Source organism: Staurois parvus, unplaced genomic scaffold (genome assembly GCF_062004578.1).
Source record: "Staurois parvus isolate SC_StPar_1 unplaced genomic scaffold, SC_StPar_1.0 ptg000156l, whole genome shotgun sequence".
Taxonomy (NCBI): domain Eukaryota; kingdom Metazoa; phylum Chordata; class Amphibia; order Anura; family Ranidae; genus Staurois; species Staurois parvus.
Window position 1 is genome coordinate 766,439 of NW_028317952.1, and position 72,089 is coordinate 838,527.

At 44.5% G+C, this 72,089-nt stretch overlaps 2 pseudogenes; one reads left to right on the forward strand and one right to left on the reverse strand.

Annotated features, from left to right (window-relative positions):
• Positions 1-10,629: 10,629 nt before the first annotated feature.
• On the forward strand, positions 10,630-27,130 carry LOC149463223 (uncharacterized; annotated as a pseudogene).
• Positions 27,131-39,215: 12,085 nt separating this feature from the next.
• Positions 39,216-40,257, reverse strand: LOC149463224 (uncharacterized; annotated as a pseudogene).
• Positions 40,258-72,089: the final 31,832 nt, after the last annotated feature.

Consider the following 72,089-nt stretch of genomic DNA (forward strand, 5'->3'; position numbering starts at 1 on the left):
ACATGCCTTACTCAAAAAGGACGCAGAATAGCAGTGGACCCAAACCTACTTTGAGGCTGTGCATGCCTTATAATACTGTATAGCATCTGTACCAACACTTGTACATTTTTCACTAAATGCACCAATGTTTGTCTCTTGTAATGCTTCCACTGTTGCTTTACAGTAGGGGCAGTTTTATCACAAATTTATGAGGTCGAGGAACATCCTCTAACTTTTGCTTCTCAAGCTCTTTACTCAGCTGAGCAAAAGTATTCTGGAGAAGAACATGAGGCACCAATTTCTTCTTAATACAGAGATGGAAAGACAGGCTGTTTCAGTACAACTCCAATTTACTGTAGGAGTGGTTATTCCTTCAGCTACTACAGAGTGGTTGGAGGAAAAAAAAAGATCTAAAAAAAAAAAAAAAAAGATTCCACTGCTGTTTTGTTGGTGCAGGAGGAAACGGAAAGGGAAAAGATGAGTTTTAGATATCACCCTCTCTTGGAGGAGTGATGGGAGGAGGAGGAAATCATGGTAAATATCCAGCAGCTTGGGATTGAGGCTTTTCCCTATTCTTTCATACAGGCTGAAGACAACAATGAAGAAACATTGCCTTATCTTCTAGATCAGTGCCTGCTTAACCGCTTGCCTACAGGGCACTTATACCCCCTTCCTGCCCAGGCCAATTTCCAGCTTTCAGGGCTGTTGCATTTTGAATGACAATTGCGCAGTCAAACAACACTGTACCCATATGAAATTTTTATCAATTTTTTGTGACAGATAGAGCTTTATTTTGGTGGTATTTAATCACCTCTGGGTTTTTTATTTTTTCTTAAACAAACCAAAAACCACTGAAAATTTTGAAAAAAAAATTGTTTTTTCTTAGTTTTTGTTATAAAGATTTGTAAATAAGTGATTTTTCTCCTTCACTGATGTGCGCTAATGAGGTTGCACTGATGGGCACTGATAGGCTGCACTGATGGACACTGATAGGTGGCACTGATGAGGAGGCACTGGTAGGTGGCACTGATGGGCATTGACAGGCATCACTGATGGGCACTGAAAGACAGCACTGATACATGGCACTGATATATGGCACTGATAGGCAGCACTGATAGGTGGCACTGACTGGCACTAATAGGTGGCACTGAATGGCACTGTTAGGCGGCACTGACAGGCACTGATAGACAGGACTGACTGGCACTGATAGGCAGCACTGACTGGCACTGATAGGCGCCACTGACTGGCACTGATAGGTGGCACTGATTGGCATTGATAGGTGGCACTGACTGGCACTGATGGATGACACTGAAAGGCAGCTCAGATGGGCACTAATATGTGGCATTGATGTGCACTGGTAGGCACTATGTGGCACTGGCACGAGGAATTGATGAGCACTGACATAAGGCACTGATGGACACTGACAGGTGGCACTGCTGGGGCTACACTGATCATCAGGGCACACTGATCATCAGGGCCCTGATGATTAGTGTACATGTCCCCTCTGCGGAAAGCCGATTACCGGCTCTCCTCTCGAGCTGTCAGTGTGACAGCTTGAGAGGAGAGAAATGCCGATAACCGGCATTTCCCTGTTTACATGTGATCAGCTGTGATTGGACACAGTTGATCACATGACCGAGCCGACATCTTCAGCTCTTTCCATGATCGGTGATCCGCTGTGTCCGAGGGACACAGCGCACCGCCGATCGCCACGCTGCGTGCTCCCTGAGCCGCACATGTGCAGTGAGAATGGGAGGACATCATATGACGTCCTCCAAGATTGAGAGAACCACCTTGCGCCCTCATATTACTATATGGCGGGCGGGAGGTGGTTAAGGGGAACTTCACTCTCTCAAATCAACATTGACTATTTTGCATCCTTATGCTGCTAACATTCTAGCATTACTAAATAGAAAGGGAAGTATATCATATTTACTTGTTTTAAACCGTTTTTTACATTTCTTTAGTTCTTAGTTGCCTATGCAATTCATTTGCCTATGCAAATGATGTCATACATCCTAGGAGTCTTCAGGAAGGGAGGAGGAATTTGCTCTGCTAAGCAAATCCTCCTGCCTTTATGCCTGAGCTAAGGGCAGATGGATTCCAGGAAGTAATTTCCACTTCAGTCACCTGTCCTTATTCAAGAAGGCCATGTCCAGAGATGCTAAGGGGTTTTTCTAAGTGATTTTTCAGCAAAACAAAACATGGAAACATGGATGGATGGGGGAGTTTGCTTTAAATATTAACCATTTCCATACCGGGCACTTTTACCCCCTTCCTGCCCAGGCCATTTTTCAGGTTTCAGCGCTGCCACACGTTGGGTAAAATGTTGTAAGACCGCGCAATTGTAATTCAAACTAAAATTTTATCATTTTCTTCACACAAATAGAGCTTTCTTTTGGTGGTATTTAATTACCACTGGGGTTTTTATTTTTTGCTAAATTAACAAAAAAAGACTGAAAATTTTGAAAAAAAACGTTTTTCTTTGTTTCTGTTATAAAAGTTTGCAAATAAATAATTGTTCTTCATAAATTTAGGCCGAGATGTATTCTGCTACATGTCTTTGGTGAAAATAACCCAAATTAGGATGTATTTTTTAGTTTGTAGGAAAGTTATAGAGTTCACAAACTATGGTATAGATCTGAATATTGATCAATCCTGAAGTACTGACAGCCAAACTAATTTCTTGAGGTCCAAGAATGTCAGAACAGTACAGATATCCCCCAAATGACCCCTTTTTGCAAAGTAGACAGTCCGACGTACTTCATAAGAGGAATGGCGATTTTTTTGAAGTTGTATTTTTTTTGTCAGAATTCTTCGGAAAATGAAAAAATTCAAAAAATTATTTTCACTATTTTTTTTTTACATACTGTCACCAGTGCAGTACAGCGTCATCATATAACTGGCATGGCGGTGATCAGGGACACTGACTGGTGACAGTATGAAAAAATATTTTAATTTTTTTTACTTTTTTTTATTTTTAATTCTTTATTACATTTTATTTCTTTTTTTTAAGATTTTTTTTTCATATTTCACTATGACCAAAGTAGTACAGCGTTACCATAGTAACATTGTACTACTTTGGGGAAGTGATCTTTTTTTTTTTTTTTTTACACAATTTGCTTTTAGCAAAGAATTACTTTGCTATTAGCAGGCATTTACCTGAATGACATTGATTCGTTCAGGCTTTTTCTTTTTTTGTGCTTAGCTGTGATTTGGCCACGGCTAATCACACGACACAGCTGTGATTGGCCCAGCTTGTGCATGTGATCGCTGTGACCATTCACAGCTAGGCACACTAGTATACAATGGATGGCATGAATGAAGCCATCCATTGTATACAACTGTCATGTGACCTGCTGTGATTGGTCACAGCAGATCACATGGTACCAGCAACGGGGCCGGTACTCAGATCTGTCATTGGCCGTGTCCGAGGTACACGGCCAGTGACAGATCGCGCCACTGCGCAGCTCTGCAGGCACGCAAACTGTGCATGCCCTGAAAGACACCATATGGCTTCCACCCGGAACACTGAAGGATTTTGCCAGCCGCCATCTGGCCATAGGCCGGGAGGGAAATGGTTAAAAATTTGTTAAACAGCGCTTTTGGTTTGTGATGCTCAGATACAGTGTAGTTACACTTTAAGGAGACCACAGTGCATCCTGTCTTCTCTATCAGCACTGTCAGAAACACTAGTACTATATTAACAAATTTCTGTAGCCTGCGTTCTAGTATGACTATTTTTTTTAAGCAACAGCTGCAGATGAAGGTGCCAGACCATAGGCAGTGCATGAATAGAATTGTCACAACTTTATTTCCCTGATCCATTGTTCCTAAAACATATCTAGTGACACCGTGGAACCAGGGGCCCAATGTGGCCATACAGGTCTTTCCAACCTTACTTTAGCATGGCATGTGGCAATTTCACTGCAACGTGCATAAAGCAATTACCGACTATCTAAAGAGGCTCTGTTACCTAGCCTTTTCTACTATTCCCCAACAATGAGAGGAATTTGTCAAAACTGGAGCAAAAAGAATATGAAACAGTAGTACATGGCAACCAATCAGCTCTCATCTTCGGCTTGTTCAGTTAAGCTTGGAAAATAAAAGATAGAAGCTGATTGATTGCCATGCTCAACTGCTCCAGTTTTGTGTCAGTTGTGCTACCTTAAAAAAGATCTCTCAGTCTGTCTATCTATCTGTTACACAAGTATTCTTATGTCCATCAACAATTATCACATGCTAATGATGCTGTAGACATTACCATTCTCAACCACCTCCTCTAAAAAAACAAAACAAGAAACACAAATTGAAATGAAGTCAGAGATAGTAAGGTAACTAGTATTTTTAGACCGTTTTCAGTAATAGCTCCCATATTTCTATCTGTACATGTAGCCTTTAAGGCTAGCATGGTAAACATGAAAAAGTGGTCTGGTGTTTATCAGCTGGCTGAAAATGTACATTTGAAACATTAACATGCAATATTTAATTTTTTCAGCTAAACATTACTTATTTTAAAAATAATTCTAAGTTCTAATCCTAATTTTATGATCATAAAGAAGAAACATACATACCATCATTTATTAGTTTTACTTGCTTTCAAACTAGCATTACACCTCCACAGAAGCTGGAGGTTGGAGTTTAGCACAAGTCTACATGAGTTTTTTCCAGATTGCCGTGTTTGAATCAAATATTCTTTTGACTATACAGAGTCCAACTGCAACGCCAAGGGGAAATTCAGCATCTGCCTCTATAAATATGAATTCATTCAGATCAGAGCTCTGTTCTGGGATTATAGTTCTTCAGTGACTAGAGAAGCTTCCTATTGTGCAGATTCATTACCATGGAGACAGAAGCATTATAGATCTGTCTCAATGCATCATCCACTAAATTGTTTTGGGACTGACAAGATATCCATTATACACTGCAGATAGGTAGTTACCATGGAAACAGCAGAATAAAGAAGAAACTGCAGTCTGTAAGTATGCATGCAAACTGACGTGCCAATGGGCATAGCAAAAGTTCCCTGGGTGGTTCATGTTATAGATAATTTCAAGTGTTGATTCACTTCTAAAAGTCAGCTATATGAAATTACATATAATTATCTACAGTGTATATAAAGAGATTAATAACAATGCATAGGTAACTTGCAGTGATAAGGTTTTAATTCTTACATAGACAAGTTAAGAACAAACATGTTTACCAGGACTTTTGATTTCATAGTCCAGTTCTCTAAGAATTGTTGGAAAATAGGCACCTGTTCTAACAAATTATTCTGGAAATTTAAAAATGTTGGTTCTCCCCTCATATATGGTCAGGATTATGGTTGGGCCTAACAAAGTAGCTAACGTCTTTTGAACATTTTCTGGTTTAATGCAATGAATAATGAACAGTGCAGCACCGTGGTAATAATCCCAAGTATCCATACAGTCAATTGGGCAGTTTACAATTCAACATCAAGGCAATTGGTATGCAGAAGTTACAGGTGGCAGTGTGTTCGAGGAGTGCTCCTTAAAATGTGTCCTCTTGGCTAGCATAAAATGGTGTCAGCACCTGTGGTAGTGAGCTCTTATTGATGCTCAACTTGGGGTTCCCCAGGGCGCGTAGTCTAAGCCCCAGCCTGCTTGTTCACCAGAGCCCCTGTTGGTGGGGACGGACTTGCAGCAAGCTGGGACCAGGTCGCGGCCCCCAGATACACCCAGCCGAGGTGGAGGAGACCACTCGCGGGAGCAGAGTATAACAGGAGAAGACAAACAGAATCCGACAGGCAAGCCGAGGTCAGGACAAGCGGAAAACAAGCAAGGTCTGAGAACTACGTCTGGGTCGGTACACAAGTATTCAATATAGGATTCAGACAGCCGAAACACACAGGAGCTCCAATAACTAGGAAGTTGCTCAGGCAAAGTGGCCTAGTCTGAGCACATCTTATATAGACAGGCAAACAAGGAGGCGGGGCAGGAAGTGATGGAAGGGAAGGAAATAAAATCCAGAGGACAGCGGACGACGCCCATAGATGAGCACAGACAAACACATGAGAAGGGATCAGGAACAGGACTGCAGCAAGAAGGTAAGAACACAAACGAAACTGCAGGCTAACTTGTGACAAATGGCCTCTTAATAGGGCACATGAATGCTTCAAACCAGTTGCAGGCAGGTACAGGATTATTCCCCAAGTAGACAATAATATTCAGGGGATTTCTGGACCATCCCTACACTGTCTCTACTCACGAAGAACCTTTCCCTGTTCTCATCCTAACTCTTCCTAGCCAGTGTGTGCTCTATCTTCCCATTTCCAACGCGTGCCATACTGACCTTGTAAGAGCTATATATAGCCTCTCTGGGTCCAAAATAGTCGCCTAAATCTCCAGAGAATCCCAAATTTGCCACTGGGAGCCTATTGCAGAGGATGAGTTGACTTACCAGAAAGAAGTTTATGTAGTAAACAACAACACTCAGACTCTATGGTATTCAAATGATAGTTGGTATTATTGCATGCCAACAACCATTCCACCAATATGAACCACTGACACAAAAAAGGATGGGCATATGGATTTACACTGTGTACATGTGAGCAGCAGATGGAGAAAAAATTGTAACTTTGTAAACAACGTTTTTGCAGTTTTCAATTGTCCGGGTTTGATGACCCAGTGGTCACTGCAGCACAATTTTTAGTTTTCATTTGACAGGTAAAACCCAGAATGGTCTTTTACTGCTATAGCCCATCATGTTGAGAATTCAGCGTGTTGTGAGTTCCAAGATGTCCTTCTACATACCAAGGCCATTAGTGTCTGACATGCCTTTCTGGATGTTCACTAGATGTTTTCTGGATTTTCCACTCGCTATTCTCTGGAAACTTTATAGAATGCAGTGCACAAAAACTCCAAGGAGGTCAGACATTTCTGAGATGTTGCACTTAGGGCTATTTTTTTACACATATGATGCCTCTTGGTAAACAGTTTTGTGCTGTCCCCTTTTTTGCCCAGTTTGTAAGCAGGTGCTTACAGTATGGTATAAAATGTAAGTGTTCTTTAATTTTGTATGACTTTGTACTAGTTCTGTGTTTCTATGCAAACTGCTGTTATTCAAAAGTTGTTGAGTCATGCTTAGCTAACAGGCTGACAGGGGGGTCAGTAATAGGTTAAGGTACCAGCTCATGGGTATTCATGGTTCTACCCCTCTTATTTGGCCCATAAATACAAAGGAAAGTAACCTCTCAGGGCCCTAAGAGTCCTTGGAGCACATGGGAGAGAGCAAGCTGAACTGTGGACTGATGTAACTACTACCTTTGTGGGTATCCAGTTGAGGGGTCCCACAGAAGACTGAACAGACTTTGTGAGCAAAAGGACCATATCACATAAAAAGGTATGAGCTGGCAGCTTGGCGTAGGAAGTGAGGGTTATGTTGCAAGATATCTGTGAAAGACTGTCTGAATTGTCTGTAACTATGAGAAGTTCTTCAGTAAAAGTTAGTTAACTGTTTAAGTGTCTGTTCTGAAGCACTTACCAAAAAGGGGTGCATGCACAGTGCATCACAAACAGGGCTTATTTAACAAGGGGATGAAAAGGAGATACAACAGGGCCATCATTAAAGGGTTAATTGTGCAGAGGAGTTGGTGGGAGATGCGGCTTTATTGCCATGCTACGGGTAACCAGTGAAGTGGTGTGAATGCGAGAGCAGCCAGCCAGTGGGAAGGAGGTACCTGGCATGGGAGATGGTCCGTGTTCCCAGGGCATTAGTGAGTGTGTTCATGAGGGTCCCCGTATCATGCGCTAAGCCCCACCCACAAGTTGACTATTTTTAATCTACAAAACAAAAATCAAAGAGCAGCAATGCATAGCATGGAGGTTTAGTCAAATAAAAAGCAGATACATTGGTAAACATAGCTAACTCCTGGGTGTGTTTTGCACTGGCAGTTTATTCAGAAGGCAACCTTCTCTTTTATTTTGTGGTTTGTACTGTCACCCCTAGGCAAAGCTGGAATACCCAGTAGCAGTTTCATGTGGACAGGATCCAAGGTCTTTAGTGGCAGCAGCATTATTTGTCCCTGGAGGCTCACTGGCTCAGCCAGAGGCATCACATACTGTACACAATACAGCTACTGGCTGCTTGGTTTAAAATCTCCTGCTCACACATCCCCTTAACAGACTTAGCACAGGCTGCATGGACTAGAGTGTGGGCAGGTACAGGGGGAGAGGGGCAGGGGGAGGCAGAACAGATCCAGCCTCTCCTCCCCCATTGGTCTGGAGGGGAGTGGGCTGTGCTGGCTGAGCTGCTGGGCACTGTGAGAATATGAGACATAGACATTTGGCAGCAGTGATGAGGGCATCAGAGACCTCTGAGGGGCACAGCTGAAATCTGGGGGGGCTCAGCTCACCCCAGCACCCCTCTAGATCCAGCCCTGGGCTACACATTCTCTCCACCAAAGAATCTTTGGTCTCCAAAAGAGGGACAAAGTCGATTTGCATATAATGTCCATAACCTGGTACAAACTTCCAAAGTACATCGGGAGGCAAAGCAGGTTAGTACCTATAAGAGAACAGGCAACTTGCAAGTACATATGAACTTGACAAGGAAACCTCCCTCTATTTGTCATAAGAGGTGATGTTGTCTTACACACAAGCCCACTTAGAAGAGATGGCCCACCTAGATGTGCCAGGGGGTGAGTTGGTGTCGCTGTCCACTAAATCAGTAGTGGGAAGTTATCATTCTGTAATTTCTTTGAGAAATGAGAATTCACCTAAGGTATTATAAGTCAGTCTTTAAGGGGTGTGAATTGTTCTCTTTTCTCTTTGGGCTCAGGTGGTTTTCTTACAACTGCCTCTTTCTCTGATGTTATAGAAGGTTGAGAAGTTTCTATGTCCTCTGCAGTTAGGGAACTCGGGGGGGGGGTCTTCTTGTCTTGCCTAGGATTGATGCTTGGCAAAAATTCTATAGCCTCAGGCTTGAGGGTTCCAGTATCTGTCTCTCTAGAAGGAAGTGTGGCAGTCTCTCATTGTGTAGACGGCCACAACCAGTCTGCGCCCATTTCTTCTTCCTCACTGTCCTCATCTGTGTTTGGTAACATAGACTGAGACCTGGTTATTGGTCATGTTCTATGAGAGGTAGTTTGAGTAGGTTGCAAATCTGGTTGTTGAGGCACATGAACTGCTTCTGATAGAAGAAGTAGGTGTTACGGTGCCAGGTCTTTAGGGGGCCCATGCTTCCTTCTGGGAAAATTTGGTATACCTGCAATCCTTGTCACTGCTTGCAGATAATATAGGGCTTTGACTTCCAGTGATCAGCTAACTTGTGTTTTCCAGGGGAGCCTCAACAACACCCTATTGCCAGGCTATAAGTCATGTCCCCTCACCTTCAGATCAAAGATTCTTTTGTTTCACTGCCCCCGGGTGTTTGAGGCAGCCTGAGCTTTCTTACATTGTTTTTTGGCTCTTCCTCAAACGGTCCACATATTGTCTGTGTGACATCATCTGGGTGTGATCTAGTGATGTGCAGAATGCTAAGTTGACTGGCAGTGAAGCTTCTCTTCCGAACATCAGCTGGTATGGTGAATAGTCAGTAGTATCATTTTCAGTGCTGTTGTACGCATGCTGTCAGGGAACAAGAAGATTGCCGCGGTGCACGAATCTGCACATGCGTAGGATCCTGACAAGATGTACAGGCGGGTGGCACTAGGAACCCGGCGCGCCTGTCACCAATGACGGTGTCGTCAGGCACTAGGACCCAGGTTCGCCTGTCGGCGCCGGGCGGGCTATTTAAACCGGCTCTTGCAATGCTCACATTGCCGTATGGTCTTGTGACCTGGCTTGTGACCTGACGATTCTCTGCCTGCTGCTCTGTTCCGTTCTGCCTCCATTGATACCGACCCAGCCTGTCTGACTATGTTCCTGTTCACAGTGTGTTCTGTCCATCCATCCTGCACGGATCCATCCATTACTGTCAAGGCCTGCTCAGTCTCCTCACATCAGGCTCTTATCCAGCTACGTACCACTGGCAGTTTCCTTTACTACAGCTGGGTGTACCCAGGGGCCGCGACCTGGTCTCAGCCTGCTCCAAGTCCATACCCACCATCAGGGGCTCTGGTGAACAAGCAGACTGGGGCTTAGACTCCGCGCCCTGAGGAATCCCGGTCTGTGGATCCATAGAGCAACCATCAGTAGGTACGTGACAGTACCATACGGCCATGACTGAGCCTGGAGGAGGACCCTCTCCCATGGATGAAATATGCCATCACCTGGCGGCGCTCACCCAGGCCATTAAGACACTGCAGGAGGGGTACACACACCTGGAGGGACGTATCCAGACCCTAACCTCACCAGCCTCTATATATCTGGATTCAGCTGCTCCCTCCCCGGCCAGGGACCCCATGGAACCTCGCGCCGGTACGGTGGTCACACTACCCCCACCTGAACCCCGTCTGCCGACGCCGGAGCGTTTCAATGGGGATCGAAGAAGATACAGGGCTTTCCAGACCGCTTGCCAGTTATATTTCGATCTGCAGCCACAAACATTCTCCTCAGAATCCGTAAAAGTGGGGTTCATCATAACTTTACTGCAAGGTGAACCTCAGGGCTGGGCCCACCGTCTGCTTGAAGCTCGCCACCCACACCTGAACTGTGTCCACATTCTTCAACGCGATGGCACAGTTGTATGATGACCCGCAGCTGGCTACTTCAGCTCTACACGCACTCTGACAAGGTCACCGGGCAGCAGAAGACTACGCTTCTGATTTTAGATGCTGGAGTGGTGACACTAGTTGGAACAATGCAGCCCTGCGTCATCAGTTCCGCTTGGGCCTATCTGAACCTCTCAAGGATGAGCTAGCTAGAGTGGGCATACCCGACTCCTTGGAGGACTTAATAACATTGGCCATTCAGATCGACCACAGGCTGCGCGAATGTAGGCTAGAAAGGTCCAGTCAAGGCCAAAGGCCAACATGGGTGCTTCCTCGATTTCCAGTCCAGTCCAATCCCCCTTTCAGGAACCGGGACTCGGAGGCTACTGATGTACCTGAGCCAATGCAACTTGGACTGATACGACCTTCCTTAACATTAGAGGAGCGCCAAAGACGTCGGTTGAATAATCTCTGTCTTTATTGTGGAGAAGCAGGCCATTTTGTGCGCTCCTGTCCAGTGAAGCTGAGTAAGTGCCTCTCTGTTTTCTCTGCTGTGTCTACAGCCTGTCTCAATAAACCCACTCACCTAGCCGTGCCCATCTCATTCCAGCTTCCCGGAAGAATCGTGTCGGTGACGGCGATCATTGATTCAGGGGCCTGCAGCAGTTTTATAGACCTAAATTTTGCAACCCAGCAGCGTATTCCTTTGCAGACCAAGGAGCATGGTTTGAACATCTTCCTGGCCAATGGTTCCCATATTAGGTCTGGGCTGGTAGACCGAGAGAACCCACCAATCCACACTACGGTTGCCAGCCACCATCAGGAGTTTCTTCATCTGGACGCCATCACGTCCCCATTATTTCCAGTTATTTTGGGACTTCCCTGGCTACGAGCACATGACCCCCAAATCAATTGGAAAACAGGGTCAATCCAGTTCTTTTCACCCTACTGTCAAGAACGTTGTTTACCCAAGACACCCTTGGCAACACAGACCCTACTGTGAATGGACACTGACGCAGAACTTACTCAAGCAATCCCTCCGGTTTACCATGATTACCTGGATGTGTTCAGTAAACGGGGAGCCGACATTCTTCCCCCTCATCGAGCCTATGATTGCCCGATTGACCTACTTCCCGGATCCGAGATCTCATTTGGGCGAATCTTCCCTTTATCGGAATGAGAGCTGGGGGTATTAAAGGATTACATAGACGAGAACCTCCAAAAAGGATTCATCCGCCCCTCCACTTCACCAGCTGGAGCCAGTCCTTGAGGCCTTGTGTGGACTATCGGGAGCTGAATAAGATAACCGTGAAGAACCGTTATCCCCTTCCCTTAGTTCTTGAGCTGTTCCAAAGACTGAAGACAGCAACGGTCTTTACTAAATTAAATCTGAAAGGGGTCTATAACCTGGTCCGCATACGTGAAGGAGATGAGTGGAAGACAGCTTTCCGCACTCGGTTCGGCCACTTTGAGTATCTGGTCATGCCATTTGGATTGTGCAACGCACCCTCCACATTCCAGCACTTTATTAACGATGTTTTCAAGGACTACCTAGATGTCTTTGTTGTGATCTACCTAGATGATATTCTAATTTTTTCCTCATCCCTGGAGGTCCACCGAGGTCATGTCAGGAGTGTGCTGGAGCGACTTCGCCAGCATGGGCTTTATGCCAAGGCAGATAAGTGTAGTTTTGAGCAGCGTAGCTGTCAGGAATGGACTTGTCAATGGTGGTGGGACTCACCTGCCTTGTGGGCTGCAGTACCAGGGCTGGCCAGCGGGTGCTCTCAGCAACCAGAAGCTCACTCCTGCAGTCAGCCATCACCTGAGGCTGATTGCAGTAGGTGTATTTAAGGATTGGCCAGACCTGCAGTCAGTGACTTGGTGTATGTTTCCCATGAGCCCCTGTACCTGCATCCTGTCTGCTTTCTGCCTGATTCCTGATTCTGCTTGATCCTGACCCTGAATGAACTCCGCCTGTCCTGACCTCAGCTATTCCTGACCACTCTCCAGCCTGCTCCTTTGGTACCTTGTCTGCCTGATTGTTCCTGACCCGGCCCGTCTGACTATGCTCTGCCTACTCCTTTGTGTCTTGTCTGCCCGATGATTCCTGACCCGGCCCGCCTGACCACTCCACCTCACCAGCCCTGACTGCTCTTATCTGTGTACATTCCGTTATCAGTTGGAGGTTTGGTTTTGTTATATTGTGCGTTATATTTGTGTATAACCCTTAATAAATTATATTTACACCATACTTGAGCCTGTGTTTCCCTGTGTCAGTTCACGCATCTCTGGTCTTACCGGGAGCCCTGACAGTAGCATTCTGTTCCTGGGATTGATTATTTCTACCGCAGGAATTGCCATGGATCCTCAGAAGATTTGTGCGATTCTGGAATGGCCGGTGCCCTCAGATAAGAAGGGTGTTCAGAGGTTCATCGGCTTTGCCAATTTTTACCGGACGTTTATCAAGAATTTTTCGGGTCTTGTGTCTCCGATTACCCAACTCACAAAGCTAGGGGTCCGCTTCCATTGGACCCCTGAGGTACAGGTTTCTTTTGAAGCCCTGAAAAAATTGTTTACAGCAGCACCCATCTTAAGTCACACAGACTCTGCTCTACCGTACGTACTGGAGGTAGATACGTCCGAAAATGCAGTGGGGGCGGTCTTATCTCAAAGAAAAGGCCTCAAAGAACTTATGCACCCAGTGGCTTTCTTTTCCAGAAAACTTACCCCGGCAGAAAGAAACTATGATGTTGGAGATTGAGAGCTTTTAGCAATCAAGACGGCATTAGAAGAATGGAGGTACCTGTTGGAGGGGGCTATGCATCCGATCTTGATATATACGGACCATAAAAATCTGGAGTATTTAAGAACGGCCAAGCGCCTTAATCCACGCCAAGCCAGATAGGCATTATTTTTCTCGAGGTTTGTTTTTCATATAACTTACAGGCCAGGATCTAAGAACACGAAACCTGATGCGCTGTCAGGGATCGCGGCTCCTCTCCCGGCGCACGCGCACTGGCGGCAGATCACGCCGGGACACAGGCACTAGGTCCCGGTGGGCCGCGGCTGACAGGACGCCGCGCATGGGCAGTAGGAGCCGCGGGCACGCCTCGGGCGTCCAATGACAGCCCGGGGGCACGTCCTGGCCGGCCAATGACAGTGCAGGGCACACTATTTAAAGATGCCCTGCACTGTCACAGATTGCCGCAAGGTCTATCTGTGATCCTGAGTTCCTGTACCTGTTTAAGTGACCCTGATTGCCCTGACTACGCTGCCTTCTCCTGTGATATGACCCGGATTGCCCTGACTACGCTGCCTTCTCCTGTGATTTGACCCGGATTTCCCTGACTACGCTGCCTTCTCCTGTACCTTGACCCGGATTGCCCTGACTACTCTGCCTTCTCCTATTCTGACCCCCGGATTGTCTGACCATTCTGCGGACTGACTTATCCTGCTGACCCTGCGTGTGACCTGACTACTCTTCGCCTGCCGATTCGGTACCTCGCTTACCCCACGGGACCACGGCTTGTGACCATCCTGCTAGGTCCCGCCGTTCTCTTCACATCTGGCTCTCCCGGTACCTGCATACATCCCCGGAGGCTTCCTCTGCCACTGGTGGGCCTGCTTGGAGGTCGTGACCTGACCCTGGTATGTTACAAGTCCATCCCCACCATCAGGGGCCCTGGTGAAAGCACAGACCAGGCTTAGACTCCACGCTCTGGGTAGGTCTGTCCAGTGGGCAGCCTGATGCACCACCTGGTGGATCCTAACAGTACCTTGCGGCCATGACAGAGCCAGGAAGAGGACCGGCATCCCTAGAGGATATATGCCAGCACCTGGCAACTTTGACCCAGGCTGTCCAGAATTTCCACAGCCGCTGCACCCGACTTGAGGACCGCATGGAGTCGTTAGCCACCCTGACTCCCCCTGCTCAGAGTCCTCCAACTGCAGAATCATCCGCTACCCCGGCATCCGGAGCAGTTGCCACGCCCCTAGCTCCTGAACCTCGCGTTCCCCTGCCAGAACGATTCCGTGGAGACCAAAGCCGCTTCCGAGCCTTCCGGAACGCCTGCACCCTGTATTTTGATTTGCAGCCCCACACGTTCACCACCGAGACCGTCAAAGTGGGGTTTATAGTCTCTCTCCTTCAGGATGAGCCCCAGGATTGGGCTCACCGTCTGATGGAGAAGCACGACCCCCATCTTGATTCCGTGACCGAGTTCTTTCAAGCCATGGCTGTGTTATATGACGACCCTCAGCGGGCTGCTTACGCAGAGGCTACCCTATACTCTCTACGGCAAGGCCGCCAGGCAGCCGAAGAATACGCGTCCGATTTTAGGCGTTGCATGGGAGATACCAGATGCGGCATTATGTCACCAGTTCCACATCGGGCTATCTGAGTCTCTCAAAGATGAGTTAGCACGAGTAGGCCTACCTGACTCCCTGGAAAAACTGATTGAGTTGGCCATTCAAATTGATCGTAGACTAAGGGAACGTCGGCTGGAAAGGAGCAGCCAGGGTCAAAGGGTGGCATGGATTCCACCAAGAGAAACAGCTCCAGCCCCAGGGAACCATACCCGAAGCATGGAACCAGGGGACACCTCGGAACCCATGCAACTGGGACTGGCCCGTTCCACCTTATCGGTCGAGGAACGTCAGAGGAGACGATCACAGAACCTATGTCTGTACTGCGGGGAAGCTGGTCACCAGGTGCGCTCCTGTCCTGCAAAAATGAGTAAGTCCGCTTCCTTTTCTTTTCCTTTACCTGCAGGAAGGGGTGATCAGTCAAGTTACCTGGCAATATCTGTGTCTTTACAGCTCCCCGGAGGAACATTGCCGGTGACCGCAATCGTTGACTCAGGAGCATGTAGTTGTTTCATCGATCTTACTTTTGCTCACCGGCAAAAGATCCCTCTCCAGACCAAAGAAAGGGGGTTTAACATCTTCTTGGCAGACGGGTCTAGTATAAAATCAGGGGTGGTGGACCAGGAGACACCTCCTATTTTTACCACGATGGCAGACCATCACCAAGAGTTCCTCCGTCTGGATGCCATCGCATCCCCCCTTTTTCCAATCATTCTGGGGCTCCCTTGGCTGCGGGCCCATAACCCCCAGATTGATTGGGAAAAGGGAACAGTTCAATTTCGGTCACCTTACTGTCTGAGTCACTGCCACGTCACAGGGTCCGTGGCTCCCCGGTTTCTTCTGTGCTTGGATGGTGATACCGAACTATCCCAGGTTATTCCTCCGGCCTACCATGACTTCTTAGACGTATTCAGTAAGCGAGGAGCAGACATTCTTCCCCCGCACCATTCATACGATTGCCCCATAGACCTCCTACCTGGATCTGAAATCTCGTTTGGTCGTATCTTTCCTTTATCGGAACTGGAGTCGGGAGTACTGAGGGAATATATTGACGAAAACCTTCGGAAGGGATTTATTCGCCCGTCCACATCCCCAGCCGGGGCCGGGTTGTTCTTCGTAGAAAAAAAGCACAAATCGTTACGGCCCTGCATAGACTACCGTGATCTGAATAAAACAACGGTAAAGAATCGCTATCCATTACCCCTAGTCCCCGAGCTCCTCCAGAGATTGAGGTCAGCAATGATTTTCACTAAATTAGACCTGCGGGGGGCATATAACCTTGTTCGTATCAGGGAGGGGGAAAGATGGAAGACGGCTTTTCGTACGAGATTCGGTCACTTTGAGTATTTGGTGATGCCGTTCGGGCTCTGTAACGCACCGGCCACCTTCCAACATTTTATCAACGACGTCTTTCGTGATTTCCTCGATGTTTTCGTGGTAGTCTATTTGGATGACATCCTAATTTTTTCTCCCTCACTGGAGGTTTATTGAAGTCACGTGTTACGGGTGTTAGAACGGTTGCGTCAACACGGGCTATACGCCAAGGCAGAAAAATGCTGTTTCGAACAGCGCGAAATCACGTTCTTGGGACTGGTTCTTTCTCCCACGGGGGTCGCGATGGATCCCCAGAAAGTCACGGCGATCCTAGATTGGCCAATACCCGCCGATAAGAAGGGGGTACAGCGTTTCATCGGGTTTTCAAACTTTTATAGGAAGTTTGTTAGGAACTTCTCCGGTCTGGTCTCCCCAATCACGCAACTGACGAAACAAGGGGTCCGCTTTAAGTGGACTCCCGAAGCTCAGGCGGCATTCGAAAAGCTCAAGAAATTGTTCACCTCTGTTTCCATTCTCTGCCATCCGGATTCTTCTCTCCCATATGTTTTGGAAGTGGACGCCTCCGAAAACGCGGTAGGAGCGGTTCTGTCCCAAAGGAATGGTACCAAGGAACTAATGCATCCTGTGGCGTTCTTCTCCAGGAAGTTGACACCGGCAAAACGAAACTATGACATTGGAGATCGGGAGCTCCTGGCTATTAAATCCGCTCTAGAAGAATGGAGGTATTTACTGGAAGGAGCCACACACCCAATCCTAATATTCACGGATCATAAAAACCTCGAATATTTAAGAACGGCAAAACGACTGAGACCTCGCCAGGCGAGATGGGCTCTTTTCTTTTCTCGGTTTGTATTCCATATAACGTACCGACCCGGTTCTAAGAATACAAAACCAGACGCTCTGTCCTGCATGTTTGAGGACCCCGACGATGCAGTGTTACCTGACACCATCTTACCTTCCGGAAGCTTCCTCGCTCTACAAACGGAACTTCGCTCCTATCGATGCTTCCGTAGGACTGCCAGTCCCGTCTGGGTCACCTCTCCAGAACCGTGGGGGGCTGTTTTGGAAGGAAGATCGGATCATGGTCCCAGAAGGAGTTCGAACCTTGGTCCTGGGGCACTGCCACGACCATCCAATGGCGGGTCACTTCGGGGTTACGAAAACTCTGGAACTACTGCAGCGCTCGTTCTGGTGGCCAGACATGATCAAGGACTGCGAGCGCTACGTCCAAACCTGTCCCACCTGCCAAAGGAACAAGCCCTCCAGGAGCAGGGCATGGGGATTGTTAGGTCCATTGCCAATACCCAAACGGGCCTGGCAAATGATAGCCATGGATTTCGTGGTTGAACTCCCACCATCCCAAGGCCACACTGCAATAATGGTGATCGTCGACCGCTTCTCAAAAATGGCTCATTTCGTACCCCTGGAAAGGACACCATCGGCGCCGGAGGCTGCATTAAGGAAGTAGTGAGGCTTCATGGGGTTCCCGAAGATATAGTGTCAGATCGGGGAGTCCAGTTCACATCCAGGTTCTGGAACGCCTTATGTAAAGCGCTGGGAATCAAGCTGTCACTTTCATCCGCTTACCATCCTCAGACCAATGGGCAAACAGAGAGCACCAACCAAACGCTAGAACAGTACCTAAGATGCTACACATCCTATCTTCAGGATGACTGGCTGACGCTGTTGCCTTCCACGGAATTTTCTTACAACAACTCGAATCACTCAGCTACGGGACAATCCCCGTTCTTTTCCAATTACGGATATCATCCCACATTCCTCCCTGGTCTGATGCCCAAAAATCCGGTACCTGCGTCTCAAGATGTCTTGAATTTCTTTTCTGTCAATAACAAGACGATTCAGGGGGCCATCGCAAAAGCCCAAGAAGACAGTAAAAAGGCGTTCGACAGGAAAAGAAGAGGAGAGTTACTGCTTCAACCGGGGGATCAGGTTTGGCTGGCTACGACCAACTTGAAGATGCTGTGTCCTTCGAGGAAGCTAGGACCCAAGTACATTGGCCCGTTTCCGGTTAAACGAGTAATCAACGAAGTGGCCTATGAACTCGAGCTTCCGCGAACCTTCAAAATACACCCTGTGTTCCATGTGTCTCTCCTGAAACCATCCAGACCGGATCCCTTCCCGGACCGTGAATCCAGACCTCCCGGGGCAGTCACTATAGGTGAACAGGAAGAATATGAAGTGGAGACTATCCGAAGTTGCCGAAAGAGGGGGGGCCAGACACAGTTCCTGATAAAATGGAAGGGTTATGGCCCTGAGGAGAACTCATGGGAACCCACCCAGAATATTCACGCACCCAGGCTCATCCGGGAATTCTTTCGTAGTCACCCGTGGTGGAGAGATCAGTGGGGCTCCCGGAGGGTGCCCATAGGGGGGGGCAATGTCAGGGATCGCGGCTCCTCTCCCGGCGCACGCACACTGGCGGCAGATCACGCCCGGACACAGGCACTAGGTCCCGGTGGGCCGCGGCTGACAGGACACCGCGCATGTGCAGTAGGAGCCACGGGCGCGCCTCGGGCGTCCAATGACAGCCCGGGGGTGCGTCCTGGCCGGCCAATGACAGTGCAGGGCGCACTATTTAAAGATGCCCTGCACTGTCACAGATTGCCGCAAGGTCTATCTGTGATCCTGAGTTCCTGTACCTGTTTAAGTGACTCTGATTGCCCTGACTACGCTGCCTTCTCCTGTGATTTGACCCAGATTGCCCTGACTACGCTGCCTTCTCCTGTACCTTGACCTGGATTGCCCTGACTACTCTGCCTTCTCCTATTCTGACCCCCGGTTTGTCTGACCATTCTGTGGACTGACTTATCCTGCTGACCCTGCGTGTGACCTGACTACTCTTCGCCTGCCGATTCGGTACCTCGCTTACCCCACGGGACCTCTTCACATCTGGCTCTCCCGGTACCTGCATACATCCCCGGAGGCTTCCTCTGCCACTGGTGGGCCTGCTCGGAGGTCGTGACCTGGCCCTGGTCTGTTACAAGTCCATCCCCACCATCAGGGGCCCTGGTGAAAGCACAGACCGGGCTTAGACTCCACGCTCTGGGTAGGTCTGTCCAGTGGGCAGCCTGAGGCACCACCTGGCGGATCCTAACATGCGCTCTCTCGCATTTTCGAGGATCCAAAAGAATCTCCAGAGCCAGACACCATCCTGCCTGCAGGGAATTTTTTATTATTACAGTCCGAACTCTTGTCCAAGTTACAAACGGCATCTGTAGGAATGCCCAGTCCACCCGGAGTTTCAGTGCAGAGCAGAGAAAGACTGTTATAGAAAGGGGAGCAGATCCTGGTACCCGAGGAAGCTCGAACTCTGGTCCTGGGCTACTGCCACAATCACCCTTTGGCGGGTCACTTTGGGGTGTTCAAGACATTAGAGCTGGTACAGCGCACGTTCTGGTGGCCGAATATGGCTAAGGACTGCAAGGCATATATGAGAACCTGCACCGTCTGTAATAGGAATAAGCCCACCAGAAACAAGGCTTGGGGCCTACTACGACCCTTGCCAGTACCTGATAGACCGTGGAGAATGATATCCATACTGCTATCTTCATGGTGGTAGATCGCCTATCAAAGATGGCCCACTTCCTACCATTAAGAAATACACCTTCTGCTCCGGAGACTGCAAAAATCTTTATTAACCTCCTTAGCGGTATTCCCGAGTGTAGCTCAGGGTAAAATGTCAGTACCAAAAGCGGTAACCCCGAGCTACACTTGGGCTTACCATGCGGCGTTGCTCAGGGAGTCCCTGCAGCACTTACCTTGTCCTTCGCTCCCATGATGTGTCCCCTGCAGAGTCCCCGGCCATCTCCTCCGGCCGATGCCGGCATCCGGCTTCCGTGTTCCGGTCCCTGTGATGTCGGGACGTACAGGAGCCGGAACCGGCGGCAAATTTGAAATTTTTAAAAAATGCTGTTTCAATGCATTTCACATACATTTTGTCCTTACTGCTTTGTCCTGTGCCCTGCCTGCATTTTGACTGTTCTTTCTGCCTGGAAACTTAGAAAAGTCCATGGCGTCCAAAAAGCGTCCCTTTACATCAAAAGCGGTTTTAGACCAGCTAGAGAACAGCGATAGTAAATCAGAACCACTTGCAGAATTGAGTGATAATGATTCGTGAGGAAATTCGTCATCAGACACTGAAAACGATTTTGCGAATTTGCTCAGCGATGTGCGAATTTGCCTTTGTATTTCAAATTTCAGTGTTTTTGGTTTGATTATATTATTGAATTAAATTTATTATTATATTATTATTTTTTATGATTATTTATTAAATTATCATTTATGATTTCTTGTTTCAAATTTTATCATACCCGGGATGTTTATTAGACTCTTGTTCGTACAGATTTCAGTGAGTTATTCCTAAAAATTACAGCCTACAATAAAAAACTACATATTTCCATGCAAAAAAATGGTACCGCTTTCAGCACAAAAAATCGGAAATAATCAGACCGCCGAGGAGGTTAAAGAAATTGTAAGGCTCCATGGTGTGCCTAAAGATATTGTCTCTGACCGAGGGGTTCAATTCACTTCGACGTTCTGGAAGGCATTGTGCGAGACGTTGGAAATCAAGTTGTCCTTTTCCTCTGCGTACCACCCACAAACAAATGGGCAGACCGAACTGACTAATCAAACCCTAGAACAGTACCTCCGGTGTTATACTTCTTTTCTCCAGGATGACTGGCTGGCACTCTTGCCCTTAGCACAATTTGCCTACAACAATGCGAGTCATTCCACCACTAAGCAATCTCCGTTTTTTGCCAATTACGGGTTCCATCCTACCTTCCTACCTGATCCCGGAGATTTCGGTTCCTGCTGCTCAGGATACAATGAAATTTTTTTCATCCAATAACAAGGTGTTGCAGGAGGCAGTTGCAAAGGCTCAGGAAGAGGGCCTTTGCTAGAAAGAGAAGAGGGGAGTTGATCTTGCACCCAGGAGACCAAGTCTGGTTGGCAACAACTAACCTGAAGATGGCGTGTCCATCAAGGAAATTGGCACCCAAGTTTGTGGGCCCATTCCGGGTAAGACGCAAGATTAATGATGTTGCTTATGAGCTAGCGCTCCCTGAATCCTTGAAAATACACCCAGTTTTTCACGTGTCTTTACTGAAGCCTGCAGCACCAGATCACTTTCCTGATCGTAGGTTAAGACCCCCGGAGGCCATAGACATTGATGGGGAGGAGGAATTTGAGGTCAAGGAGGAGGAAGGAGAGGTCAGACGCAGTACCTCATTAAGTGGAAGGGTTATGGCCCGGAGGAAAATTCTTGGGAACCAGCTCAGAATGTCCATGCTACGAGACTAATTCGGGAATTTTTTCGTAACCATCCACAAAAGAGGAGTCAGTTGGGCACCGGAGGCTGCCCATAAGGGGGGGGCAATGTCAGGTAACGAGACAATCGCCGCGGCGCACAAATCTGCACATGCGTAGGATCCCGACAAGACGTACAGGCAGGCGGGCACTAGGACCCAGGCGCGCCTGTCACCAATGACGCACCAGGCAGGCACAAGGACCCAGGCACGCCTGTTGGCATCGGGCGGGCTATTTAAACCGGCTCTTGCAATGCTCACATTGCCGTTTGGTCTTGTTCCTGTTTATCCTGTTCCTGTGAGAGATGTTGCCAAACCCTGCCTGATCCTGATTACTGCTGACCATCTCCTGCCCTGGCTCCTGGCTCGTTTTGACCATTCTTCTGCCTGTCCCTGATTATCTGATCTCCTGATGCTGAACCTGGCTTGTGACCTGATGATTCTCTGCCTGCTGCTCTGTTCCGTTCTGCCTCCATTGATACCGACCCGGCCTGTCTGACTCTGCTACTGTTCACAGTGTGTTCTGTCCATCCATCTTGCACGGATCCATCCGTTACTGTCAAGGCCTGCTCAGCCTCCTCACATCAGGCTCTTATCCAGCTACGTGCCACTGGCAGTTTTCTCTACTACAGCTGGGTGTACCCGGGGCCGCGACCTGGTCTCAGCCTGCTCTAAGTCCATCCCCATCATCAGGGGCTCTGGTGAACAAGCAGACTGGGGCTTAGACTCTGCGCCCTGGGGAATCCCGGTCTGTGGATCCATAGAGCAACGGTCAGTAGGTACGTGACACATGCATGATAGATGCAATGTGTCTGCTCCAATGCTGTTTCTTCTCAGCAGAAATAGTTACAAGCATATCTAGGAGGGTGCGATTAAATCATTCTGAGGATCCGCTTGAGGGTAGTAGGGTGTTGTTCTTGACTTCTGCATACCTAAAAAGGTTAAACAGTCTCTTACGGAGTCTACTCTCAAAGTCTCTTCCTTGGTCAGATTGAATGTGTTGAGGTAGGCTGTAGGTGACACAGAACATTTCTACCAGAACTTTGGCCACTGTAGATGCTTGCTGATCTTTGGGAATGCTTGGGCACAACTGGTGAAGTAATCGGTTACAACTAAGACATTGCCCTATCCGCTCGTGTCAGGCTCCAGACACAGAAAGTCATTGCACACCAATCCACTGATCCTTGGCTTTGAAGATGGCCCATTGCGGCGGCTGGCTGAGTAAAGTCTTCCTCTGTTCATTGTATGCAACCTCATCTTGCATACAGGGCCAATAGAAACATTCTCTCACTAATTTGAACATTCTTTCAGGCCCTAAGTGACCATGATTGTCATGTAAGGTGGTCAACACAGTCTCTCTGTGCTTTCTTGACAAAAATATCTGCCACTTACCTTTGGGATCATCCCAGGGGCCCCTTCAGTAGACCACCCGTTGCAGAACTGCAATCGATCCCATTCTTTGTATACCAGGCGTGCTTCCTTTAAGGAGTCTTTCAGCAGCAGATCTGGACATTGACCTTCCAGTTCCTTTAATGTTACAGTACATAGGGGGTCCTCCATCTGGTCTTTCCTTAAGTTTTTCTTTGCAAACTTAGGCAGGCCTTCGTCCCTTAGTTGGGAAAGGTCACAGTAATAATTGGGAACACCTGCCACTGAGACTTCAATGGCTTCAGCCCCTGTTGCACCTCTGGCTCGATACTCTGCTCCTTGACAAAAAGCTTGTATCCCTTCATGTGTTAGTTAAGTCAACTCTTCAGAGGCAGCCCCCGACCATAGGTTCTCCTCGACAGGACTTCTCAGTGAGTGTAAGACTTCTGCTCACATAAGAAACAGTCCTCAGGTGTCAATCGTGCTCTTGATACAACACCACACCTAACCCATCTCGACTGGCATCGACATGCAGTGCATACGGTTTGGTTGGGTCAGCATAAGCTAGTACAGGAGCAGGCATTAGGCTCCATTTCAGCTGACAGAAAGCTTGCTCACACCAGTCAGTCCACTGGTCTTGGATTGACTCCTGAGGCTTCCTGGGTCCTCCAGTTTGTTTGACTGGTTTTGGTGAATCTGGGTCATCGTCATTAATTGAACTAAATGGACTGGTGTCTTTTTTCAACAGACTATGTAACTATGTCATCATCCTCATTTAGAGATGAGCGAATTATTCAAAAATTCGATTCGGCTGATTCGCCGAATTTGCGGAATAAATTCGGTTCGATGCGAATTTATTCGCTGCGAATTTAACTTATTAAAAGGGTTTCTAGGCTTCAGAGAGCCTTTATATTAGTGCAGAACACTGTACCTTTAATTTAAATGCCCTTGGAGTCTGCTGGGGAAGAGAAATAATACTGTCAGTCAGTATGACATGCAGATGAGTGCCGTCGATCTTAGAATCACCGCACACTTCACTCATTTGGGCAGTCACGGGGCCAAAACCAGAGTGTGGAGCCACAGTGTGGCGGTGGAGGCAGCAGCAATGGGAGGCCATACAGCACCCTATGACAAAATGGAACCCACCAGCAGTGTGAGGAGACCTGAAAGTGGCACATGGCAGAGTGTGGCGATGGAGACAGCAGCAATGGGAGGCCGTTCAGGGACCCATGACACACTCTGGACCTGGCAGCAGCATGAGGAGGCGGTACAGGGGCCCATGACAGATTACGGGCCTGGCAGCAGCATGAGGGGTCGGTACGGGGGCCCATGGCAGATTACGGGCCTGGCAGCAGCAAGAGGAGGCGGTACAGGGGCCCATGGCAGAGTGGCGAAGCGTAAGCAGCTTAAATTGAAGGCCATACAGAGGCCTATGTTAAAAAGTCCCCCCAGCAGCAGTGTGGGGAGACGACTATCAAGAGTCCAATGGCAGAGTGGCGGAGCAGAAGCAGCTTCAATTGAAGAAGAAGAGGATGAGGATGAGGATGAAGAAGAAGAAGAAGAACAAGAGGATGAGGATGAAGAAGAAGAAGAAGAAGATGAGGATGAAGAAGAAGAGGATGAGGATGAGGATGAAGAAGAAGAAGAAGAGGATGAGGAAGAAGAAGAAGAAGAAGAAGAAGAAGAAGAAGAAGAAGAAGAGGATGAGGATGAAGAAGAAGAGGATGAGGATGAAGATGAAGAAGAAGATGAGGATGAAGAAGAAGAGGATGAGGATGAAGATGAAGAAGAAGATGAGGATGAAGAAGAAGAGGATGAGGATGAAGAAGAAGAAGAGGATGAGGATGAGGAGGAGGAAGAAGAAGAAGAAGAAGAAGAACAAGAAGAGGATGAGGGTGAAGAAGAAGAGGAAGAAGAAGAAGAAGAGGATGAGGAAGAAGAAGAAGAAGAGGATGAGGAAGAAGAAGAAGAAGAAGAGGATGAGGAAGAAGAAGAAGAAGAAGAGGATGAGGAAGAAGAAGAAGAAGAAGAGGATGAGGAGGAAGAAGAAGAAGAAGAGGATGAGGAGGAAGAAGAAGAAGAAGAGGATGAGGAAGAAGAAGAAGAAGAAGATGAGGATGAGGAAGAAGAAGAAGAAGATGAGGATGAAGAAGAAGAAGAGGATGAGGATGAGGATGAAGAAGAAGAAGAGGATGAGGAAGAAGAAGAGGATGAGGATGAAGAAGAGGAAGAAGAAGAAGAAGAAGAAGAAGAAGAAGAAGAGGATGAAGAAGAAGAAGAAGAAGAAGAGGATGAAGAAGAAGAAGAAGAAGAAGAGGATGAAGAAGAAGAAGAAGAAGAAGAGGATGAAGAAGAAGAAGAAGAAGAAGAGGATGAGGATGATGAAGAAGAAGAGGATGAGGATGAAGAAGAAGAAGAGGATGAGGATGAAGAAGAAGAGGATGAAGAAGATGAAGAAGATGAGGATGAAGAAGAAGAAGAAGAAGAGGATGAAGAAGAAGAAGAAGAAGAGGATGAAGAAGAAGAAGAAGAAGAGGATGAAGAAGAAGAAGAAGAAGAGGATGAGGATGAGGATGAAGAAGAAGAAGAAGAAGAGGATGAGGATGAGGATGAAGAAGAAGAAGAAGAAGAGGATGAGGATGAAGAAGAAGAAGAAGAAGAGGATGAAGAAGAAGAAGAAGAGGATGAAGAAGAAGAAGAAGAGGATGAGGATGAGGATGAAGAAGAAGAAGAAGAAGAAGAAGAGGATGAGGAAGAAGAAGAAGAAGAGGATGAGGAAGAAGAAGAAGAAGAGGATGAGGAAGAAGAAGAAGAGGATGAGGATGATGAAGAAGAAGAAGATGAGGATGAAGAAGAAGAAGAAGAAGAGGATGAGGAAGAAGAAGAAGAAGAGGATGAGGATGACGAAGAAGAAGAAGAGGATGAGGATGAAGAAGAAGAGGATGAGGATGAAGAAGATGAGGATGATGAAGAAGAAGAAGAAGAAGAGGATGAGGATGAAGAAGAGGATGAGGATGAAGAAGATGAGGATGATGAAGAAGAAGAAGAAGAAGAAGAGGAGGATGAGGATGAAGAAGAAGAGGAGGATGAGGATGAAGAAGAAGAGGAGGATGAGGATGAAGAAGAAGAAGAAGAGGATGAGGATGAAGAAGAAGAAGAAGAGGATGAGGATGAAGAAGAAGAAGAAGAGGATGAGGATGAAGAAGAAGAAGAGGAAGAGGATGAGGATGAAGAAGAAGAAGAGGAAGAGGATGAGGATGAAGAAGAAGAAGAGGAAGAGGATGAAGAGGATGAGGATGAGGATGAAGAGGATGAAGAGGATGAGGATGAGGATGAAGAAGAAGAAGAAGAAGTAGGATGAAAATAAGAAGAATTCCATTCCAGCAAAAGGTGTATCTGCAGAGAGCTCCGCTATTTCTGACAGTTCTCTGACAGTTCCTTCACATTTACAGTGGTTGAAACATTGTATCTATTTGTTTCCGAATAAAAACATCTGTATCCTAAATGGAAACAAATAGATACAATGTTTCAACCGCTGTAAATGTGAAGGAACTGTCAGAGAACTGTCAGAAATAGCGGAGCTCTCTGCAGGGACACTTTTTGCCGGCTGTAGAAGGGATGAAAATCGGCCGATCGGGGAAAATTCGATTCGTGCATCCGAAGTTTGCTAATTTTCGGATTCGGCGCGAATCGAATTTTTCCTAATATTCGAAACGAATTCCACTTTGCCAAGTTCGATTCGCTCATCTCTATCCTCATTCTTCAACAACCTATTTTAGCAAATCCCTCAACAAACCTTCTGTAGTATGAGTAAAACCCCAAGAATGACCTAAGCTAAATCATATTGGTAGGTCCTGGGCAGGAGGTGAAAGCTTCCAGCTTTTGGGGGTCAGTAGCCACTCCTTCAGCGGAGACAACATGCCTAAGATAATTAACTGAAGGCTGGTAAAATGGACACTTTTCTAGAGACAATTTCAGCCCCTCATCATGGAGTCTTCAGGATCTTCTGCAGATGCTCTTCATGTTCTTCAAGGGTATTGCCAAAGATAATGATATTGTCCAGGTACACCAGCACTTCAATCAGGTTCCAACTGTCTTCTCCATCAATCTTGGGAATGTTGCTGGAGCACTGGACAAAACTTGAGGCATCATTGTGAGCTTGTGAACTTGAAGAACCCTAATGGGGTGATAAAATCTTCTGGGATAACCTCCACTCCTCTTACTTCTGGGATCACCTCCGCTCCTGTGTCCTCTCCCGAGAGTAAGATTGAATTTGAATGAAGCTGGTAAGCATACCGCCTCTCCAGGCTGTAGTATGTTCAAGCTTCTGTCTATTCACCATATCCTTCCCACTCCTTTGGTTGGGGCTTTCTGTTACTGAACTATGCGCTGACACACTTGTCACAGCATTGGGCGTATGCCCTCCATAGGGATGTCATGTCTTGGGACAAGAAGAATGAGTAGTCGGCTGACAAGGTCAATGTTGGTCCCTAGGATCAGGGAACTCTTGTTGGCTCCTGGTGGGCGAGGGCATACAATAGCTAGTATAGCGAATGTCTGACTGCACAGCCACAGAAGGGTCAAAGGTCAAGCTTGATTGGTAAGTAGCCAAATTCTGGGTTCCAAAGTCCCATACTGTATTTCTAATTCATCCAATCTCTGTAGGGGTAGATGTTTGAGGTGTCTGTCATAAAAATCTCAGTATAGTAGAGCCACTTGTTCCCCTGTGTCCAGAAGGGGCTTTGCATAGATGTCTTCCACTTGGATTGGCACGATGGTAGAAGGTTCCATGAACTTAGCAGGGAATTTGTAAGGAGTATTGGGGTTGGCCAGTCCTGTTGTCTGTATCCGTGCCCCACTTTTGATGGGTTTCTGGTTTTGTTTGTGTCTTAGTTGGGCCCCAGAGGGCAGGTATGCACTAACTTTCCAAGGACGGAAACCCGAGGTGGATGTCAGTGAGTTGCACAGTCACTCAGAAGCAACAGTGGGGGCCCTCTGCAAGGGTTTAGGCTTCCACGCTGGCCCCTTTGCATCTTTGACTATATACAATGCATACGATATGGCTGTTGTAGATGGACACCCAGTTTTTCCTTCACTGGGGTCTTCTGAGGTTTCTTACTGACTTTTGAGCACCGACTTTAGCGGAGTTGCATCAGTAATGACCCACTCCTCCACAGTTAAAGCAGACTGCTTGACTCTGAGACATTCTTGCCAGGTGAAGTGACGATCCTGACTGTCAGCAACATTATCATCTCCATCATTTGTGACAACTGGGTTTTCAATTTCTGGGTCACCTCTTGCTGCACTAACCACTTTGAACTCAGTGACAGATTCTGATTTCAGGCTTCTCCTTTTACTTTCCAACATGGCTTCTTCCTCCTACACTGGATCATGATAGGATCTAAGGGCTGAGCTCCCCTTAAAACCTGTGGTGCTTGGACCTTGGCGACTAACCTGGGATCTATACCTTTGTTTAGCAATATTTGATACATCATCTTGTCAAGAGAACTCATGTATTCAGTTTCTCCTGAACATGTCTTGCAGGATACCTAAGCAGTCATAAGCAGTACAGTCCTGTTTGCCAAGTTTCAGGTTGTGAATAGCTTCTGAGACAGGCCCCCCTAAACTCTTTGTTGGTCATTGTTTATTTTTTTGGGCCTCAGGAATATCCTATTCATCTAAGGGCTGCATGGCTTGCTGAAGCCATTCTTCAAAACTCTTCACTGGAAGGCACTGGCTGTTTTCTGGAAAGGGTTCCCAGTTTTTGCTATCCAGACCCAGTGTATGTTTGATTACTCTTCTGCCGCAAACTTTCCCAAGGCGGCAATGATTTCGAGCCCTATCTTGGCTATAGGCACCGGTAGGGTGGCTTCCTCTGTTGGAGCTGCTTGACTCAAACTTTCTGAGCTGATGCCTGGTACACTCAGCTAGACCAGGTTGGCCTCAACTTGACAGGTAGTTGTAGACTAGTCCCTCTGAAGCAGGCAGGGATCTCCCCTCTCCACTCTAGTAAGACATAAGTACGAGAAGTCCCTTGTTCTGGGTTCAAGTCTACCATGCACACCTTCTGATCAGCTCACCTCAGTCCAGGCTACTCCAGGGATGTCGAGCACCATACTTGATTCCCAGCGGCCATTTTCCTCTTCACACCACATAATCCATCTCGGTGGTCTTTGGCGTGTTGTTTTGGTGATTTTCTTGTAGAACAAAGGTATGCCGGACAAGCCACCCATGTGTAGCAGCCCCCCCCAAAGGAGCCACTTGGTAACTGTGGGTTATCTGTTCTGTGCCTTGCCTCCAAGAACAACCCCGGCCCCTCAGATACACCTGGTTGAGTCTAAAATACCTTTAACCTCGCTGTGGGCTACTACCAGTAAATAGACTCACACCTGTTTAGTGATAACTGCCCTTAGTCTATTGATACTGGCTGGAATAAATGTCAAATTGAACATAAATGAACACACAGCTGATAGATTATGACATAGTCTACTAGACAGAGAAATAACTATGTCAAATTTTGTCAAAAATTTGATTTTATACCCCTAAATAGGATCATAAGGGTAAGTTAGTAAGCCACCAATAAATAATATTAGTAAACGTTAAATGCAGTATAAATTATGATATCATTACATTAGTTTAGAGTGCACACAAAGGGATTAGCTGGGAATCAGCATCTCTTAAGAGGTATCGCTTTAAATAAAAATATTTTTAAAAAAAACAAACAAAAAAGCAAGGCCTCAGGGCAGCAACTATTAGGGGCAGTCTTTAGATCCGACTCTTCAACTAAATGCTGGGGCCCATTGGAGCGCGTTAAGGCCATAAATAAGGCCTGCAGTCAGTATTAGGGCTGAGGGTTAGCTGGTAGGTAGTTCCCAATGGCTCAGTTTCTAACAGTGGTAACAAGTAGTGACTACAAGGCCCTCTCACCAGACCCAGCAACACAGCAGCAGATACCAATCTGGTATCTGCTCACTCTGGGTTCCCCATGACGACTCTTGTAGATAGCTTCATCCCTCACTACTTGGGTCATGTTCTGTACCCTCTGGCTGTCCCAAACATTGCTGTTGGCTCCGTTGACCAGGCTCTCTCTCTCAGGTAGAGTTTTATTGACACGACCCTATCACACTCCTGTCACATCATTCCCCTGTCGCACTCTGTGGAGAATACTTTTTCTGGAAACATCTGGTTCTTTCCTCCTTACTGCTGATTGGTCCATTGCTGTTGCTAGGAGAGAGGGGGAAAAGAGTCCACACATATGGTCCTCTCTGGTGATTAAACTCAGTGCTGCTGACAGAAGGTGGGGAGGAAAGGATCAGCTGCTTGGCTACACTACTTTTTAAATTCTATTGTCTTTGTTATGAGGTGGGCTGTGAAGCTATGTTTACCATAAGCAACCCTGTCTGAAGGCAGATATCTTATTAGTTTACTAGATTTGAATGTTGTCTATATTAAAAAAAAGTTAAAGGGCTTCTTCACTGTATGCCAATGAGAACTTGACTCAGTCCCCAGCCCAGCTACTGGAACAGATCACACTGAGCTAGCTGAGAAATGCTTGCAGTCAGCCATGACACCTTCTCCTCAGAAACATCTGAAAGGTAATGCTGGCCAAAGATCGATCAAAATTCAGACGGTTCAGCAGGAACTGGATGAATTTCAATCCATTGATGGGCAGGCTGGTTGTACTGAAGTCGATCCATCAATGGACTTCAGCACAACCAGCTTGTTGGGGTTTTTTTCATTTTAACATTGACAGCTGCTGTAGCCGCCGGAAGTGATCATTGTGTTCTGATGGCTAGAAAACCTCCCACTCTCAATTCCTTGATGTATGGCCTGCTTAAGAAATGTATTTATTTATTTATGTATGTTTGTATGCTGTGTGAATAGGAATGCATAACATAGTGGGATTTTCTCGAATTGGACTTCTAAAGTGGAAACTGTACCCTGTCCCTGGAAGTTCCGCTGTGCATAGACATGTGCACACCTGAATGTTTTGTTTAGTTTAGTTTCGGATGCATTAGTTCATTGAAGAATTTTTCTTTGTGATATTTGCTATGTTGAACCGATTTGTTTTCTGAGTTTGTTTCATATCTTTGTTGGTCCTGGAGGATTTGAAACATTTTGCAGTTTTTTTTAAAAGGTTGTTAAAGATTAAAGATATTAACTTTCGGTTCCAATATTTTGGGTGGATTCATTATTCATATATCAAAACTATTCAATATTTTCAGACTCAGTGTAAAAAATCTAATGCAAAATTTGGCGATCCCAAATTGCATTAGACTGTGAAACTGAACTGACTATCAAAAGAATCTGAAAACTGAATTTCCCCATGGGCCCAAACCACTAACTCATCATGATGTCATCCAAATGAAACAAATGCATTCGTTAATTTCATTATACAGTAACTGTTTTTGGATTTGTTGACATTCGTTACTATGCCCATTCTGAGATTCATATACATTCAAATCTTCGAAAATTGATTTGTAACAAAACGCACGTCTAGCTGTGCACTCCGCTCACCTGTCCATAGAAATCCTGCATGCTTAGCGGTACTCTTTCCCTGGAAGTTCTGCTGTGCACTCTGCTTACCTGACCCTGGAAACCCTGTATGTTGATTCATAAACCCATTCCTAGAAATCCTGTACATTGTCCCTTGTTCCTGTGCACTGTGCTGTACTCTGTTCTTCATAGCGTGTGTACAGTTCTGATCCACAACTCTTCATTCCATCGGCTGACTCACTACCCAATAGTAACTGGGTAGAGATCTGGGAGCAGGATGCAGTCAATTCATTCGCCACTCTCAGGAGTTCTTGAGAAGACCACCGGTTCCTTAGATTCCGCTCATTGCTGAACCCAGCCATGGCCAGGGTAGGCTGTGACAGACTGCTTGTCACCCCGATTGGATGATTCCATCAGAGAACTGCTTCTCACATCACACCCAAGACCAGACGACACTAGCTTAAGTGCAAAACTGGAACTACTTTATTGAACAGAAATACAGATTTTTATACAGTTCAGAAAAGGGGGCAGTCCCCACATGAACAATAAAAACAAATATTACACATTGGGATAAACATCCCACACTGATTAGGTAAGAGCTTGATCACATTATCCTATACAGCGCAAACAGTACATCCATCAGCTAACATTGATCTAATCAACAGTAAGCTAATCAACAGCAACTAACATGAAACAGTGACCTTATTAACAGTAAGCTAGTCAACAGCCAAACACCCAGCCAAGCCAAGGAGCCCACCCCAAACAGCACCTCCAACCATGAATAAACCAAGTACATTACATGTGCTGTTTTTCAGATGTTTGCTTTCACTTATATAATCTGTCCATCATGACACTGCAAGCTGGCCCCATATTTCCTCTGACCATTAACCTGTATAAGATTAATATTACACCTTTCCATCCACTCCAGAAGGGAAGCTGTATTGTCTTTACCAAGCCTCGTTCTCAGCGTTTATCACGTTGTTGTCCATCATTAGAGAGTAATCTGCTCTTTCCATGGGCCATAATCAGTGGTTAGAAGTCTAGCCCCTAGCTCCCCTCCAAAAGCCCATGTCCTGGTTGGGCCTGTCACATAGGCTCTCTCCAGCTGTGTTCAGGATCCACTTAGGCAATTTTCTGAAGATTGGACTCCCAAGTATTGAAGCAAGTCCAAATGTCCCATCTGCAGAACCTGCCTGTCCACCTTGATCAGTTGCAGCAGCATCTCCAAGTGGCATCTCCACCTCTGGTCCTCTGACTCCTCTGTCTGTTCCCAGCTATCTCCACTCTCCACATGCCACTTTTACTCGGGTATTCTGGTGATCTGTCTTCCTGCAGAGTGTTTAACCAATGTTGCATACACTTAAAGCTTCAGTCTCATAAATTTCTTTGGAGGTTCCTAAAGTTCCTTTTCTAGGACACAAAATCTCCAATGGTGGCCTGTACTTTTATCCTTCTTAGGTGTCTAATACTGTGAATTGGCCCCTACCCACCAGCCTCAGGGTAGATTTTTGGGTTATTCCAATTATTAACATCAATCTATTGATACATTTTCCTCCTTAGTGGCCCCTATTATGGTCTTCACTAGTAGGGGAGAGAACACCAAGGACTGGCCCAAAGATGTGCAAAGTATGCTTCCACATGCACTATAAACAGTGCTGGAACCTAGCAGACTGCATCTCATCAAGTCCTCAACCAAGGCACTACTGGATCAACATCTGACATCACTTCTGATTGCCATGTAGCCATGCTCCAATGCATTTCATCCTTACGTAAGGATGAAACAAATCAGGGTGTGACTATATGGCAACAGGAAATGACCTCAGATGCCGATCTGGAAGTTGAGGACCAGGTGATTCATGGTCAGCTCAGTTCCTCCACTGTTTACAGTGGGTGTTGCAGAATACTTTGTACTTCATTAGGATTGTTATGAGCCAATACACTATTTTATTTTGCGAGTACCTTTTAACCTTATTTTAATAAAACTGTTTGGATGTTATTACACTGTTTGGGTTTTTCTCTCTCATCCTGGGATTTAAATGAATGTGCATATTGGGGAGAAGTTTCAGGAGCTCTATATGTGAGAAGAAGAAATTAAAGTATTTGTTTAATGAAGTGTTCTATATGCCAATCATTTACATGTGAGGCATAATGATCTGGTCAGTGTAGAACCTGTAGGGAGTGGGTGTTTCACTGCAGACAGAGGGGAAACACCCCCGTCAAAATATGGAAAATTTTTTTATCAAATTCTTACCATAATTTTCCTTCCTTGGGTTCTCCTCATGACAGCATACCTCGGGTCAGCTCTGCCCCAGAAGCACCACCTTAGTAGCAAATAAAAAGAAGAATTTGTCCCTTACCCAGCATTCTATTTCTCCTCATGACAAGAAACTGGGTGGGAAATATGCTGTCATGAAAACCCAGGAAAGAAAAATTACGGTAAGTATTTGATAGCAATTTTCCTTATTCCTGGGTCTCTTCATGACAGCATACCTCTGGATGTAACTAGCAATGTAATCAAGAATGGGGGGGGGGGTAAATAGAAACACAGAACACTACCAATGCTGCATAATAGTTGTTTATTTCTGGGAACAAGCAGAGGTGAGAACTGTATTACCAAAATGACAGTGGGAGGCTGACCACACGTCAAGTTTGTAATTCTGTATAAAAGTATTTGGTAAACTCCAGCTGGCTGCCTTGCATATGTTTTCAGTTTAGACCTTAGCCTGTGACGCCCAAGATGTTGAAACTCCTCGTGCCGAATGAGCTCTAACCTCTTGCAGTATGTGAAGGAAGACCGAGGGCTGGGCCCACAGATTCAGAGGGTACACGATGCCACACAGACAGCGGTTCTTTTAAAACAATTACGTTTACTGAACAGTTATAGTGATCATGTAGTTGAGCATACGTGAACAGAATGATAACAGCGCATAACCATACAGTAAGAATAATACTGTCTAACACTAACCCCGTACTTGCAGACTTTTCTCCAATGTCCAGAAAGCAGCCTGGCTGTGCCCGAATGTTCCTGAGCAAGATATAACGTTGGGGTGCACCCTAAGTATTGCGCAATACTATTTGTAATCCAAAGGAAAGTGGAGTGTGTCTCTTGTAACTTTCTGGTATATCCAAAATGTCACAGACCACGTGTTGTGCGATGTGCTGCGGCAAAGCCGCACTTACGGTTCCCTGGCAGGCTTTTGGTGCTTTCTCCTGACCCACTCCGGAACCGGACCATACAGTCACTTGTTTCCTGGTCTCGTTGTGAATCTTCCTTAGGTGCCCTCGCCAGATTCCACTGTGAGCTGTAAATCCTCTTCCAGGCCCCACACAGATTCCCCAGACGTCCTCAGCATCCAACAGCCAGACCCAGACTCCACTTCCTCCTCAGCACAGGAACTCCTCCCCTTCCCATAGAGTTTGTGATGCAGTAAGTCATTTCTTAATTGTAGCCTCAAACCTGCATTTACAGTTCACTATGACCCTTCTGAGGGTCCTACTCGGCCCCTAAATTAGTATTCATTAAACTTTATAGGGTAAATAAGCATTTATCTTGTCTTAACAAAAGTCACTACAAAATCGATTCTTGTACTTTGCTGCCATCTACTGACCAAAGAGCATATTGCAGTTTAACATTACACACCAGTATTAATCCATGCGTCACACCCTTACATGCCACCCCACTAAAATATTGGCGTCCCGACAACACTACCAAATAAATTTGTCTGCTGCATAGCGCTGAGGGGGAATACCTGCCGTGGAGCGCTCCGACCTGCGAAGGATTGGGTTCTCTGTAGTTGGTATAGCAACATGATCCGACCCCTCCCGGGGTGGTAGCGCATCTTCCTGATCAGTGTATGATACTGCACCATGGGGTGCGGACGACTCGTCAGTTTGTAAAGGCAGCGTAGGGGTCAGCCACCACTCTATGTCTCTTGGGCCCACAGGCTTTGATTGTCTCTTCTGAGCATCTCCAGAATTAACTGTCGTGGGGCGACTCTCTGAGAGACAAGGTCTGAGCATGTTACGGTGTAATCTTTGAGTCGGCCCATCATGGCTTTCCCGTTGGACATCATAGATTGGGCCTTCCGAGAAGACCTGCTGTTTCACAATATATGGCTGCGGTTCCCAGCGATCATCCAGTTTATCTGTGGGCCGTTTAGCGCGCACCAACACTCTATCACCTGGCAACAAGGGTGTAGTCTGCACCGGTTGGTGATCCCTAGGGCTTTGCTGTTGCAATTTCTCATTGACCAGCCGATGAACAGTCCTCAGTTTGTCTTGGTGCTCCTGCACCTATGAGTCAGCTGTCCTGGGGAACTCCTCCGAAAGAGGCCCAAAGTTCATTTCGGCAACTTCTTGCCCTGGACGACCGAACAGCAGCATGTGTGGAGTATAGCCGGTAGTGTTATGAACACGATTATTATATGCCCAGAGCAGTTCAGGCAAATACTCGGGCCAGTGTAGCTTACGGTCTTTCTCCAGAGTACTGAGCATCTGTAACAGCGTCCTGTTGAATCTTTCACAGGCCCCGTTGCCCTGTGGGTGGTATGGCGTCGTCCTTGACTTCTCAATCCCATACAACCGACACAGCTCTCCCATTAACTTTCCTTGAAAGCAAGCTCCTTGATCGGAATGAATCCGCTTCGGACATCCGTACACCTGGATGAAGTGTTGACACACTGCACGGGCAGCTGACTCTGCCGTCTGGTCACGGGTAGGTATCGCCACAGAAAACTTTGTAAAGTGGTCAGTCATCACCAGGCAATATTGATGACCCCTCACCGACTGGCCGATCAAGATGTAATCAATCATTAGTATCTCCAATGGCGCAGACGTTTTAATCACTCAAATTGGGGCTCTCTGTTCAGGAGGCTTCACTAGCTCACATGCTCGGCACTTCTGGCACACTTCTCGGACAATCCGCTCCAACTGTGGACAATATACAAATCTCTGTACCCACTTGTATGTCTTCTCCGCTCCGAAGTGGGCACCCTTTTCATGTCCCTCGAGGGCCACTCTACAGGCTAGGCTACTGGGTATCACTATTTGCCACCTTTCTTCAAGATCCGTAGGTTGAAACACCCTCCGGCGCATTATTCCATTTCGGATTCGTAGCCGATCCCACTGCTGTAGCAGCTTCCATCCATCTGAGGACAAGCGACTTCTCTCTTCCAGCTTGGGCCATAGGCCAGTCTTCACCCAATGTTTGATCTTCTTTAAGTCAGGATCATCTTCTTGCACCTGAGCCCATTCCTCTTCAGTATTCCCCAGTAACACTGTGTTAAGGGTGGCCACCCCACTTGAACTGGCCACGGGTGACTGCTGAGGCACTCTACCCAGATCGGGTATCTCAGTCCCTTCATCCTCTTCATCCACCTCACTGGCTGGGACTTTCCAGGTGACTCTAGACAGTGCATCTGCATTTGCGTTGTCCTTACCGGCACGGTATTTGATGGTATAATCAAACTTCGCTAGCCTTGCCATCCACCTTTGCTCCAAGGTGCCCAGCTTCGCATTCTGCAGGTGAGCCAATGGGTTATTGTCTGTCCTTACCAGGACTTGTGCTCCGGTGAGATACCCAGAGAAAATTTCAGTCATTGCCCAGACCAACGCCAACAACTCAAGTTTGAAAGAGCTATAATTGTCTGGATTGCGTTCAGAGTCCCGTAGGGATCGGCTAGCATACGCAATGACTCGTTCCTGCCCGTCTTACTCTTGTGCTAGCACTGCTCCCAATCCATACAGACTTCCATCCGTGTAGAATGTGAATGGTCTGTCATACCGAGCATATGCCAGGATGGGGGCACTAATCAGGGCTTTCTTCAACACGTCGAACGCTTGCTGCTGAGACAGTCACCATGATATGGGTCGTGTCTTCGGACCCTGGGCGGTCCCTCTCAAGAGTTCGTGTAGTGGTCCAGCGATCTTCGCAAAGCCTTTGATAAATCTTTGATAATACCCAGCCAATCCTAGAAATGCTCTCACTTCTCGAAGCATCTTGGGTTGTGGCCACTTGCTCACTGCCTCTATCTTACTCTCCGCAGGACGAACTCCTTCAGCTGATACGACGTGTCCCATCTCTAGGCTTGTTTGGAAGAGATGACACTTCCTCGGTTTGACCTTTAGACCATGAGCACAGAGCCTACTTAACACTTGCCGTAATCTTCTCAAATGTTCTTCAAACGTAGGGGCATGGACTACCACATCATCCAGGTATATCAGAATCGACTCAAAGTTCAGTTCTACCAGGCAGTGTTCCATTAGGCGTTGAAATGTACCCGGAGCATTTGTGAGCCCGAAGGGCATTCTGTTGAATTCATACAGGCCCATGGGTAAGATAAAAGCTGTCTTCTGCCTATCCTTCTCTGCCACAGGTACTTGCCAGTAACCGCTCGCCAAGTCTAGAGTAGAGAAGTACTTGGCCCGCTGTAATGTTGTCAATGACGCTTCAATCCTGGGCAGGGGAAAAGCATCCTTTACTGTGGCAGCATTTAACTTTCGATAATCCACACAGAATCGCAAAGGACCCATCCTTCTTCTGCACCAAGACCACTGGGGCGGCCCACGGGCTTTGGCTCTCTTTTACCACTCCACTGTCTAACATCTGTGACAGCATCATTTTCACTTCTTGGTAGAGGGTAGGGGGATCTGCCGGTATCTTTCTCGAATTGGGGGAGTATCCCCAGTCGGTATTTCATGTTCTATAGCCGTGATGCACCCGAAGTCCTCTTCACATCGGGAAAAGGTAGATTGAAATTCCCACAATACTGCTTCAATCTTCTCCATTTGTTCAGCGGTGAATTGGTTCGCATCAATTTCCATTTGCTCCAAAATCCGCTGGCCATTCCACTTCGGCGTGGGTTCCTCCACCGAGTTCTGGTTCACTGCCAAGGTCCAGACGTTATTTTCAACAACCCGTAGGGCAAATTGGCTACCTGTGAGTGGTTCTCCTTGCAGCACATATAACTCAGCCACTTTTTCTCCAGCATGAAAGGTAACTTCATGGTCGTGTATGTTGACACACCGGACTAACACATGGCCGTCCATTACTGTCACAATGGTCTTGGCGACTACTGGGCTCCGTCCGGCTTCCAACACACCTAGAGGCTCTATCAGCACCCCTATCCCATTCAGTTTCCGCCGGCTGCCGACAGACATCCGTATCATCTTCTCCTGTCGCGGAGGTATGGTACAGGCCCCTCCATATGGGGCATACACTGCTCCCACCGGCTTATCTTCTGGGGTACTTTTACAGATACCGCACGTCTGGATCAACCTCTGGAATGCCTTCTGGGTAGGCTTGTGGGAAGTCGTTTTCTTCCAATATCCCGTGCCCTCCTTTGTAAACATGAGCTGGTCCAGTTCCCGCAGGACGTTCATCCCCAATACAACGGGGGATTCACACCGAGCCGGTTTCTCTACAAGCACCACTCCCTTCTTTCCGACATCTTGCCCACATAGCTTCATTCTCATCCATGCCACTCCGAACACTGGTATAGCAGTCTGGTTTACCGCCACCAGCTTGATCACGGTGCCCTTGTCAGGCCTCATCAGGTGGCCGAAGTGTCTTTCAAAGAACTCCACTGGCATCATGGTTACTTCTGATCCTGTGTCTATAAGACATCCCACCATCTGTTCTTCAATCTGCACTTTTAGGTAAGGGCTTTCGGTCACCAGGTCCCGGGGGTCGTTAGGGGTACCCTGGCAACTGACTTCCCTCATGGTGCGCCCCACTACCACGAGGGGTTCCCGTTTAACGGTGGCTGTTCTGGATGCAAGACCCTTAGGGGGCATTGACGGGAGATATGTCCTCTTTCTTGGCAAATCCAACACTGCGATCCCCTCGCTTTCCGGTCCCTTGGAGGACCACACAACTGTGCCCCTATGGATGGTTCCAGGCCAGCCCGGTGCATGGTAGAGTCTCTCACTTCAGCCACTTGAGTTGTTCGAAATAGAGGGGGAACCATGGGGGCCGCACTTCTTTGCCAGTACTCAGGCTGCACTGGGGCCATTGGTGTAGCCTGTAACTGTGCCAACTGTCTCTGAATTTCTCCCAGGGATGCACTAAGTGCCCCCACTGCCTCTCGCAGATCCCCCCCATCAGAGGGAGTACTTTGACTTCCTGCAGCCTGCATCCTCATGGTGTAAGCTCCATACACTGCTTCTTTGTCTCGGGCCGCAGCCTCAGCTTGTATCTTCTGAAACTGCAATGTAGCATCCACCAGGATACGCTCCCTGAGAGCCTGGCGAAGATGATGACTGTGCAATCTAAGGATGAACTGATCCCGGAGGATTTGATCTCCATTTCCAAGCACGTTAGCACCGCTGGCCTCTCTTCTGTATATGTGCCCATATCTCTTGAAGGGCATTGGCGAACTGGGGAATAGTCTCATCTTCCTGCTGGAAGTGCGTGAAGAAGCGGGACCTAAGGCTGCCAGTGCCGGCCGTTTCTCCGTAAATAGGCTCGAGAATTGAGAATATAGCATCCAGTGTCTTCTTTTCCTCCTCCGAACGTAGCATTACAGTGCGTCTAGCATCCCCTTCCAGAGCGTTCAGCGCCACGTCTGTTTGTAAATCTGGTGCCAAATTGTACAATCTGAGGGTGCTTTTAAGATGTGCGGCCCAGTCTTCTAACAGAATATTCTGGCCATCAAACCGCACTAGCTGATTCAATATTGTTCCTGCGGGCAAACGCATGGTCGGAGCTACTCCCACGGCAGGAGGGGTGACAGAGGCCACGGCCGGAGCCGCCTCAGAACCGGTTGCGTTCTGCATGGCGATCAATGTACCCTGCTCACAGCGCCAAATGAAGGAAGACCAAGGGCTGGGCCCACAGATTCAGAGGGTACACGATGCCACACAGGCACAGACAGCGGTTCTTTTAAAACAATAACGTTTACTGAACAGTTATAGTGATCATGTAGTTGAGCATACGTGAACAGAATGAGAACAGCGCATAACCATACAGTAAGAATAATACTGTCTAAAACTAACCCCGTACTTGCGGACTTTTCCCCAATGTCCAGAAAGCAGCCTGGCTGCGCCCGAATGTTCCTGAGCAAGATATAACGTTGGGGTGCACCCTAAGTATTGCGCAATACTATTTGTAAACCAAAGGAAAGTGGAGTGTGTCTCTTGTAACTTTCTGGTATATCCAAAATGTCACTGACCATGTGTGGTGCGATGTGCTGCGGCAAAGCCGCACTTACGGTTCCCTGGCAGGCTCTTGGTGCTTTCTCCTGACCCACTCCAGAACCGGACCATACAGTCACTTGTTTCCTGGTCTCGTTGTGAATCTTCCTTAGGTGCCCTCGCCAGATTCCACTGTGAGCTGTAAATCCTCTTCCAGGCCCCACACAGATTCCCCAGACGTCCTCAGCATCCAACAGCCAGACCCAGACTCCACTTCCTCCTCAGCACAGGAACTCCTCCCCTTCCCATAGAGTTTCCCAGAGTTTGTGATGCAGTAACTCATTTCTTAATTGCAGCCTCAAACCTGCATTTACAGTTCACTATGACCCTTCTGAGGGTCCTACTCGGCCCCTAAATTAGTATTCATTAAACTTTATAGGGTAAATAAGCATTTATCTTGTCTTAGCAAAAGTCTCTACAAAATCGATTCTTGTACTTTGCTGCCATCTACTGAACAAAGAGCATATTGCAGTTTAACATTACACACTAGTATTAATCCATGCATCACACCCTTACATATGCTGCAGGCCTTTGACAGAATATGAGTAGTGTATTGTCTTCTGAATCCAAGAAGCAATGATTCTAGGAGAAACTGACTTCCCTTTCAGATATATAAAGAGATTAGGGTCACCATGTCTAAACCTGAAACATCTTCTGATTCTTGAGACTCTGATGGTAGAGAGGGTAGAACTGCTTCCCAATCAAAATGAAAAGGGGATGAAACTTTGGGTCTAAACTCTGGAGACAATTGAAGAAGTACCTTATCTGACTGAATCATACAATATGGCTCTTTAGAGGAAAGTGCTCTAAGTTCTGATGCTCTTCGAGCCAAGGTAATAGTGGTGAGGAAGACTATCTCCCATGTAAGCTGCTTGTTAGAACACACAATTCAACAGAATGGAACAGGGGGCCTCTGAAGACTTCCAACACAAGAGTTAAATCCCACGAGGGATAAAACGTTCTGCACAGTGGTCTTAGTTTCTCAGAGAAAATGCTGCACCAAGGCTTCTTTAGCCCACTTTCTCTCAGTTAAGGCCAACAAGGCTGAGATTTGTACTTTTAAGCTATTGTAGCTTAGCTCTAAATCCAGAGATGATTTAGGAAATGTTAGAATTTCTGCAACTTTTGGGACTAGTGGATTGAAACCCTTCATTTTCGCAAAGGAGAAAAATCACTTCCATATCCGATGATAAGTGACATTCATGGAAGATTTTCTAGACTGAAGTATAGTCTGCATGACTGATAGAAGGAGACCCTCCGCCAGGGGCAGACTGACCACTCATGGGGCCCCCGGGCAATAGGGGATCATGGGGCCCCTGTGTCCTTGCCCACACTCTAAAAAGCCTATAAAAAAGGTACCAGGGGCATTTCATGGATCCCCCTACTGACCCCGGGCCCTCGGGTGATGCCCGAGTGCTCGAATGGTCAGTCCGCCCCTGCCCTCCACTAACAACCTCTCTCTTTAAATAAGAACGCTATCAGGCTCAGTCTCTCTGGACTGGTATGTTGCCAATGCTTCTGGAGCAACAGGTCTTTCCTACAAGGCAAGTGATAGGGAGGAGCTATCATAATTTGGGTTAGTAGTGGAAACCATGGTCTCCTTGTCCAGAATAGTGCCACTGTGATCGCCTTCCGTGCCTCCCTGTTGATCTTCAGGAGGGTCCTCAGGATCAGAGCTGTTGGTAGGAACACATACAGAAGGCTGAAGTTCCAGCGGATTGAAAAATGCATTTTGAGCCATTGCTTGACGACTGAAGAAGCATGAACAGAAAAGAGGGAGATGGGCATTCTCAGGAGTTGCCATCAGGTCCACTTCTGGAGTCCCCCAGCTCTTGAAAATTGGCCTGAGATACTTGTAGTTCAAGGACCATTTCTTCTTGTCTGGAAACTCTCAACTCGCCTGTATGCTAGGGTGTTCTCTCTACCCAGAAGGTAGGGCGCAGTCAGGGCTTGGAGATGTTTCTCTGCCCAAGGGAAAGGTTCTTCATCCCACCTTGATTCATTATATGAGCAACAGCTGTCCTGTTGTCCATTAGTAGTTTGACACAGGTCCCATCCAGAAGCTTGTAAAACGATCTTAGTGCCTGGATGCCATCATGAGTTTCATCAAGTTGGACTGAGGTGGAAGAGATGACTGCCATTGCCCCTATGCTTGATATCCCAGGCAATGCACCCCCCAGCCCTGGAGACTGGCATCCGAATTAACAGTGATCCAATCTCCAGGGGTGAAGGGGCCCTGAAGATTCAACTTCTCTTGGGACCACCAGGCCAGATCTCAATGAAGAAGGTGGGGGAATGAGAATCCTCTGGTCCAGGGATGATCGGTCCCACTGCTGAAGAAAACAGACCTGAAGACATCAAGTATGCCATTGGGCCCATGGGACCACTGGGACAGCAGCTGTCATCATACCCAGAAGCACCATGCAGTCTTCCGCACTTAGGGAAGAGGATTCGATGGCCATCCTTGTACAGGCCTGTCAATTGTGAGATTTTTTCATTGAGGTAGAAAAACCTTCAGCTTGACTGTGTCAAAGATGGTTCCCATGTATTCCATCGGCTGTTGAAAAAACAGTTGGCTTTTCTAGTAGTTAATCAACCAGCCAAATCTTTCCGGGCTCTGTAATACCAGAATTTTGTGTCTTCTCAGGACCTGCTGAGATCTTCACATGGATGAGCAAGGGAAAATGTCACCAGCACACCGAGGATCACCAATATGGGTCCAAAAGTTTTAATAAACTATCACATAGTTACAGCAAGGCAACGTTTTGGAGTCTCGCAGGACCCCTTCATCAGGCATGTGACAAATTGTGACAGAAACTGGAGAAATATTTAAGAAAACCATCCACCAATCAAAGTGAAGTGGGAAGGAGCCTGACCATGGCTTGGAGCGGGAGCTCGATGTGGGGGCTCCCGGCTCCCAAGCACCTCCAGTGTCCTGCCGAGAAGAGGAGAGATGTGCGGGAAGCCCCAGAGAGACTAGCCAGGGAGAGGGGGGCTTGCTTGGCGGGGTGCGTGGACCGAGGACCTCCGGGAGTGGTGGCCATCGCAGCGGGTCTTCCTGTGCTCTTGGCCTGACGCTGTGTGTTCCCCAGAGCTCAGTGGACGCCAGCCGATCAGGTGATAAGAGAGCTCTGGGAGGTAGAGGAGCCAGCCAGCCTTTGTTGGAGCAAGGGTGATGCCGGCTTTCTTCCTCCTGCACACAGGACCGTGGAGACACGCAGAAACGGGCTGGGTGAACACACCCTGCAATCCACTCATTGTGTGAGTGGAATGTCGAGTACAATGTTCCCCAGAAGAGAGTACCTGGAGCCGCCTCACCCCTCACTTGGAGTAAAGGAAGAGATGTCCTAAAGTGCGGGAAAGTCTCTCAAAGAAGTTCAATCCCATAGAAACCAGAGATCTCACATTGGGGAGAAGTATTCCTGTTTCGAGCGCGGGAAATGTTTTTTCATGTAAGTCCTATTTTTATATATACCAGCGATAATACAAGAGGGAGCAGCCATACCCTTGTTCAGAGTGCGGGAAATGTTTTTCACAGAAGTCCAGTCTGCATATATATCAGAGACCTCACATGAGGAAGATGCTATTTCCCTGTTCTAAGTGCGGGAAATGTTTTCTCAGACAAAACTAGACTTTATCAGAGATCTAATACAGGTGAAAAGCCATGTGTCTGTCCTGAGTGCGGGAAATACTTTTCAGTGAAGCTTAGTCTTCACACACATCAGAGATCTTACACGGGGGAGAAGTTGCATACATGTCCGGAGTGTGGGAAATGTTTTTCATGTAAGTCCTATTTTTATATATACCAGTAATAACACAAGAGGGCGCAGCCATACCCTTGTTCAGAGTGCGGGAAATGTTTTTTGCAGAAGTCCAGCCTGCATATATATCAGAAACCTCACATGAGGAAGATGTTATATCCCTGTTTTAAGTGCGGGAAATGTTTTCTCAGATAAGACTAGACTTTATATATATCAGAGATCTTACACAGGTGAAAAGCCATAAATCTGTTCTGAGTGCGGGAAATACTTTTCAGTGAAGCCCAGTCTTCACACACATCAGAGATCTTACACAGAGGAGAAGCTGTATACCTGTTCAAGGTGCGGGAAATGTTTTTCAGAGAAGCCTTTTTTCTTCATATATGACAGAGATCTCATACGGGGGAAAAGCCATATTGGGGACAAGAAGGTGAGTGAGATCGGCAAAAGTGCTGAGATTAATATATTGCATGGGAACTGAACTGTATGTATTGAACTATGTTTAAACGGAGGAGGGGTTCACCCAGGGGGTCTTAGAGGAAAATCAGAAGGCGGACAATGTAAAACAGATAAAGACCTAGAAGAAGAGGAGCCAGGTAGATGAGTTCAGGAGTGGGGGGAGAGAAAAAGGAAGAAAATAACTGAGATGGGGATACCCATGGAAGACAACATATTTTGATATCAAATCAAAAATTGCCCTCCCCCCCAACCCAGAACTGCGGAAAATTGAAATAGTCCCTGACAGCATGAAAAACAAAGTATCAAAGGGAGGAGGGCCTAAGGCTTTCTAAACAGGGTCAATTAAAAAATATATACGCTCACAGGAGAAACAGACTGCAGAGAGACAACAGGGAATAAGTGTAAGAGGTGAGAGGGAAAACGGTGGGGAATGTTCCAGACTATCCCTGGGAATAGCTAACAGTAGTCAACAAATGGAAGAAGAAGTGGATATGGATAAAGTAGAAGAAGAAGAGGAGAGCTCACAGATACCTACTAAAGCAGAAATAGCAGAAATGTTTAAAGGACTTGAAAGATCACTAAAACAGGGACTGGTGAAATTACACAAAGACCTGGGGCAAATATTATCAAGTGTGGAGGAGACTGAAGAAAAACTAGATAAACATGCCCAAATTATACAGAAATTAGAAAAACGGGCGATAGAAATGAGAAAAGAACAAAGAAATCTGTTATATAAATTGGAAGACCAGGAGAACAGGGATAGGAGATGCAATCTAAGGATACAAGGCTTTCCAGAGATCTCTAAAGGAGAAGATTTGACGGGAATAATAACGAGAATGCTGAATACTATAATGGATAGAACTATAACAGAGCTCCTCAAAATGGAGGGAATATATAGAATAGGAAAATACATACAAGAAGATAGTAAGGAAAAGCCAAGAGATGTAATAGTGGAATTCCATAATTTTCGGGATAAAGAAGAGCTTTGGAAGAAGATAAAAGGAAGAGCAATAATAAAATATGGAGAAATAAATATACAGATCTTTGCTGATTTAGCAGCGGAAACATTAATAAGAAGGAGAACTTTGAAACCGTTATTGGAACAGATGAGAAAACAGAATTGTTTGATATAGTGGGGGTTTCCAGCGTGTTTGATTGGATGGAGAAATGGACGTTCAGCAAGACTGAGATTCCCTGAAGATCTGAGAGGCTTTTGTGAGAGACTTGATATACAGAAAATAAATATCCCTGGTTGGGAGGAGGAAGGAGAAATGTGGGCTATGGAAAATGAGGGGAGGCAAGTAGCTCTAAGGAGAAATAGAGAGTAGGAATAGTAAAGAGGAATAAGATGGGAGGAAGGGGGGGTGCTCTCCTTTTTTCTCTCTCTCTCTCTCTCTCCCTCCATTTCTGACTCTCTCATGCTTTTTGAAGTTTACTAGAGTATGGCAGGACATGGAGGATGAGACACACTTATTGGGCAAAAGTTCATGGTCAGAGTTTCATCTTAAAAGATGAATCAAAGGTGAGGTTGCGACCACAAATGATTCATAGGCAAAATGTAAGCCTAAAGTGAGATGGGGGGGTGGGAGGGGGGAGGGGAGGGAGAGGAGTGGGAGGAAGGGAGGAGGGGTGGAGGAGGGACGGGAGGGTGGGAGGAGGGTATGGGGTGGGGATAGGTAGTTTAAGACTCTGCGAAATAGTGGGAGAAACATCAGTCTGGAGAAATCCTAGAGATCAAAGGGGAAGATGTGGAGGAAGAGAGAAGAGATGGGGAAGATAGAGGTGGGGAGAGGAGAAGAATGGAAGAGATTCACTTTGTGACCTATAATGTTAAAGGGTTAAATAGTCCTGGGAAGAGATTTGGGATTTTTAAAGAAATTCAACATAGATTTTCTTCAGTGGTTTTTTTACAGGAGACATTTTTGGTGCAAGAATCAAATGTGAAATTAAATTCCAGATATTATCCAATGTGGTTTTATGCAGATTCCCCAATTAAACGTGCCAAGAGAGTGGCAATAGGTTTTAAAAAAAATATAAGGTTTAAAGCTGGAGGACAGATTGGTGGATCCGGAAGGGAGATTTCTGTTTCTGAAGGGAAAATTACAGGAAAGAAACTGTACATTAGCAAATGTTTATTGCCCGAATAAGAAACCGGAGGTATTCCTAAAAAATACTCTGAGGAAATTAATGGATTTCAAAAAAGGCAATTTGATTGTGGCAGGTGATTTCAATCTTTGCATGGATCCCCAGATGGATATGACATCCCCTGTGCAGAGAGATGGTAGTAGGTCTCTGAAATCCTTGAAAAAAATGATATACCAATGTCAACTTGTAGATATATGGAGAATTAAGCACATAAAGGACAGAGACTAAACGTTTTATTCTCATGCACATGAGATGTATTCAAGACTGGATTATATATTGCTGGACCATTGACTTATCGAGTCTCTGGTCAAAGTAAAAATAGAAGTGATGTCAATATCGGACCATGCCCTTGTCACAATGCAATTATTATGGGGAAAAGAGCAGATCGGGGGGAAATTATGGAGGTTAAATGACACTTCTCCAGGATTCAGAGGTGGATCAAAGAAGTAAAAAGAAAAAGAGCAATTTTTTGAGGAAAATTATTCTGGGGAAGTGTCCGTAGCAACAGTGTGGGAGGCTCATAAGGCCTATATTAGAGGAATCCTGATAGCGATTGGTGCAAAAAAGAAGAGGGAAAGAAGAGAAAAAATAAACACGCTTCTTAGTGAACTCTGTGAGTTAGAGCAGACACATAAAGTAACAAAAGAGATTATGCAGAGGGTAATAAATAAAAGAGAAGAATTAAATAAATTTCTGGAAGAAGAGAAGAGTGTTCAATAAAATGATAAGTGAGAGATACAGATAGGGAGATAGGCCAGGAAAGTATTTAATGAGGGCTCGGAGAAAAAAAATCTAGGAACTATATAGAGAAAATAAGAGACCACAAAGGAGATTTAATGTATTCAATTAAAGATATAGCTAAAGTGTTTAAAGAATATTATAATAAGCTATATAATATTATCCCCCACAGTTCCATATGTAAAGATGAAGTAGGAAAAATAGAAAAAAGACAGAAATATTTAAAAAAAAGGCAGGATTACCAAAATTAAATGAAGAGCAATTAAAATCCCTAGAATCAGCAATAATGCAGGAGGAAATACACTTAGCATTAAAGAGCACTATAGCTGGGAAAAGTCCAGGACCTGATGGATACACAGTGAGATATTATAAAAAATATAAAGAATTATTAGTACCTAAACTGAGGAAATATATGAATGCATTTGGAGGAGAGATGGAAATGAGGAGGGAATCCCTACAAGCCCATTTAGTTTTCATACATAAGGAAGGTAAAGATGATACTCACTGTTCAAGTTACAAACCGATTTCCTTATTAAACACAGATGCCAAACTATATGCAAAAGGTCTGGCAAACAGGTTGAAAGACCTAATGTCGGAATGGATACACATAGACCAAGTAGGCTTTGTCCCAGGGAGAGAGGGTAGAGATAACGGACTGAGATCTCTGTTTCTCATACAAAAAAGTAGGAAAGAGAAAATCCGTGCGGTGGCACTCTCTATCAATGCTGAAAAGGCATTCGATATAGTAGATTGGGGATATATGTTGGATACATTGGAAGTATTGGGGATGGGACCTAGAATGAGAGAGTGGATAAGAAAATAATATAGTCAACCCTCAGCAGCAATCATGGTTAATGGGAAATTGTCAGAGTATTTTGGGATGCAGAACGGAACTAGACAGGGATGCCCTTTGTCTCCATTGCTATATGTTTTATCATTGGAATCTCTTTTGGCTACAATAAGGAATAATGTAGATGTAAAAGGAATTTGGATAGGAGATACAGAGCATAAGGTGGCAGCCTATGCAGATGACATGCTGTTCTATGTGGGAAACCCAAGGATAACATTGCCAAATTTAATGAAATCACTGAAAGAATATGGGGAGATGTCAAATTTAAACAAAAACAGAAATTTTAAACATAAATCTTCCAAATAGAGAGAAAAATAGGTTACAGGAGAAATTTCCCTTTGTTTGGAGAGAAAAAGAATTGAAATAGCTAGGAATAAAATTAACTGTGTCCTCCAAGAACTTGAATGAATTATATCCCATTGTTAAATGAGATCAGGGATGAACTAAGGAAATTAGGAGGGGGAACCCCATCATGGATAGGTCATATAAATTTGATTAAAATGGTGATTGTTCCAAAAATATTATATAAATTTCAAATGATACCAATTAAACTACCAGAAGTATACTTTAGATCAATTAAAAAAATGGTAATAAGATTTATTTGGAGGAATAAAAAACCGAGAATAAGCCAGGAAATTTTATGTAGAAATAAAGAGAAAGGAGGATTGGGAGTCCCAGATTTAAAAAGATATTATAACTTGGTAATAATGGCAAGAATTTTTGACTGGACATATAATGCAGAGGGGAAAAGCTGGGTTAAAATACAAAATATACTAAGTAATACTAAATTAAGTGGAATTGTATGGTTACCTCCACAATACAGAGGATTAGCAGACAGTACAAGTTTGTTTACATTTAATAGAGAGAAAAAGGCATCAACAGCAGGGCTCTCACTTTACTTTCCATTCATCGTGCATCAGCATCAGAGGTTGGTCATCAGCTCTGAGGAAAGGGATTCGTCCCCGAAACGCGTCAGCCATTTGACCGCACTGACAGTGAGAACACCTTGCCTGCCGTTGTGGCCATTGTCATTTTTCTATGCTTTTTAGATACATGCTTCGTCTGTGAGTATGTTTTTATGATTTAATTCCTACAATAAACCTTGGATAATGCACTAGGTGTGTGCGCCACCTGTTTTTCTCTCTATCCAGTGGCTGATTTCCCCGTCTGAGGAGGGCTGCACCCCTGGAACATTTCCTTTTGGTTGTCGCTGTCCTGGTATCCTTGGCTTCCCTTTTGGCTGTGCATATCTTGAGGCGCTGGAGAGTACATACGCTATCCGTTTTGTTTACATTTAATGTTTTAAGAGTTTGGGATGTTTTGCACAAACAGATGGGATGGGAATTTAATTCATTGTTAATGCCCTTAAAGTCCACAGAGTTTTTCCTCCCAGGTAAAGAAGGTATCACAGGGAAGTGGATTAAGAAGGAAGATGCACAATTAAGGGATATAATGGTGGGGGAGGAAATAGGATCACTTATGGAATTGGAAAAAAAAGAAGTTTTTATGAGAATACATGAGTGGTGTTATTATCAATTGAAACACTTTATAGGAAAGCTTCCAAAGCCTTTAAGAATAAGAGAGGATTGGAATCCTTTTGAGCACTTATTAGGTACACGAGGAGATGGGAAACACGGAACCTCTAAAATATATAAGATTCTCACTGAAATAAATGCAGATATAAGTCCTTTATATATAGAAAATGGGAAAGAGAAATAGGAGTAACAATAGATGCGGAAAAACAGAGGAAAATGTATAGCAAAATTCACGGAAATATAAATATGCAGGAGGTAGAAATGAATTCCAAGTGTTTGGCAAGATGGTATATCACACCGAGTGTTGCACACAGATTGAGTGGAGATAATTCACCTTAATGTTGGCGTGGATGTGGAGGTAGAGGCACAATGTATCACATATGGTGAGAGTGTTTTAAAATACAAGAGTATTGGGGGAAAATAGTAAGGTTGATTCAAAAAATTACAGAGATTGATATTCTAGTAGACCCAGAGATTTGCTTTTTTTCATAGTACTAAGCTTTCAGTTAAAAAATACAAAGACTCTGGTTTATTGTACTATTTAAATGCAGCAAAGGGACTGATACCCAAGTATTGGAGGAGACAGGAGGTGCCGAAAATAAAGGACTGGGTGGATAGGGTGGATCAAATATGTAAATTGAAGGAACTTTATCATTTGAATGAGGATAAGATGAAGAGTCAAATAACAAAAAATAAACTGAGATGCCCTAAACTGTGTATTTGGTGAATTGTAACCAAGGGGATTTCTGTCAACATAACCCCTAACATTATTCTTATAGCCGACTCACGTGAAAAATCACTCTGTGGTGTCCTCAGGACCAACTAGGACATAAGGAAAAGAAAGGAGACCAGGGGAAAGAAATCCCTTGAGCCAAGGGGTCCCAATGAGGACAGAACGTGGCTTGTATGAAAAAACAATTCAACCATTTATTGCAGAATAAAAATAACAAGCATGTAAAGACCATACATGCTTGTTATTTCACCACCACCAACAGAAAATAGTGAAGGATGGAGATGACGTGGTCATCCAAGGTGACACCACACGCTGGGAAGTCCCGGCACCTCAGTTAGAATACTATGCCATAGAAGATCATGCACTGTATTGGTAGAAGTGAAGATAGTAGAAGAGCAAGAAATGAATATTATCTAAAAAAAAACGTGCACACTGCTTCCCATTGAGTTCCATATCTTGTAATCTCACCCACTAGTACTATGAATCATTTTGAAGTGTATAAAGATATTAATCTTTTCTTGAGGAAAGTCTACCTTAGATCTGTGTATCAGCATACACAAAACAATATGGAAGGTGATCATTTCACTTCTCCTTTACAGGGAACTGATAAACAAGCATTGGAGGCGCTATTGTCTCTTTTGGAGGAAACTGCACCCAGTCAGGAGGATGAGGGGAGTTCTGTCAACCCTTGGCTTAGATCGGCTAATTTAATGATTCAATCCACAAAAATGCCACCATTTAAAAAGAATAAATGGTTAAGTGTATTTTTGGATCTCGTTCAACGGGATCTTGCTCTCACTGATTGGGATATAAAAAGTAGTGACAACCTGACCCATGATGACGTGACCTGATGAATGAATTAAAAAGAGCACCGGATCTAGTCATTAAACCAAGCGATAAAGGGGGCAATGTGTCCTTGATGACAGCAACCAATTATGAGCATGAGATCAGGCGACAGCTTTCGGATGAGTCCACATATGTTAAACTAGATTCTAATCCTTTTCCCAAAGTGGTGTCCTTACTCAATAGGAAATTAACCTTGGCTTGTGAAGCAGGCCTTCTATCAACTAGGGAACGTAACTATTTACAGGTGGAGGACTATAACATTCCTATTATATACATTTATCTTGAAAGTCCATAAAAGACTTATTGACCCCCCTGGACATCATAATATTTCTGCCATAGGGGGCCCCCTGGAGCGAATTGGTAAATATATTTGTAATTAAGCAGGGCCCTTGAATCCCTCGTGTTCTGTTTTGTTACTGTATTGTCTCATGTACTGTTCCCCACTATAATGTACAGCTCTGAGCAAACCTTTAGCGCTATATAACTACTGTTTAATAATAGTTATAATAATATATTGATGCCTTGATCAAGGAGATGGTGTTCAATCTTCCATCCTATGTTCAGGACACACGAGATGTATTACTTAAAATATCTCAGATTTTGGTACCACCAGATATGCTCTTAGTCAGTATAGATGTTGAATCACTAGATACATCAATCCCCCACACCTGGGGTATCAGAGCGGTGGCCCATTTCCTTGATCAAGCCTATCCATCAATGGGTGCCCAAAACAAATTTCTGGTTGAACTGCTGGAGTTCGCTCTGCATTTTAATTTCTTCCAGTTCATGGGGACCTCATACCACCAGGTACGAGGTACCTCTATGGGAGCTCCTTGGGCCCCGCCATATGCCTGTCTGCACCTGTGGTGGTGGGAGGAGCAAATGGTGTACCAGTCTAAGCTCTATCACAGCCATGTGTTAATGTGGTTAAGATATATTGATGATGTGCTAGTATTATGGACAGGCACTGTATCTGACCTGCATATATTTTTGGTTAAAAATGAAATGATAGAAACATTAGACTGACATACACCTTTGATAAACACCAGATTTCCTTTTTGGATTTACAGACATCCATTAAATCTGATACACTATCTACTAAAACCTTTCGTAAGGAAACTGCTGCAAACACTCTGTTATTGGCATCTAGTCATCACCCCCAATCACTCATTAGGGGTATCCCCACAGGTCAGTTTTTAAGACTTCGTTGAAACTGCACTAATCAAGGGGACTATGTGGATGAGGCTTATGATCTGTATCGGAGATTCAGAGAAAGAGGATAATCTCATGGTAACCTCCGGAAATCTCGATCAAAAGCCTCTAAGTGAAATTGTAGTGAACTCCTGACTGGTGCAGAATCTAAATCTTCTTCTACTGAATCTGCCCCTGTGCGGATTATTACAAGATATGGAACTCAATGGGAAGCAGTGCGCATGGTTCTTACTAAGCATTGGCATATACATACACAAACGCCTGAACTGTCCTCTATTGTCCGCATTGACTCCTGCTGTTCTTCTCTGGGTAACTGCATTTATCTGCTACCTCCACTCTTAACCAGACAAACGCATTGACTCCTGCTGTTCTTCTCTGGGTAACTGCATTTATCTGCTACCTCCACTCTTAACCAGACAAACGCATTGACTCCTGCTGTTCTTCTCTGGGTAACTGCATTTATCTGCTACCTCCACTCTTAACCAGACAAACGCATTGACTCCTGTTAAATTCTCAACAAATGTTGTAATTATATCTGTGTATCTGTTGACTTGTCCTCACCTCTAGGCGCACTCAGGTTTATGACTGTGGCCTGGTTCCTAAGAAACATCCCCCCCTATTCATGTGAGCCTTATCAGCTTCTAATTGGGGCGGAGTTGAATGCTCATTTGAGCATCTCCCTATAAATTTAGTTCAGCTCATGGGGGAGATCTCTGATGGGGGGCACAGTCTCTGATGGGGGTGCTGCTTATGATGGAGTGCGGCTTTGAATGAGTGCAGAGCAGTTAAACACAGCAGTTGAACTAAAGCAGGAGAACTTAAGCAGCAGGAAGACACAACAACAGCAAGAAACTCTACTGCATGCTGGACAGACTGCAAGGAAACGCCCTGGGAAATATCTTTTACATACCCGTGTACCTTTTATATAATACACCCCTCTTCTCCTCTTCATATTACTATCCTCTGTTCCCAAATCTCATTTCTTTACCCCTCTGCTCCACCCCAAAACTTGTACATCTACCCCTCATTGCTATCATCTCCCTACTATTGCTTTCATCACCTCCCCAAAATGCCTCTTCCACTCCTCCTTCTCATTTTCCTCTCCTCTGTTCCCAAAATCCATTCACTATATCCCTCTGCTCCTCCCAAACATTTTTATATTGTGCCCTCACTGCTTCCCTCACCCCTCTATGGCACCTACCACCTCCTCCTATTACTCCACTCTCCCACTGACCCGAACACCTCCACTAGTAGTTTCTCACGCTCCTGCACATCCCGCTCCCATGCCACCTTTCTCACCCTTCTCCTCCTCATAACCGCGGGGGACATCTCCCCGAATCCTGGCCCGTTTTCCGTTTGTTTTCATTAGTTTTATTAGCCCTGCATATATTTTTCTACATGTGTTTATTGGGTTCCAAAGGTTACCTCTTATGCTAGCTGCTTGTTATTGATGTTCCCAGCACTCAATTACCATTCCATACATGCTCCTGTCACCGCTGAGCACCTTCCGAGTCCTCCCAAACCCCCCCTCCCTATCCTTCTCCTCCTTCGAGGCCCACTGCGTCCGACTATTCTCCCCAACCCCCCTGAAGATTGCTGTGATATACCGGCCTCCTGGATCCATACCCCGCTTCCTGGAAGACTTCTCCTCCTGGCTACCCTTCTTCCTCTCCTCTGAGCTACCCACTATCATCCTTAGGGATTTCAACATCCCTGTCAACCTCGACAACCCGGACACAGCCCGTCTCCTCCACTTAACCTCCTCCTTTGCACTTGCACAGTGCATACAATCCACCACCCACTCCGACGGTAATATCCTTGATCTTGTCTTCTCCAACCGCTGCACTCCCCACAACCTCACTAACACCCCCTTCCCTCTCTCTGACCACAACCTGATTACCTTCTCTATCTCCTCATCCTCCAACGCCTACCCCTCCAAATGTCACACTACTACCAGCCGTAACCTCCGCAACCTTAACCCTGCCTCCCTCCACTCCGCAGTTGATCAGCTCCATGACCGCATCCTCCCCCTGTCCTGCCCCGACTTGGCTATGACCGCCTACAACAATGCGCTGTCAACAGCCCTTGACTCACTAGCACCTTTAACCACACGCAACATCAGACCCCGACCGCTCCAGCCCTGGCAGACTGATCACACCAAAACCCTCAAACGACACAGTCGTGCCCTGGAGCGACTATGGTGCAAAACCAAATCCCAACAAGCCTTCACCCGATACAAATCTGCCTTCCACACCTACACCTCCTCCCTCCATACTGCCAAACAAGCCTACTTCCTGACCCTCATCAAGGCCCTCTCCTCCAATCCTCGCCGACTCTTCTCCACCTTCAACTCTCTACTCTCGCCACCCCCACCTCCACCCAGCACCTCACTCACTGCCCTTGAGATTGCCAATCACTTCAAAAACAAGATTGACACAATTCGCAAGGACATTGCCGCAACTCACACGCCTTCTCAACTCGTCCCCTCTCACACAGCTACCCCCTCATCCCCCCTCCCCCTCGACATAACCCACAGGGACTTCGTCGCTACTCAAACTCCCTCCAACCCCCTTCCCCCTCACTCAGCTACCCCCTCTACACCCCTCTCCCACGGCCCCACCACTGCTCTGACCTCCTCTCCCACCCCACCCTACATTCCTCATACTGAAGCTCCCCCAACACTCCGCACCTTTGACCTTACTACCATCGAAGAAGTCTCCAAGATCCTCTCTGATGCCCGCATCACCACCTGCCCCCTTGACCCTATCCCCTCACAACTCCTACAACCTCCCTCCCCCTCCATCCTACGCTCCCTCTCCTCCGGCACTTTCCCTTCCCCTCTGAAACATGCACACATCACCCCCATACTTAAAAAGCCCTCCCTGGACCCCAATGACCCGAACAACCTCAGACCCATCTCCCTGCTCCCATTTACATCTAAACTCCTCGAGCGCCTAGTCTACGCCCGCCTATGCTCTCACCTCAACGACAACAACCTCCTCGATCCCCTACAGTCCAGCTTCCGTCCCCTACACTCCACCGAAACTGCCTTACTCAAACTCTCCAACGACCTGCTAACCGCCAAAGCTAATGGCCACTATTCAGTGCTCCTACTCCTTGACCTCTCTGCAGCCTTTGACACAGTCGACCACCCCCTCCTCCTCAAAAAACTACACTCCCTCGGCCTCAGAGATTCTGCTCTCTCCTGGCTCTCATCCTACCTGTCACAACGCTCTTTCAGCGTTACCTATAATGCCACCACCTCCCTCTCACTCCCCCTCTCTGTTGGGGTCCCTCAAGGCTCTGTCCTCGGGCCCCTTCTCTTCTCCATCTACACCTCCTCCCTTGGCCAACTCATACACTCTCATGGCTTCAACTACCACCTCTATGCCGACGACACACAAATCTATCTCTCAACCCCCCACCTCACCCCCTCGGTCTCCGCCCGAATCACACACCTGTTGAGCGACATATCAGACTGGATGTCGCTCCACTTCCTTAAACTGAACCTCTCCAAAACCGAGTTTCTTGTCTTCCCTCCAGCCCGAACACCACCCCCCATTGACTTCTCCATCATGTCCAACAACGCCACCATCAAACCCGCCCCGCAGGCCAGAGTACTTGGTGTCATTTTGGACTCCAACCTATCCTTCCAGCCCCAAGTCCACTCTTTAACAAACTCGTGCAGACTCCACCTCCGCAACATCGCCAAAATACGCACGTTCCTAACTCCAGAAACCACTAAACAGCTCATCCACTCCCTCATCATATCACGACTCGACTACTGCAACTCCTTCCTCACTGGCCTGCCTCGCCACTGGCTATCCCCGCTTCAGTCCATCCTGAATACGGCTGCCAGACTCATTCACCTTTCCAACCGCTCCGTTTCCGCCACCCCCCTCTGCCAATCCCTCCACTGGCTTCCGATTGCGCAATGCATCAAATTCAAAATCCTAACGCTGACATACAAAGCTGTCCACCATACTGCCTCGAACTACATCACTGACCTAATATCCAAGTACCGCCCAGCACGCACACTCCGCTCCTCACAAGACCTCCTTCTCTCTAGTTCCCTGGTCTCCTCCTCCATGCCCGCCTCCAGGACTTCTCCAGGGTGTCACCCATCCTCTGGAACTCCCTGCCCCAACCCATCAGATTATCACCTACTCTCCTCTCCTTTAGGCGCACCCTGAAAACCCATCTCTTCAGGGAAGCCTGCCCCGCCCCCTGCTAACTTGCCGACCTCCTCCACTCTTCCTACCACTCCATCCCCCACAGCTATCTCCTTCTGTGCCACCATCCCCTCCCTCCTAGATTGTAAGCTTGAAAGAGCAGGGCCCTCGATCCCCTCATGTTTTGCATTGTATTGGTATTGTTCTGTCACATGTTCTGTCCCCCTTTGTAATGTACAGCGCTGAGCGAACTATTGGCGCTTTATAAATACTGTATAATAATAATAATAATTGATGGCTCTAGGCCTTTCATGGTGGCTAAACGAGCCATGAATTTACGTGATAACCTTGTGCAGTCGGAATTTGTGCGCACTCCTCCAAGGACTTGGCTTACTTCTTTGGCTCCTTTGAAGGGTATGTATCCCTGCGGCCATTGCACAATTTGTAAATATGTTGACCGTACGGATACATTTACGGATGCCACTGGAGTAAATTTATTTCATATAAGACACTTTGTTAACTGTACAACGACCAGAGCGATTTATATGTTATGTCCTTGTAATAAAATGTACATAGGCAAAACTAAACACCCGCTAAGAGTCAGAATAAGTGAACAGATCAATAGCATCTGTAATCACCATGACTGTACCCCAGTGGCAGAACATTTTGCCCAGGTGCACCAGTCCTTTCATAATGGATTATGGATGAAAGCTATACAGTCATGGCCGAAATTGTTGGCACCCTTGATATTTCTCCAGGAAATCATGTATTTCTCACGAAACGTATTGCATTAACACATGTTTTGCTATACACATGTTTATTCCCTTTGTGTGTATTGGGACAAAACAAAAAAAGGGAGGAAAGAAAGCAAATTCGACATAATGTCACACAAACCTCCAAAAATGGGCTGGACAAAAGTATTGGCACCCTTTCACAACTGCGGATAAATAAGAATGTTACAAGCATGTGATGCTCCTGTAAACTCACCTGGGGCAAGTAACAGGTGTGGGCAATATAGAAATCACACCTGAAAGCAGATAAAAAGGAGAGACGTTCACTTAACCTTTGCATTGTGTGTCTGTCTGTGCCACACTAAGCATGGACAACAGAAAGAGGAGACGAGAACTGTCTGAGGACCTGAGAACCAAAATTGTGGCAAAATATCAACAATCTCAAGGTTACAAGTCCATCTCCAGAGAACTAGATTTGCCTTTGTCCACAGTGCGCAACATTATCAAGAAGTTTGCAACCCATGGCACTGTAGCTAATCTCCCTGGTCGTGGACGGATGAGGAAAATTGATGAAAGATTGCAACGCAGAATAGTCCGGATGGTGGATAAGCAGCCCCAAACATGTTCCAAAGACATTCAAGCTGTCCTGCAGGCTCAGGGAGCATCAGTGTCAGCGCGAACTATCCGTCGACATTTAAATGAAATGAAACGCTATGGCAGGAGACCCAGGAGGACCCCACTGCTGACACAGAGACATAAAAAAGCAAGACTACAGTTTGCCAAAATGTACTTGAGTAAGCCAAAAGCCTTCTGGGAAAACGTCTTGTGGACAGATGAGACCAAGATAGAGCTTTTCGGTAAAGCACATCATTCTACTGTTTACCGAAAACGGAATGAGGCCTACAAAGAACAAAACACAGTACCTACGGTAAAATATGGTGGAGGTTCAATGATGTTTTGGGGTTGTTTTGCTGCCTCTGGCACTGGGTGCCTTGACTGTGTGCAAGGCATCATGAAATCTGAGGATTACCAAAGGATTTTGGGTCGCACTGTAGGGCCCAGTGTCAGAAAGCTGGGTTTGCGTCCAAGATCCTGGGTCTTCCAGCAGGACAATGACCCCAAACATACGTCAAAAAGCACTCAGAAATGGATGGCAAAGAAGCGCTGGAGAGTTCTGAAGTGGCCAGCAATGAGCCCAGATCTAAATCCCATTGAACACCTGTGGAGAGATCTTAAAATTGCTGTTGGGAAAAGGTGTCCTTCCAATAAGAGAGACCTGGAGCTGTTTGCAAAGGAAGAGTGGTCCAAAATTCCGGGTGAGAGGTGTCAGAAGCTTATTGATGGTTATAGGAAGCGACTGATTTCAGTTATGTTTTCCAAAGGGTGTGCAACCAAATATTAAGTTAAGGGTGCCAATACTTTTGTCCAGCCCATTTTTGGGGTTTTGTGTGACATTATGTCATATTTGCTTTTCTGCCTCTGTTTTATATTTGTTCCAATACATACAAAGGGAATAAACATGTGTATAGCAAAACATGTGTTAATGCAATACCTTTTTTGTGTGAAATACTTGATTTTCAGGAAAAATATCAAGGGTGCCAACAATTTCGGCCATGACTGTATATGCTTTAAAGCTCTCATTAAGGCGGGGCGATTTGGACACCATTCTGTTGCGTAAAGAAAAGGAATGGATATTCAAATTGGGATCCTTGGCACCAGTCGGCCTTAATAATTAATGTAGTCTCCAGATATTCTTGTATCCATAATATGTGGGGTTTTTTTTTTATATAAATTCTTTTTGAGTTTTTTGATGAATTTTTCATTGATTTTTGAATAAAATAATTTCTGATAATGTGTTATGTAATTTTGGACGTTTTTGGATATAGTATATATTATCTATTTGTTCTATTTTGTCCCCATTGTGCGCACCCATATATATATATTTTTATACTCTATACAATAGAGGTTTGAGTGTCTATTATTAGATTTATGACAGTATATTAGTCCCACTGTTTTAAATGCTATACTCCTATACTTTGTTGAGATGATAGTGTTCTCTTTGCCTTCTGTTTGATTACCCATCGGAGCACATGAGAGGAATACATGAAAGTGAGGCTCCCTGGGGATATAAAGGACTCCTCAAACATGGCTGCCCTAAGTCTGAAGAAGCCCACATGACTCGGTGGGCGAAACGCGTTACGTCACATCCGGGTGATGCCAGCGCTTGCGCAGTCCCGACGGATCGGCAGCTACACACTGGATCTCTTCCCTGTGTGCTCTGCCTGGATTTTCACATGGTCTCCCACGATACCCATAACGAGACTATCACCCGGCCGCATGGCTGCAGACTCTGCATGCATCCCTGACACCGCAGGTGGACCGGACCGCACCACTGCACACTCTGCACTTATGTGGAAGGTTTCAATATATTACTCCACAGCTGGTACAGTCTATTTATACTCTAATATGCATGTGCTCCATTATTCTGGAATACCCAGCAAGCAGCAACAATAATCATTACACCTTTGGCAATAGGTGTGGGATGGCATAGTCAAGATATACCAGCACAGGATGTGGTGAGACCATTAAGCTTCACATAATCTATTATACGGCTATATCATTGTGTTAGATTTGCAGAGTTATAAAAAACTCTATTAGTATTTCTAGGTTCTTGTAGATGGTTGTGGGAAGAAATCCTTATGGAAGCCAGTTCAGAATAAGCAGTGTGACTTTATTTGATCACACACCAAAAAATACAAAGTCAATAAAAAACAGTAAATTCAGATATATGTAGCCTAAAATGAAATAAAAATAAAGAATATAAGTTACTGGTTCCTTGAATATTAGAAGAAAATGTAGTTCCTTTGAATAGCTTAGATAGAAGATTTTGGCCTAGCTTGCTGTTCTTTGTTCAAGCATGCCATGTGCTCCTTTGTGTAAGTGTCTGAAGTGTAGGTATGTCTGAATAAAGTGTAGTGTAGAGTAGCTAGGAAGCAACTGCCTCTCCTTCCTTGAAAAGCTGCATACTTAAAATGCATGAGAAATTAAGTCCTCCCATTAACCTTTGTTTCAAATTCGCGGGCTCCTTAAACACTCCCTTAGTCACTCCCAGCCTAACAGAAACATGTGTTACTTATTCAAACCACCAAGTCATTATCATGATTGACATGCAGACTATGAAAGAGGTCTCTGAAGTTCTTTTGTTACATACAACTGTCTGAATACGTGATTTATGAATACAATTTAAACTCTCAGACTCATTATAAGAATTCAAAATAAGGTATAGGTTACATAGACTAGGCTTAAAAGAAAACATGAATTTAAACCTCTACTGATTACCTAGCTCAGACACAAATAATTCACATCTGTGATCACTCAATTTTAAAACCTCGCATTCACATCCAATTAAGAGGGTATTCTCTGCCAGGCATATATCAGAACTACTAAAGACTGAATTAAAGTTTAGATATTAAAAATTAATATTACATTCCCCTCTGAAATATGAAATTCATATTAATTTATATCAAGCACACATCATTTATATCACAAACACTCAGGTTTTGATTTAGTAATCTCAAATGTATCATTATTTGTAACTGAGTCAGCAAAACCAGAAAGTATTTTTCTCTTAAGTATATTTTGTAATATATTATCTCCTTTCCTAATTTCACTTCTAATTCGCTTATAGAAACTGTTCATTTTACACATCAAACATAATTGAAATATAATACATAATATGATAATAATAAAAATAATTATTACAGGATGTAATAAAATATTTCCTGCTGCAGATGCAATTGAAGTTTTTCCCAACATTGATACAGTACGTTTAAATTTTGACCACCAAGAATGACCTGAAAATTGAGACCATTCATGTTCTATATTTTGTAAACTCCCTTGTTCATGTTTAAATAATATTTCTGCTTTTTGAAGTTCATCTGATAAAGCTATCAGTAAACCTTCATCTTTTTGAATAACATTTGCCCAATCTCTCCAAGGGAATTCATCCACTTGAGATATATTGTACTGTATGGGAAGAGCACTTACATTTTTCATAAGCATGTTTGTTAAATTCATTCTCATCCCATTAACACTTATTGCTAAAATATCTCCTTCTATACAGAACAAACCTCGACTTAAATTTTCTGTATGTGTACAAGAAGAGAAGAAGGATTGAACCCTTTCTGAGTTAGACATAACTTGAAAACAAACTTTCTTTTTATCTACAATTGAGATTAACTCAGAAGTGGTTTTAACATTTTCTATCCTTGCTGCACATAAAGTATGGTTATGGTAACAAGAATGAAATATACCTTTGTCTTGATTAGGTAGACAAATAACTTTAGACTGAAATTGTAAACATGAAGACAGATCTAATTATTCTAACTCAAAATTATTATCAGTAAATGCAAAATCTGTATATTGCAGATGATAATATAGTAACTGTGTGTTGCTAACTGGTAATCCCAAGACAGTGATTGGAACCAACATTTGTTCTTTTCCTGCTACAGGAATCATTGAAGAACTATAGCATATGTTCTGATAACATCCAATCCACTTATTTACCCACAGATCAGTATGGTTGATGGCATATACATACTCTCTTGGTAAATTTTGTACAATACCTAGAGGAGTTATTCCACTTTGAAAAGCTTGAGCTATTATTTTAAAATTTGTGGAATATTCCATCTGAATTTCTAAACATGCTCTGGCTATATGGGAATGCTGTTCACTAGTCATTAAATTAAGAGTAATATTCTCTAAGTGTAATATAGATGGACCCATAATATTGGCTGTTTTAATCACCATATTTTCCAATATCTGATTCAAGTTTCTTTGTACTTTAATGCTATTGCTTCCCACTAAACCAGCTGTCTCGAGATCAGACTTTAATGTACTAATGTCCATACTATTTGTAATACTTCCAATAGTACCTACTCCTCCTAAAATACCTTCAACTATACCACGTTTATTCCTGTGAGGATTATTAATATTAGTACCAAACCATCTTTCAATACCTAATTCCATGTTAACCAGATGTTCTTTACATTGTGGAAACCTTGTTGAGATTTTCCATTCTGAAATGTTAAAGTTCCACAATATAATAACAAACTTTCCTTCTCTCAAAAGAAGTCTGGTTTGGAAATGGTTAATTTGGAAGGGACTGGCTGGAATAAATTTCTTATCCGTACACTGTGTTCTTTTAGGGGATTTTACAATTACATTTGTATTTACACATTTCTTTGGATAATTTTCTATTGATATGCAGCATTCATATATACCTGTATCATTAATAGATATAGTGTTTTGATGATACACAAAGTTATCATTATCCCAGTTCAAATTACCAAAAATACTTTTATGGATAACATCAGTTTTATCATGAAGAAAACTTCCCAAAAATTCACCATTTCTATTCCAAGTTAATAATGAATTTTGAGGTAGGTGTATTTGTGTACTACACATCAAATTCAGATTATCCTTTCCTTCTACAAGTCTTAATGATTGAGGAGATATTTTTATCTCTGGGACAATCAAATCTACCACAGTAACAATTACTTTGACTTTAGTTTGAACCAAAGCTCTTGTCACTTGGAAATCCCATATTTTCACTATGTCCTCTTTTTCATTACCATTTATATTCAAATGTTCAGGATCAAGAAAGTGTGAATAACTTTGTAATTGATACCAAATATCTGTTTTAGAACTTCCTATTTTTCCAGTATTTAACATATCTATGGAAATATCTCCTGACCAAATAGTAGGTTCATTTCCCTTTAAAACTATTAACCAGTATCCCATATCTGATAAATTACATTCAAAGTTACTAGTTTCGTTATTGATCCTATAAGATCCTTGCATTTTAACAAATTCTGATTTAGACTCTATTTTAGCTCTTACTTTAATATCATTACTATGAACGAAATACAATTCCGTACAACAAGTTCTTCCATAACCTATGCACACATATCCTAACAAGTCTTCAGCTGTATTAATGTTACTGTCTTTAGGAAAAAATCTTTTGTTCCTAATAAGTGTAATGTCTTTCTTATGTAGGGCTTCAGTCTTGTTAACTTCTGCATTGCTGAAAAAGTTTATGATATAGATTACTAATATTGTCATTGTCACTAAGAAAAAGATCAATCCTGTGATGATAAGTCTTTCTTTGCTACTGCTTTGATTTTCCTTATGTTCTTTTGTTGTAATGTTTATTGTTCTTTGGAATCTGCGATTCTTTGTTTCTTCCGGTTTTTTGAAATCCATGTCTGCAAAAGAAATGCAGTATCATTATCTCGGTATAAACAATTTACATTGGTCACTGTGCACCCACATTGTTTGTTGTCTGCGCGCATTTTTTCCTGAATTAAGAGGTCTTTGCACTTGTACCATTACTCCTTGAACATCCAAAATATCAAATGGACCTTCCCAATTGCTTTGCCATGGTCCAGTTTTTCTGAAAGTTTTTATCATTACTTGTCCTCCTTTTTCGAACTTAGAAGAATGTGGAGGAACCATTTTTTGCATGCGAGTAGCTGCATGTGGTACAATAGTGTTCAGATTGTCTTGCAACATCTGTAACCACTTTGTTTTTTCTATTGCCTCTTTTTGCGGCGTTGACAAGAATGGTTCATGGGGAAATACTAGACGCATTTTCCTTCCTGTCATTAACTCAAAAGGAGAATACTGAGTTGCAGAAGATGTTGTACTTCTGACACTCATCAGAACCAATGGTACAGCATCAACCCAAGTATTTCCTCTGTCTAATAACATTTTTGCAATCCTTGATTTGACAGTCCTATTCATTCTTTACACAATACCTGCAGATTGTGGATGATAGGCCACATGAAATCTCTGTTGTATACCTAAGATTTTACACATTGCCTGCATAATTTTACCTGTGAAGTGGGTTCCTCTGTCACTACTGAGGTTTGTTGGTATACCCCAGACTGGAAAAACATGATTAATTAGCATTTTAGGAGTTGTTAATGCATCATCTTTGTGAACAGGCAAGATTTCAATCCATTTTGAAAAAACATCAACTACAACTAAAGCATACCTGTACCCATTTTTACCTGTAGGTAACGGTCCTATATAATCTAGTTGTAATGTGGACCATGGTCCATCTGCTGGAGGAGTTCTTTGTAATGGAGGTTTTTGACCCTTTGGTCGAGGATTCACTTGAGCACAGATTAGACAAGATTGAACTACACTGTCTACTGTTTCTTCCATTTTGTCCCAGTAAACTTTTCCTTGAGAATTTCAAGCAATCTTTGTTTACCTATGTGACCTAGGCTTTCGTGATTGTATTTTGTAAATTCTACCTGTAGATGCTGCGGTATAACAGGACGCAGAAACCCGTGTAAGTCATGATACAAAATTCCATATTCATATACAAAGGGAAATTTTGGATCAACCTGAGAAGCAGAAAGAGATGGATCCCTTTTCTGTTCTTCTGCAAAGGAGGGAATCTGTGTGTCTGTCTTCCTAACAACATTAACTGGAACTGGTTCAGACTGAATCACTGGTTCTCCATGTAAAGCTGCTTCTTTTGCTAATAGATCAGCTGTTCTATTGCCTACACTCATCTCATCATTGTCCTTCCTATGAGATGGAATTTTAACAATTGCATAGGCAAAAGGATTTTTCTCTGCTAGCTTAAAAATTGATTCAAGTGTCTCTTTGTGCACTAGGACTTTATTGGATGCATCTACAAAACCTCTACGTTTCCAAATTGGTAAATAATCTGTCAGGGAACGTACAACATATGAACTGTCACTGTAGATCACTAATGGACTTCTGTTCTCTTCCTTGTGTAATGTCAACACAGTTTTTACTGCTTCAAGTTCTGCCCTTTGAGCTGAAAAATGTCCTGGCAATTTGTGCTGTATGGAATAATTACGCTCTGGATACCAAATTGAATATCCACTGTAATAATTACCTGACATACAGTATCTAGAACCATCAACAAATACATGTTCATCAATTTTCTCTGCCTCTCTATGGAAAAGAGGAGAGGAAGTTTCTTGGACTTCACATAACCATTCATGTTCTAACCCGTTGTATTCCATCAACTGAGGCAGGACATGCTTGGCATTATGTTCAACCTGTATTTGCTTAGGTGATAGAGCCAACAACCATTGAGAAAATCTTTGGTTGGAAACTCCCGGAACATTTTTCTCAAAAAGAAACTTCAATGTGCTATGTGGAGTTTGTAGAATAATTTTGTTGAATCCTACAATATGCTCTGTTGCTTTTACTGCATAATGTACTCCCACAAGTTGTCTGACACAATCATCAAAACCTTTCTCTATTGGGGTAAGAAGACGTGAGAAGTATCCGAGACTTCTCCAGACTCCTCCCTGTTTCTGAATCAAGACAGCTGAGATTGCAGTTTCTGAAGCATGCACTTGCAAAGTAAATGGTGCTTGCTTATCCACAGTAGCCAAAGCTGGAGCTGTTTGCAAATCATTTTTCAACATTTCAAAAGCTTTTTGCTGGATTTCTGTCCAGGGACCAAATACATTTTCCTCATTGTACTTCAACAAATCATACAATGGTTTGGCTTTTTCTGCAAATGATTCGATAAAATCTCTAGAAAAATTTACCAAACCCAAAAACTGTCTCAGTGCTTTGAATGTTGTTGGTACAGTAAGTTACGCAATAGACTCAATTCGTTCCTGTAAAGGCTGTCTCTTTCCTGGACCAATCAGAACTCCAAGAAATTTTACTTCATTTTTCATGAGCTGAACTTTGCGTGTATTCAGCTTGAGACCTTCATCTTGCAGAAGTGTAAACAATTCTGCCAAGAGGGTCCTGTGTTCAATCTCAGAATCCGTCATAAGCAATATATTATCCACATATTGTATTAAACAATCAGGTCTAGAGAATTTAGACAAAACTTTTGCTAATGCCTGATGTAATATATACTTAGCAGAATGATATTCTTTTGGAAGACGTTTGAGACAATATTGCACATTTCTATGGACAAATGAAAACTTGTATTGGCAACTCTCAGCCAATTTAATACTAAAAAATCCATTTGCAATGTCAAGTACAGAGAACACTTTTGCATTGCCATTTATTTGTGACATGATGTCTGGAGTTTCTGCCACATTGGGTGTACAACTTGGAGTGTATTTGTTTAGCATTCTTAGATCTATCAATAATCTATATGCACTAGGGTCATCACGTTTTGCCACTACCCACAAGGGATTATTAGTAACTGAATTGGCTTTCCTGATGATACCCTGTTCCAAAAGTTCTTGTATGATTACTGATACAGGTTCATCAGATTCTGGCGGCAACTTGTATTGTTCTAATGGGGGATGGTCTTTGCCTTGAATATTGACTTCAACATCCTTAAATAGTCCTGATTCATTTTTACCTTAACTCCACAGTTTTTTGTGTAGTTGTACTAACTGTTTCAATTCCAAATTATCTCCAGTATCTGGCCATTTATAGTCAGCATCAATTGCTTCTGTCAAACAGATGCTACCGACTTCACAATAATCTGCTGGGTCAATTACCATAGGCTTACGATTAGCAGAGCCTTGCCAAACAATGCCATTGGCTAAATCAAGTATCCACCCTCTTTGAGACAAAACATCAGCACCAATAATGTTCTCTGATCCTTGACAAAACCAAAAGTCTATTTCCGTTTGCAAACATCCTGGTATTTCAAAAGACACATTTTTACATTTTTTAGCTTGAACATCACCTTTTCCATTGAACCCTACAACTGTACATACTGCTGCATTAGATGGAATAGGTAATTTCATACCTGAAACACTAATCTGAGCTCCACTATCTAAAAGAATTGTAGATTTCTGACCATTAATTTTAGCTTTTACATAGGGGCGCCCACACTTGTCTAAGAAAATTGGAGCTACATATTCCAGACAATGAAGTTCACACTCCCTTTCCTTCGCTAGTCATGGTGAAGGTAATAGTGGCTGTCTTGAAGTATTGGATGAATGTGAGTTGTTCACATTTCCTCCATTACTAATTGACATTTCACTAATCTCTATGATCAGAGGAGCGTAGGGTGAAGATGACTTAACTTCCTGTGAACGAATTGGAGCTGACGGTTCAGGAGAAATAAGTCCATTTTCTTTACCCAAATTTCTCATCTGAATGTCTTTCAAAAATTTCCTACACTGCCATTTCAAATGCCCTGGTTTTGAACAATAGTAACAAGTGAGTGGTCTTTGATTCCCTTGTCTTACTCTGTCATTCCTGCGGGGGGCAGCATTTCCTGTCTTGAATTTATCCTGACTTTCATTCCTAGGATAACTATTCTCAATTAACTAGTTGCCGACCGCAGATAGCCGAATGACGGCTAAACTGCGGCCGGCCAGTTCTGAGTGGACGTCATATGACGTCCTCCCAGAACGCGCTCTCCTGCGCGCCCGGCGATCTCCGTGATCGCTGTGTCCTACGGACACAGCTGATCACGTGATGTGGTAAAAGGCCAATCATACCGGCCTTTTACCACGTGATCAGCGGTGTCCAATGACACGCTGATCACAGGGAAATGCAAGTGCCGGTTCTCGGCTGCACTTTCCTCATGCTGTCAGATCGTGAGGAAAGTACTGCCGAGAACCGGCAGTTGTCAGAGCGGTGATCGGCACCGATCATCAGGGCACTGATGATCAGTGCCCTGATGATCGGTGCCCAGCAATGCCACCCGCAAATTCCGCCCACCTGTGCCCAGCAGTGCGCCCACTAGCTCCGCCCACCTGTGCCCAGCAGATCACCCACCTGTGCCCAGCAGTGCACCCACCTGTGCCCAGCAGTGCACCCACCTGTGCCACTCTGCAGTGTCACACACCTGTGCCCAGAAGTGCCACCCACCTGTGCCCACCCACCTGTGCCCACCAGTGCCACCCACCTGTGCCCACCCACCAGTGCTGCCCACCAGTGCCACCCAGCAGTGCAGCCCAGCAGTGCTGCCAGTCAGTGCCACCAGTCAGAGCCCATGGGTTGTGCCAGTCAGTGCCGCCAGTCAGTGCCCAGCAGTGATGCCAGTCAGTGCCGTCTATCAGTACCCATCATCAGTGTCACCTATCAGTGCCGCCTATCAGTGCTGCATATTAGTGCCGCCTATCCGTGACACCTCATTAGTGCTGTCTATCAGTGCCGCCTATCCGTGTCACCTCATTAGTACTGCCTATCAGTGCCCTTTAGTGCTGCCTATCAGTGCCATTCAGACCTGATGCTCTAGCAAGTAATTTTTGTCTCTGAACAGTAGTCTCACTGCCCTCATCATCACCCCTGGGTGAATCCGGAATATATGAGGCTTGAGCATTATCTGATTGCTTATTTTTAGACACTACAGATATTTGCTTGTTTCTTACTATTGCAACATTTTGAGATTCAATTTCTTGCTCAAGATGTTCAATATAGTTACAAAAAGTTTCACAGTTTGCACAATTGGATTCAACAGTATCCTGCATGTCTGTACTCTGTAAGACATTTTTGCTATCTGTCTTAACAACACAAACCACATTTTTCTCTGGCAATTCAAACACCATAGAATTGAAAACTCTAACTAGCTTCATAATGTTACGCAATTTTATTTTCATCTTATTAAACGTAAATCTAGAGCTATCAATATCAACATTAGCCTGCATACATTGATCATACATAGCTTTCCATAAACCAGTATCAGAAGCATGGCTAGCTAAACCTTGAAATTCCAATTTACTTTCATTAGCTAATGAATCAATAAATTCCATTTTTCTACTCACCGAATGTAGTAAGTTTCCTCTCTTGTCCTGGCTTAGGAACTTTTCTGGTCACCACTTGGATCCTCAGATCTCCACAACCAACGTTTTCCGTTCTAGGTTCTGCAATCTTTCCGAAGCTTAATCAATCAAGAAATAGTTCATCTCAATCCCCTCTGAAGAAGCGAGGATAAAGGCAAAAAAACTTGGAAAAATCGAATGGCTGGCACTCGCCAATAATGTTAGATTTCCAGAGTTATAAAAAACTCTATTAGTATTTCTAGGTTCTTGTAGATGGTTGTGGGAAGAAATCCTTATAGAAGCCAGTTCAGAATAAGCAGTGTGACTTTATTTGATCACACACCAAAAAATACAAAGTCAATAAAAAACAGTAAATTCAGATATATGTAGCTTAAAATGAAATAAAAATAAAGAATATAAGTTGCTGGTTCCTTGAATATTAGAAGAAAATGTAGTTCCTTTGAATAGCTTAGATAGAAGATTTTGGCCTAGCTTGCTGTTCTTTGTTCAAGCATGCCATGTGCTCCTTTGTGTAAGTGTCTGAAGTGTAGGTATGTCTGAATAAAGTGTAGTGTAGAGTAGCTAGGAAGCAACTGCCTCTCCTTCCTTGAAAAGCTGCATACTTAAAATGCATGAGAAATTAAGTCCTCCCATTAACCTTTGTTTCAAATTCGCTGGCTCCTTAAACACTCCCTTAGTCACTCCCAGCCTAACTGAAACATGTGTTACTTATTCAAACCATCAAGTCATTATCATGATTGACATGCAGACTATGAAAGAGGTCTCTGAAGTTCTTATGTTACATACAACTGTCTGAATACGTGATTTATGAATACAATTTAAACTCTCAGACTCATTATAAGAATTCAAAATAAGGTATACGTTACATAGACTAGGCTTAAAAGAAAACATGAATTTAAACCTTTACTGATTACCTAGCTCAGACACAAATAATTCACATCTGTGACCACTCAATTTCAAAACCTCGCATTCACATCCAATTAAGAGGGTATTCTCTGCCAGGCATATATCAGAACTACTAAAGTCCGAATTAAAGTTTAGATATTAAAAATTAATATTACACATTGGCTATAAATAGTGAATACTTACTAATATCTGATCAATTCAGCTGGAAGCATGTGATATCCATTTATTGACTCAAACCTATCAGTTTACACTATATTCATTGCCGCACTTGCAATTATTTATTACTTTCATAGTACATCCCTAATTGGACTCTGCTATGTGGGGAACTGTGCTGATGCTATCCTCTGTATTTAGCTATCTACGGGAGAGCCTATGGTCTATGTCATCACTACAAGCAAATATAATCGTTTGTCACTGCATTTCCATATACAGGAAGGCACCTGTTCATTCATGAATTTCCTGCCTCTATGGGACTTTTTTCTTATATGCATCCCTGCCTCTCCTTTAATCAGTACCATTTTTGAGTCATTATTTACTCCTTGGAATAAGGACAGTTCTCTTATGGAGAGTATATGCAGGTTGCAGCATTAGTGTTTATTATACTATATGTTATTACATGAATGATTAATATTATCCTTTAATCTGAATCAAGACAGTATCTCAAATAAACATATAAACCTATCCCGTGAAAGCATATAAGTCTTACTTTCACCCTTGAAAGTGTAATAAATGCTTATACCTCAATATGCTCACCTTATAGCCAAAGCAAACAAGTGCTAAACTAAATAAACTATGCATAAAGGTATAAAATAATTGAATCAAGTACATATAAAATTATAAACGCAGTGTCCAGAAATAAATATTATAAATGCAGTGTCCAAAATACCAAGGTATAAATCAATTGAATAAAGTACATATAATAAGATAAACGCAGTGTTCAAAATTAATATAAACGCAGTGTCCAAAAATAAATATTAAAAAAGATGCAATCTTATCTTAAAGATGGGCAGGAAGTAATAGATCTTATCCAAAATATGAAAGTTTCAAAAGACACAATCTTAGTCACAATAGATGTAAACTCTCTTGATACTAGTATCAAACATGACGGTATAAGAGCTATCAAATGGGTGCTAAAAAAGTTCACAGACCTTCACATAAAACAGAAGAAATTTATTATACAATTGTTGGAATTTTGTATGGAAAAGTATTATTTTTGGTACAATGGTGATTTTTATGTACAGAAGAAAGGGGTAGCTATGGGCGCAACATTTGCGCCCAGTTTGGCTAACCTATTTTTATCTAGATGGAAGGAGAAGGAAATCTTTGAAAAAATTGGAAAGGGCTAGTCTCATGGAGAAGATATATCGATGATATTCTGCTTATTTGGGAGGGCTCAGTGGATTCTTTGAATATTTTTTTACAGGCCAAAACTAATGAATATGAGCTAGGATTCACTTTTAACATAGATAAAATATCGGTGAATTTTCTGGATCTAAATATTTTTATAGAAAATGATGCCCTATACACTAAAACGTATTTTAAGGAAACCGATAGGTATGGGT